This window comes from Heloderma suspectum, chromosome 4 (genome assembly GCF_057233095.1).
Source record: "Heloderma suspectum isolate Gila_16-S chromosome 4, 16-S_ref, whole genome shotgun sequence".
In the NCBI taxonomy this organism is placed as follows: Eukaryota; Metazoa; Chordata; class Lepidosauria; order Squamata; family Helodermatidae; genus Heloderma; species Heloderma suspectum.
Window position 1 is genome coordinate 242,969,609 of NC_139461.1, and position 72,089 is coordinate 243,041,697.

General features: G+C 43.9%; 1 protein-coding gene across 2 annotated transcripts; it reads right to left on the reverse strand.

Annotated features, from left to right (window-relative positions):
• Positions 1-19,612: 19,612 nt before the first annotated feature.
• MLN (motilin) lies at positions 19,613-49,097 on the reverse strand. Of its 2 annotated transcripts, XM_084848316.1 has the most exons (6): positions 49,032-49,097; positions 46,816-46,902; positions 37,446-37,563; positions 28,750-28,854; positions 21,275-21,383; positions 19,619-19,761 (listed from the first exon to the last, which is right to left on the reverse strand). In XM_084848316.1, the coding sequence occupies exons 3-6, from the start codon at positions 37,560-37,562 to the stop codon at positions 19,754-19,756; spliced, it is 339 nt and encodes a 112-aa protein (XP_084704442.1). In that variant the 5' UTR covers position 37,563; positions 46,816-46,902; positions 49,032-49,097; the 3' UTR covers positions 19,619-19,753. The 2 variants fall into 2 exon arrangements, with proteins under 2 accessions (XP_084704441.1, XP_084704442.1); XM_084848315.1 differs by lacking the exon at positions 46,816-46,902 and having other exon boundaries at positions 19,613-19,761; positions 49,032-49,088.
• Positions 49,098-72,089: the final 22,992 nt, after the last annotated feature.

A 72,089-nucleotide genomic window follows, 5' to 3' on the forward strand; every position in this document is an offset into this window, starting at 1 on the left:
CTTTAAATGCACCTAGGGCACTCATTGAGCTCTTTGCGTACTGTTTTGGGGGGTCTCTGACTATTGATGGTCACTTTCAGGATTGTGAAATAAGAGGCAAGCCTTCTTAAAGAGGTGTTACTAGGGCAAGACTGAGCCCCTCTTTGCTCTCCCACCAGCCCAAGCATTTCATTTTAGGATTTCATTGGGCTAGGACAGGGATGGGCAACATGTGGCTCTCCAGATGTTGTTGGACTATAACTCTCATCATTCCTCATCATTGGCTATGCTGGCTAGGACTGATGTTACAGTCCAACAACATTTGGAGGGTCATAAGTTGCCCATCCCTAGGCTAGGAGGTTGTGTCACCTCCCCAAGTCATAATCAGCAGAATGTGGATGAATGTGTACCTTCCCACATATTATATTGACTGATGGTCTTTGAAACAAATGAAGCAATTCTTGGTTGTGGGCAATTTTTTTAAAAACCTCCCTGTGGTCTGGTCAGTACCTAGATGGGCTAGGATCCCCATGTACATGATTTTGAGTTCCACAATGAAAGGAAGTTGAGATATAAAGGTAATAACCAACCAACTAACCAAATTCAGCTAATTCACAAAGAAGTTCAGCTCAGGCCTTCATTATGGGCTTCGTATGACAAATTTGCATTGGCATTGCTCTACAGCTGCATCCCATGTGAGGAAAGTGATGCATGTCCTATCTGCACTGCAGCTACTTTACAGCAAACCTATTATAGCTGCTTACCACAAGCCAGGCTTGTGAATCAGGTTGCACTGACAGTGCAAGCTGTGTGGGGTTTCAGAAGTCCTCTAGGAGTTGTCTCCACCTTTTTGTCCCATTCTGCAATTACCAGAGGCTTACAGGGGAATCCAATGGTATCTGATAGGGCCAGATCTGAACAAGGATAGTCTAGTCTAGGTAGAACAGTCAAGTCTAGGCAGGTGGGGTTGTGTCAGGTACACAGAATCCAGTCAAGGTTAGTGCAGCAAGTTAAGTGAAAGCAGAAGCCCTCTTGTGTAAAAGGCAGCTAAAACAGGACCATGGTTAGCTCAGAGTTATCTTTGCTGATTGGAGCTCTCCTCCAGCAGCACTATAGGAGGATGTTGACTCAGCAGCAAGCTAAAGCCAACTGAAACATTATGAAGGCTGCCACGATCTATAGGGTGGCCAATTCCACTCCCTCTGGAGAAGTTGACCCAGTGTAGTTATCATAGTTGAACCAAGTCTGTATGAGATGATGAAAAAAGAGAGAGGCCAGGCTGCTTTAACATTACTCAGTCCTCACTTATATCATGACTGTATAGGTCTGTTTTAGCTGTTACAGTGTAAAGAGAGGCTCCTGGCTTAAACACATGAGTGGGGTGGTGTGGGGTGACAAATCCTATCGAACTCACTGCTTAGGTTTGCACTGCAGAGGAGCATCCAGAGATGGCTGTTTTGTCCCCTAATAGTGCAACAACCTCCACCCCCCAAATGTTTAGGGTTGCAACAGCTTTGCTTTGATCCTGGTGACTGATTGGTGATGTCTACTCACTGCCAGAGTTACACGTATGCCCTTTCGTGGGTCCAGTGTGTTAAAGAGGCCCTTTCTGGTGCACTATTGCTGATGGCCACTTCTGCAACAGTTGCCAGTCTTGGCTAGCTCCTGCTTTTGGTACCATGCCACAAGTTGTAGCATTACTCTAGAGGAGGGGAGGTGGGTCCAGTCCTTTGTGCTGCTCTTCATAGGACTGGGCTGTAAGATTGGAAGCTCAGTAGTTAGGCACTGCTGTGGCTGGTGTAGTGCTACTGCACTGATTCTAAAGCAATGTTAAACAGTAGCTGTAACCATTAGCTTAACACTTGGTTTGTATAATTTCAGGCAATGATATAAATTAATTTTTATTTTTAAGCTTTTTTGTTTTTATAGATTTACTTCTGCAAAACACTGATAAAGGATCAGATTTAAGCACCTTTTTCATTTGTATTCACTGAGAGTGCTTAAACTGTGAGAAATTATGGTTGGAAGGGTTCCCCCCACTTTATTTATTTATTTATTTATTACAATTGGGAAACTTAGTTTTAACTGTCAGGTTTTTATTTTTGGGTTTTTTTTTTGCATACCTTATTCTGTTTCCATAAATTTAAATGTTTACAGTTGCTGAGAATTATGGACTCCCGATAATAATAATTAGATTACAGGAGATGCTGAGAGTGGTAAAGCTTTATTCTTCACAAAAACCATTAAGGCTGTGAACCATGAGTCATTGCTTGTGGTCTAAGCTGTAAAACATAAAGTGTCAACACTGCATGACAAATGCACAAAATACATAACCTTAAACCATTAAATTGCATTTCCTTTTCTTACTTATTTTGTATTAGGCAAAGATGTTAATATGTGCTATTCATTACTTTGTCTGACTGTAAATTCTGCTTAGCAAAAAGAACTCTTGGGGAAGTATATGTTACTTTGTATACAGATATGTTTGAAATAATAATTGACCAACAAATAAAAGCATATATCAGTTTGATTCTGAGATGAAGGGTTTGCCAGGCTGCCACCAGAATGTGTGTAGTATTTGTACATTTTATGAGTATCCCTGGTGCTGCTATCGATTTTTTAATTCATATATCTGGGCATGAGTTGTGTAACGCCTGCATACAGTTTTGATGGCTTTGCCCCTGTCGCTTGTACGAGGGCAGAGAAAAGGGAGGTGGCTCTGTACCTAATCCTAAGACTCCTGGACAATTTTGCCCAGATTCTGCAGGCTGGAGATTACTGGGAGTTACTACAGTTCAGTGCTGTAGTAGTTGCTCCTGCCAACCTCTTGCCTCTCCAAGGAAATAGGAAGGATCTGACCATATGCTCCCCCAGTCTATCCATTCAATTGTTGCAAAGTGAGAGTTCAGTGCCAGATATTTGGCAGAATGTTTGTTGTTCATGATGAGTAAAGACTGCTGAGAGCTTATCTGCATAACCGCAAAAGCTTAGCACTTGGCCTTCACCACGTCAAAAATGAAAACCTTGCGTTTTGGACAAGTTTTCAGTTGTAGAGGCATGACTGCGGGCCATATTGCTTCATTTCACACAGTCCTCTCTGGTTATTCACTTTAAACATCCTCTGTCCATTCTCCCAAGTTATGCAAATTGTAATAATTACAAGTGCTGCTTGAGGGGGAATGGAACTGTATGTGATGCATGTATTATTTAGCTGTCTGTAGCACCCCCTTTGAGTCATCAGAGCAACTCCAGAGTATTAGCTGACAGGGTGTTGCTAGACTGTTCGTACATAAAAGCCTTGTGTGGTTTTTGCCGTCAGTAGAGAAATCCTCCTCCCCTCATTTATGCAGTTTATATTCCCTTTTAAGGTGCATGGAGGCCTTTGAATTGTGAGAAATTTCATCTGGATTCTGCTGGGTGCAGTCGGATGGGGAGAACATTGAGCCGTTATAGGGTTGTGTCAGCTGATGAGAAGATGCATTTTTGTGCTATTTCAGTGAGTGACTATGCCTTTGATTTTAATGAATGCATTAAATACAAGAAAAAGTTGGTTGTGTCGCTTCCGCCTCCTGGTGCCCTCTTTTCAAAACCACTTTGCTCTCATCGCTTACTCTAATTTATGCCATTAGATCAAGCCATGCTCTGTTTTCTTTATTAAAGGAGGCAGCTGCCTACTACTCCGCAATTTCTTAATCCGTTTAGCAGCCACAAGTGTATATTTAATGGAGGCCAGTGAGCCCGTTAAAGGAGTTTTTGGTCTGAGAGGAAAGCCTGGGAGTGCTAGGTTAATTTGTATGTTGTCTAACTGGACAGCACAAATGACAGCAAAGAACATGGAGCAGTAACTAATATAAATACAGAATTAAAACACCTCCTCCTCCTTTCACTGAGATCCCCAATTCAATATTTAGGCTCAGGGCCTTTAGTCTGTGTGGATAAGCCTAGGATAAGCTGACAAACTTGATCAATGTAACCAAGTAATACTTTCCCATCTTTATTAAAGTACTGTTTCCCATGCCACTGTAATGCTATTGTGTAGTTTAAAGCAAATGAAGAAAGGTCTGTCATTTAGAGGTACTTCCAGATGGGGAACTAGTGCTACCAATCAAAAGACATTACTTATTTATTAATAATATTTATATACCACTTAACATCTCTAAGTGGTTTACATATAAAATATGAAATACCATGTTTTTACACACACAGTTGAAGTGTGCAGGGCAGCTATTCCATCTTTTCCTCCTTAATGATATTTTTCTGGTATGGAAGAAGCAGTGGAAAAACATGGGAAGGTTATAAATAGAAGATGATGTTGTCTGGGTTTCCCCATAAATTTCTATGTTTGAGGAAGTGTGATTGCAGAATAAAAGCCTCGTCTGGAAGCAACCTACAGAATGGGCCATAATCATATGTTGATGTTTCTAGAGTTACCTGAAATCAGATGCTTAATGTGGCTTTTGATGACTAGAAGTTATTTATTTAATGAGCATAGATGGTTGAACACACAACAGTACTTTCACCTGTCAAGGATCCTGCCTCTGTAGTGAATGCCTCTGCAGCTTCCTACTGCTTGGAGAAGTGGGAAGTCTAGCGATGTAGTATTTCTGGGAATTCTGAAGCTGTGGGACCCCTTTTTTTTCTACCCCCCCCCTTTAAGGGAAAATTCCAAGCGATTTTGGAAGAAATTGAAATATATGAAATACTTATCTTATCCAACTTAAACTTATTCTATATTGCCTTAGCAATATAAAGTGCATCACTGATAACTTAGCATATAAAACTCTACTGTTTGGTGTATTTTGGACATTTACAGAGCAATCCTATGCATGTTTACTCAGAAAGAAGACCTACTCTGTGTATGAGAGGGCACGCGCAAGAAGTGTGTGTAGGATTACAGCTTCAGAAGTATAAATGCCTTGCAGTACAATCCCATACATGTCTACTCAGAAGTAAGCCCCATTGAATTCAATGGGATGTATTCCCAGGCAAGTTGTATATAAGATAGCAAACAAACAGCAGACACAAGATACTTGTTTCTAGTAGCTCCAAACTAGATTGAAGGTCACCAGAAGAAGGCAAGCAGCAATTCACACGAAAATGATTCCCCCATATGCTTCTCCAGTGAAGACAGCAATACCCTCTAAATGAAGAACTGCATCATGGATTTGAGTGTTATATATGTCTACACTGTGCACAGGAATTACCATTCTCTAGTGCTGTTAACTATGTTACATAATATTTATACTATTTTTTTATTTTATTTATTTATTTATTTATTTATTTCTATACCGCCCAATAGCCGAAGCTCTCTGGGCGGTTCACAAAAACTAAAACCAAACAACACACAATAAAACAATTTAAAATATATAGAACATTAAAACCACTATGCATTCTGAGGCCAGATCTACACCTCTTGTCATATCATTATGAGCCCATCATGGTAACACTATATCCCTCTTGCGCATTTATACCTCGTGGGACACACTGGCATTTGTTGTAGTATATTGGATAACGTGGAATAAAAAGCAGAAAATAACACTACGAAGTGTTATATCGAACACGTAACGTGCCCCAACAGTTATCAGTGCACTTCAACACCGCTATAAAGCAGCAGTGTAAGTAAAACCTTGTTTAAAAAAGCATTTATCTCATTCCAAAACTGAAAATGTTTCATAGGAACTTTTTTCAGTAGTCTCCCCAGTTTCCAAATTTTCCATTGAAAAAGCAAAGGGTGAAAAACAGGCTTTGCAGGGTGGTGGTGAACATTTCCCCTCTGAATTTTTCTGTTTTTTTTCCTCTAGGCCCTCACGTTTCTAGGGGATCCACATAGAAAACACCATTGTGCTTTCTTTAGGAATTGCAGACTTTTCCTCCCTCTTAACAGACATTGAATTTATGCAATAGTAGTCATGCATTCATACTTATATACCCCAGCCCGATAACCTTTATATCTAGTTTGCTGGAAGAAAGGGGTTGACTGTTCTCCAACACAGGTCTTGGTCTTTTCAAACAATGGCCTTCCTGGGAAGAGGCACGGTCACTTATAGCCTCACCTAGGTCTTCATCAAATCCTGCCCATGCATGTTGTGGATGGACATCCAACATGCCACATATCATAGGTGGAGCTGGCAGGACAACATCAAAATTGTCCTTTTGATGAAGCACTGGGTATACTGCAGCACAAACAGCAACTTGTCCAAAGTAGATATGGGAAGGTCACCTGCTTACCAAGCATGTCTTATACCGAGGAGTTGGTGTACTATATACTATGTAACATTACTCTGTCCTATGTATCATTAAAACAAATGAATGGAGTAGGATTGTCATTCATATTTTTTGTTTTTGCTTCTGCTGATGAAATTTTTAAGACCAGCATTGAATGGGATCCTGCTTTTGTTTCTGTCTCCATCACTAATCCTGTGGTATGTCCTGAATTTAACTGAGTGGCATTTCCCCCTCTTCCTGTCGTGACTTTGTCTGCTGAGTGGGTGGAATTATGATACATTTCTTCTGAGGCCTGTTTGCAGCTTCCCGTGTATTTCTTGGAGTAATGGAGTTTGCTGTCCCAGAAACTGGATGAGCTGCTGGTGGTGAAAAGGAATGATTGGAGCTGATGGAGGACAATTGAATGCTGATGACTGGGGTGGGGTGGGGGGGGGGTTGTGGAGAAGGGTTTCTAAACAGCAAGCTGGGCTGCTATGCATACAGATGGGGACTGCAGTCTTCTTTCTGAACTGGGTCATTACAGAGGAATGCATCAGAGAGAGGCTTGAAGGGAAGGGAAAAGTAACTGTTTGCTTTTATATATGCACACAACTGACTGAAAGGAGACAAATGCTTAAAGGAGCAGTCAAGCCAACCTGGCCCTAACCTGAAGGGGACTGTCTGTAACCAAATGATTGAAAATTATTCATTAGTGTTCCTGACCATTGGTATTCAGCAAGAAAAGTGCCAGTCTTTGCAGAAGTTAAATAACATTAAATAAAATCTACAGTAAAATCTACAATAAAATTACAAAATGGTACAGACATGGCAAGGGGGGCATGTGGGATGCTGATCACCCATAGCCGTATGGGCACTATCCCATAGATTAGGTGGGGGTAACCTTTTCAGGGTTGAGTGCCACATTCCCACATAGGGCCAAAGCAAAGAGTGGTTGGGGACACCTCTTTTCTCTTCCTTCTCGTCTCTTGTCTCTTTTTCTCTCCCCTTCATTCATCCATCCATCTCTCTTCCATCTATCCATTCATTTCCTCCTCTTCCTCTTCCTCCTCCTCCTCCATCTCCCATCTCCCTTCCCTCTTTCACACACACACACACACACACACACACACACACAGCCTCCCTCCACCTCCCAGCAATCCCAGTGTAGCCAAGAATCATCATGGGAACCACATGTTTGGCTGCATTGGGACCACTGGTGGCAAGGAGGAGGATAAAGCCTCCTGCCCCAGGGATCCTGATGAAGATAGCTGCTTCCCTGCTGCTATTATCATGGATCAATTGGGATTCCTGGAAGGTGCTGGGTGGGTGGGTGAGATTAAAGCCCCCTGACCCCAGCAATTCTGATTAAGATGGCTGTCCCCACATTGTGAATAGCAGTGACAGAACAGCAATATTCTCTCTGCTGTACAGACGGCAGCTGCAGCAGAGGAAAGTGGGAGGAGCTCCCTGGGGCTCTGCCAGCCACAAGTGGCCCACAGGTTGCCTACCTGTGCTTAGATGCAGCCACAGTCCACCTAGCATTAGTCTTTGAAATGGAAGCTCAAGAGACATGGGAGTGGGGAAGAACGGCATTTTCCAGGATTTTGAACACCAGGAAAATGTGATTTCCTTGTAACAGCAGTGTGTCCTTGAGAGAAAATGTCTGCATTCCTCACAACAACTCACATGCACACAAATTGATAATCTAGAATGATGCCACATGAAAGAAAGAAAGAAAGAAAGAAAGAAGAATATAGACATTGTACCCCTGCTGAAATTCATGGAGTTGGTTCCATCCTTCCCAAAGACATCTTTTCCTTTCATGTATATTAATGTCCCCCAACCTGGTGCCCTCCAGATATTTTGGAGTACAACTCTGAGCATTCCTGACCATTAGCCATGTTGGCTGGGGCTGATGGGAATTGAAATCCAAAACATCTGGTGGGGATCAGGTTGGGGCTAAGGCTGATGTATATTATCTCTGCTTGGATTTAATGTAGGGGTGAAAAAATATTTGAATGCTACTGAATGCTATTTCCATTAGTATGGAAAATGTGACCACCGTTAGTGACCATAGGTATCAATTAGTCTCTTTGAGACTGGTATTCGAACCAAACAGTAAAGCAAAAGAACTGCATGTGTGCTGTTTTGCCAGCAATGCTCCAGCTCTCTCAATGATTCAGAGTGACAGAAGAATTCACATTAACTTGGAAGTGCGAAATTGGATTGGAATTGAATCTGTGTCACACACATCATTTGTCACAGAGCTTCTCTTTTCTGCTTTTCAAATCTTGCTGCTGTTAAGAATTGTGTCACCTAGAGAGTGACAGCTCTTCATCAAATGTCAGGCCTTTAAGTGGTTGGCAATTAATGAAAGATTGAAGTAGATTTAAGTTTTTTTCAGCAGATTTGTTTACAAGCCCGAAATAGGCATCAATTTATAATATCTTGAGTGCCATCCTAAACCACTGGCATAGGACAAAACTGAACAGACATGGGGAAAATATCAAATTAGGAACCTGTAATAATGATAATCGGGGTTAATATTCTGGTGGTTTGCATAGTCATGGTGGATCATGTTTGACCAATACTCCCCAATCCTATAGATGCATGCAGCTGTGAAACTGCAAAGAATGGTTTGGACCTCTGTGTATCTATATCAGCATCCATGTAAGGCAATTGGGGTAGTTGTGTCCTGCTATTCTATTTCTCCCCCTTCATGGATCACTGCCTTGTTGTGGTGAAGGGGCTTGCGTAACTCAGTGAAGCCATAAGCTATGCTGTGCAGGGCCACCCAAGACGGACAGGTCATGGTGGAGAGTTCTGACAAAATGTGGTCCACTGGAGAAGGAAATGGCAACCCACTCCAGTAACCTTGCCAAGAAAACCCCATGGAACGTATCACAAGGCTAAAAGAGATGATGCTGGAAGATGAGCCCCTCAGGTCGGAAGGTGTCCAATATATGACTGGGGAAGAGCAGAGGGTATTTCCAAGTAGCGCCAGAAAGAGTGAAGCGGCTGGGCCAAAGCCGAAAGGACACACTCAGCTGTGGATGTGTCTGGTGGTGAAAAAAAAATCCGATGCTGTAAAGAACAATATTGTTTAGGAATCTGGAATGTAAGATCAATGAATCAAAGTAAGCTGGAGGTGGTCAAACATGAGATGGCAAGATTGAACATTGACAGCTTGAGAAGCAGCGAACTAAAATGGATAGGCATGGGCGAATTTAATTCAGGTGACCATCAAATCTACTACTGTGGGCAAGAATCCCTTAGAAGAAATGGAGTAGCATTCATAGTCAATAAAAAGGTGGGGAAAACAGTACTGGGGTACAATCTCAAAACCAATAGAATGATCTCAGTACGAATCCAAGGCAAACCATTCAACATCACAGTAATTCAAGTCTATGCCCCAACCACTGAGGCTGAAGAAGCTGAGGTTGATCAGTTCTATGAAGCTCTACAACACCTTCTAGAACTAACACCAAAAAAAGATGTCCTCTTCATCATAGGGGATTGGAATGCTAATGTAGGAAGTCAAGAAATCACCAGGATAACAGGCAAGCATGGTCTTGGTGTACAAAATGAAGCAGGACAAAGGCTAATAGAGTTTTGCCAAGAGAACACGCTGATCATAGCAAACACTCTTTTCCAACAGCACAAGAGGCGACTCTACACATGGACATCACTAGATGGTCAATATCAAAATCAGATTGATTATGTCCTTTGCAGCCAAAGATGGAGAAGCTCTATACAGTCAGTCAGAACAAGACCTGGAGCTGACTGTGGCTCAGATCATGAGCTTCTTATTGCAAAATTTCGGCTTAAATTGAAGAATGTAGGGAAAACCACTAAACCATTCAGGTATGACCTAAATCATATCCCTTATGAATAAGCAGTGGAGGTGAGGAATAGATTTAAGGGATTAGACCTGAAAGAATACACAGAAGAACTATACAGGAAAGATCTGAATGTCCCTGATAGCCATGACTGAACTTGAGCCGGACATCCTCGAGAGTGAAGTCAAGTGGGCCTTAGGAAGCATTACTAACAACAAAGCTAGCGAAGATGACAGTATTCCAACTGAGCTATTTAAAATCCTAAAAGATGATGCTGTTAAAGTGCTGCACTCAATTTGCCAACAAATTTGGAACACTCAACAGTGGCCACAAGACTGGAAAAGGTCAGTTTACATTCCAATTCCAAAGAAGGGCAATGCCAAAGAGTGTTCAAACTACCTTACAGTTGTGCTCATTTCACATGCCAGCAAGGTTATGCTCAAAGTCCTACAAGCTAGGCTTCAGCAGTATGCGAACCGAGAACTACTGGAAGTAGAAGCTGGGTTTCAAAGAGGCAGGGGAACTAGAGATCAAATCTCCAACATTCGCTGGATCATGGAGAAAGCAAGAGAATTCCAGAAAAATGTCTATTTCTGCTTTATTGACTATGCTAAAGCCTTTGATTGTGTGGATCACAACAAACTTTGGCAAATTCTGAAAGAGATGGGAGTACCAGACCACCTTACCTGTCTCCAGAGAAACCTGTATGAGGGCCAAGAAGCAACAGTAAGAACCAGACATGGAACAACCAAGTGGTTCAAAATTGGGAAAGGAGTACGACAAGGCTGCATATTGTCGCCCTGCTTATTTAACTTATATGCAGAGTACATCATGAGAAATGCCAGGTTGGATGAATCACAGGTCAGAATTAAGATTGCCGGGAGAATTATCAATGACCTCAGATACGCAGACGATACCACCCTAATGGCAGAAAGCGAAGAAGATCTAAAGAGCCTCTTGTTGAGGGTGAACGTGGAGAGTGCAAAAGCTGGTTTGAAACTCAACATTAAAAAAAATTAAGATCTTGGCATCTGGCCCCATCACTTCCTGGCATATAGAAGGGGAAGAAATGGAAGCAGTGACAGATTTACTGCTTATTTTCTTGGGCTCCAAGATCACTGCAGACGGTGACTGTAGCCATGAAATTAAAAGACGCTTGCTCCTTGGGAGGAAAGCTATGGCAAACCTAGACAGCATAGTAAGAAGCAGAGACATCACCTTGCTGACAAAGGTCCATATAATCAAAGCTATGGTTTTCCCAGTAGTAATGTATGGCTGTGAGAGCTGGACTATAAGGAAGGTTGAGCGCTGAAGAATTGATGCTTTCGAACTGTGGTGCTGGAGAAGACTCTTACGAGTCCCCTGGACTGCAAGGAGGTCAAATCAGTCAATCCTAAAGGAAATCAACCCTGACTGCTCATTGGAAGGACAGATACTGAAGCTGAAGCTCAAATACTTTGGCCACCTAATGTGAAGAGAAAACTCCCTGGAAAAGACCCTGATGCTGGGAAAGATTGAAGGCAAAAGGAGAAGGGGACGGCAGAGGATGAGATGGCTAGATAGCATCACCGATGCTATGAATATGAACTTGAGCACACTCCGGGAGACTTCGGAGGATGGGAAGGCCTGTCGTGCTATGGTCCATGGGGTCACGAAGAGCCGGACATGACTTAACGACTGAACAACAACAATAAATTCTATTTGTCACAAGCAATACCATTTTTTTTTTTTAATCACTGATTACTGCTATATATCTGATGTGTAGGGCTGTGGTGATATAGCTGGATCCACAGTAGTGGAAAGATGTTCAGAAAGGGCATCAGAATGGTGCTTGAGTCCTGACTTCATCCTGACATGCTGCCCCATCTCAACCCATTTATATACTATGCAACAGCTTTGCATGCCACCACAATGCCACATCTTGTGATAGAGAAGAATATTGCTTCTCACTATTTATACAATAGCTCTGTAAGGTGGAACAGTATTATTATGCCCATTTTACAGATTTGAGGGGGTGCCATGTGGCTGACAGAACAGTGGATTCCCAAAAGCTTCAGTGAACCTGTGGCTGAAGATGTTATGCTTCACGTTCTTTGCCATAAAACTACACCAGTTCTGTAATGAGGCAATATAAGCATACTGAGGGTACACCTCTATTTGTTGGTGCTCAGAGATTCATAGGATCAGTCGTTAAGTAGGACAATGTGTGTTCTTTATTGGTTGAGGGAGAGTTCTGTAAGGCAGGGCTTTTGGGAATCTGTTGTCAGGTGAAGGATGGATGATTCCCTCCCCCCCCCATTCTGAAATTCTCTTTTCCTCCCTTTTAATGAACCCTGTGCTGCAACATAAAAAGGTTTAGTAGTGCTGTTTGGGTTAAAGACAGGGTGAAATTAAACCATATTGAACCTCTATGCTCTGCAGTAAAAATGGCCAGAAATGGGTTATTGGCAGAAAACATTATGGAGTTTCTGCAAAACATGTCATCCATTTTCATTCTTGAAGACAGAATATGGGCAAAGTGAATTTGGCAAGTTCCAGAAAATATGTAATCCACTTTCATGATGGTCTGTGATAAACCACACTTTAGGGCAGCCATCTCCAACCTGGTGCCCTCCAGCTATGTTGGACTATAACTCCCAGCATGCCCCAGCAGATGGGGGAGGCTGCTTTAGGGTCCCACCCAGTGGAGACTGGTGGTGGCTTCACACCTTGGATAGCTCCTTTAGAGTTCTGTTTGGTTCTGACTGAAACCCAGATCAGATTCACCACCCCACCGACATCGGAGCCACCAGCCTCCACTGGTCCCACCCTTCTGACCCACCAGCTTCACTGGGCCAGCATCTGCAAACAAGGGCAATTGTAAACATGCACAGCCATCTGCACCCAGTTGGAGACAGGCTTTCCTCTCCTGCCAAAGTCACTGGTGCTGGGGGCTTTGTGCTTCATCATAACCATAATGTTAAGAATGGTGAGGAACACAAGGTCTAGCAGTGCCCGCCTATACATGTCTACTCAGAAGTGAGCACTACTGAGTTCAATGGGGCTTACTCCCAGGCAGGGGCATTGCTAGGTTCTTAAAAGATGCGGGCCCCTAACACAGGCCCCTAACACAAATTTGCATATATATATATATATACACACACACACACACACACACACGTCTAAGCGCACATCTAATATACATGTGTGTGTGTGTGTGTGTGGTGTGTGCATGCAGTGTGCTTGCATGTGTGTATAGATTACATAATACATACATACATAAGAAGTGTGCACTGACCCCCCACTTCAACTCAGACCCCGATTCAACATTTTGGAAAACATCCCGCTTCTGCTCGGGCCAATTTGTAGTTGGACCACTTCTGCTCAGCACCAAACCTGAGTCAAGGTTTGGAAAAATGAGTCTTTATGCTTCCTGTTGTCTACCATTGGCAATTAAAAAAACCACCTGTAACTTTTTTCTCTTGGTCAGAACTGGATAATAATTTCAGGCATAGTAGCCCCCTAGAAGGAGATTACACCTGCCCTATGTCAGGAAAAAAAAATAGGTGCAGGGTTTATATTTTGATTTTCTTTTAAAGGGAACTGCCAATAACATTTTTATTACTTGGAAGAAGTGGATAAAAATTTCAGGATTCATTGCCCCATCAGAGGAGATCACATCTGCCAAATTTCATAATGCTAGCCACAAGGGTTTTTGTACAAGGGTGGAGTTGACATTTTGAGGTCTCCAAAAGAGGACATACTTATCTCCCTATGTTCCTTGTGGACCATTGTTCTGAACATTACAGACAGCCTAGAGTTGTCCCTAAGTAAGAAACCAGCAAAGTTTCAGAAGGATAGGTGCAGCAGTTCATGTGGAAGGGGAGTTCCCCAAGTTAGGGGAGGGAGTGATTTGCTTTCCCTTCCCCAATAGTTTTTGGGTAAATTTGTATGAAAATGCACAGGTCATTGGAGGTGTCCCCTGGCAAGAAACCTGCGAAGTTTCTGAAGGATTTACATGCATGCAAATTTAGAATTAGTATAATTTATTTACATTTCACCAATGTTAGCAATTAGGGGAACATGGGTGGGAAGGTGCTATTGCACTCATGTCCTGCTTGTGAGTTTCCTATAGGCATCTGGTTGACCACTGTATGAACAGAATGCTGGACTAGATGGACCTTGGTCTGATGCAGCACGGCTTTTCCTATGTTCTTAAATATAGAGTGCCTCTGAGCATATGCAGAATGTTTTTCTTTCACCACTGAGCACTTACATTCTCCCCCTACCAATTCTATTCCCCTCCATGCAACCATCCCTCCTCATCCTACCATCCTTCAGCAACTCTTCATCAAAACAGATGTCTTGTTTTGTGCAACTCCTCTCTACCTCCTCCTTGTTATGCACAAGCTGTCATTGTATCTTCCTCCCCATAACTTCATTTGTGCCAAGACTTCACCAGGATTCAGCCAATGAATCTGTTTTCAAAACTAGGGCTAAGTTACGGAGAAACCCTGAGCATGTACTAGTGCCTTTTCCTCACCACTGAAGCTCGAGTTCATGCAACCCTCCCCCCAACCCACAAATGACAAAACATGCATAGCACTGAGCTGAAAGGGTAGTCAATTCATTAGATGGAATTGGGTAGGCACTGTATTAAGTTTGCAGTACCATGCTCACAAGTCAGGACTTATTTCTGAGTAAACATGCAGAACATCAAGGTGCAAACCTCCCTGCAAAAGTAACTTGTGCTGGAATCCTATGCACACCTTCCTGAGGGTCAGCCTCATTAAACATAATGGGACTTCTCAGTAGGCATACATAGGATTGCATAAATTAGCAATATTTATCTCCCCTCCACTTAAAAAACAAACCAAAAACTCCTATTTTTAAATTAAAGCTTTCTGTTCATAGGAACACAGGAAGCTGCCTGATACTGAGTCAGACCCTGGGTCCATCTAGTGCAGAATTGTTGACACTGACTGGCAGCAGCAGCAGCTCTCCAAAGTTTCAGGCAGGATTCTTTCGTAGCCCTACCTGGAGATGCTGGGGATTGAACTTGGGGCCTTCTGCATGCCAAGCATGTGCTCTACCGCTGAGCTGCAGCCCTTGCTATTGCTGGATAATGGCAACTGACAAACAAAACAGCCCCAGATTTGTTTCTCTGCAACCACGTGAACCCACTCTTTTCAAAGACTTGAGTGAGGAGAAGGAGAAAAACCAACCCTCTTGTCTGTTTGTATAAAGTCACATACAGTTCAGAACTTCTCTTGCCCACCAAAGAGAATTCTCTTTAAGAATTCCCCAAGGTATGATCTGGGTGGAATAAAGAAGAGAAAGAAAGAACAGGATAGGGGAGGTAAGAAGAAAAGAAGAATGGTGATTGGAAGTGTTTGCGGGGCTGGGGGGGGGTAGAGAGAATTCCCTAAGTCAAGTGGCTCCTTTCAGAGAGGTGGTACTTCAGAGGGATTTAGGAGGTTGTGCAGGGTTTGCAAGGATTGCACGTACTTAAATGAACTTTATGAGGTGAGGTGGCTGAGGGCTTTTTCTAGCTTTTTTAAAAATGTAGAACCTATTTAAAAGCCCCAGCAGTTTGTAGATCATGACGCCACATAGTCCTAACCTTCCCTTTGGGATTATTTGAGTCCTACAGCTATTTAGGAGAAATTAAAGTGGTGGGGGAGAAAGAAGTTTGTGGAGGCTGATTGGATCCTTTGCTGTACTGAAGCTACTAAACTTTTACAGAAGCCAAAGGTTCCAGTTCGGGGCAGTAAAATGAGATGCCATGTGAAATACCAGTATTTCACATGGCGCTCTTTCTTCTCTTCCTTCTCTCTCTTCAAAATTTAATTGCAGGCAAGCTCCCAACAGTGGGCATTTAAGAGCAGAAAAGAAAAGTAGGGCAAAGAGAGGTTTTTTGCACCTCAAAAAACCCCTACACCAGAGATTAGGGATAGTGACCATCTAATGGTCACGTTAAACACCTTCTGATTAGGATCTCTAATCCCCTGGGTGACTTGACAGTTTTTACTTTTTGTTTTAGACTTTGAGAAAAGGAAACTTTACATATGGCTAGCGCAAAAGCCACTGGATCTAACTGTCTGAAATTTGGTAGGTTCAGTCAGCTCCATAGGGTCTGCTAGTTCCCCAAATTCCATGAATTCATGTGGAAGCACAAAAAAAGTATAGCTCTTTACGTTGACAGATTTTCTTGGAAAAAGCAAATTTTACCTATGGCTAGCACAAAAGCCACTAGACCTAACTGTCTGAATGTTGGCAGGCTCAGTCATCCCTATAGAGGCTGCTAGGTCCCCAAATTCCATGTACGTATGTGGAAGCACGCGCGCACACACACACGCACACACACAAACATAGCTCTTTTCTTTGACACATTTTCTTGAAAATAGCAAACTTTACCTGTGATTAGCACAAAAGTCACTGGACATAACTGCCTGAAAGTTGGCAGGTTCCATCAGCTCCATGGAAGCTACCGGGTTTCCAAATTCCATTCACTTATGTGGAAGAACAAAGAAATTATAGCTCTTTGCTTTGACACATTTTCTTGAAAAAAACAGATTTTACCTGTGGCTAGCACAAAATTCACTAGGCCTACCTGTCTGAAATTTGGCATATTCTATCATCTCCAAGGGGGCTACCAAGCCTCCATATTTCATGTATTTATCATACAAACTAAAAAAGTTATGTCCGTTTTTGTTTGCCAATGCAAGTCAATGGGAAAATGTAAAAAAATGGCAATTAGGACAGCTCAAAAGATCCGGGGCACAGCTCAAAAAGATCCATGCCCCGTGCCCAGGTGGGCCTTTCTCTAATGACACCCCTGCTCCCAGGTGTGTACTCATTCATTCACAGTCTGGACCAGGCAGGGGAAGGCAGCTGGGACATCCAACAGAGGCAGGGCCAACTTACCACCTTATTGGCCCTGCCTGAGACTGTGTAGCTGCCAGTGATAAGGCACCCCCCTGGCTGGAGCTGAAGAGGGAAAGAAAAAACTCCCCTGGGCTAATTACGGCTGATTCGAGCTAACTGGGCCAGAGCTCCCTGGGAAGACTCTTGTCTGCCCAGCTCTGACGCGGTTACTGGTCCTTGTGGCTTCTATGTGCAGGTGTTGGTTGTTGTTTTTGTGTTGTTTTGTGTCTGTTTTGCTTAGGATCCTGTTATGTGCCTGGGTGAGAGGATATATGGCCATGTCGGGGCACTTGAGGGGCCCCAATTAGTGTGGTTACAGGTCAAGGGAGATATGGCGTTGGGAGGAGAGCTAGCCAGGTTAGGGGAACTCGGCCCAGACAGTTAACAGCTATGCTGTGCCCTGGCCCTCCCCCGAACCGCAGGCATGGTGGTTGCCCTACCAGCCTGCATTTGGGCCTCCGGATGCTGCTTTTAAATGCCAGATTGGTTCAAAGTAAGACCTCCCTCATCCATGACTTAATAGTGGATGAGGTGGCCAATCTGGCATGTATAACTGAGACCTGGGTGGGTGAGCAGGGAGGAGTTAGTCTCTCCCAGCTCTGCCCGTCGGGGTACTTGGTTCAGCATCAGGGAAGACCTGAGGGCCGGGGAGGGGGGATTGCTGTGGTCTATAGGAATGCCATCTCCCTCTGCAGGCTCCCTGTCCATGTGGCTCCGGAGTGTTTGTACCTTGTGTTGGACCAGTGGGACAGATTGGGGACTCTGTTGGTGAGACTCCCTATCTGAGCTGACAGAGGTGGTCTCTGGTGCATTGTTGCGATCCCCTAGACTGTTGGTTCTGGGGGATGTTAACATGCGCGCTGAGGGCACCTTGTCTGGGGCGGCTCAGGATTTCATGGCCTCCATGATGACCATGGGACTGTCCCAACATGTCATCAGCCCAACACATGTAGCGTGGTATACTCTAGACTTGGTTTTTGCAAATGGACATGGAGATGGTGGTCTGAAGGTGGAGGACTTTGCATCAGTCCCCTTGTCATGGTCAGATCATTACCTGTGGAAGTTTAGACTTATAGCAGCTTTTCCCCTCTGCAAGAGTGGGGGACCTATTAAGATGGTCTGCCCCTGGAGGCTAATGGATCTGGATGGTTTCCAGAGGACTCTGGGGAGGTTTCCGGCTGATATGGTGGGCTCTCCTGTTGAAATCCTGGTTGATCTGTGGAATGCAGAAATGACCTGGGCAGTTGCCATGATTGCTCCTGAGTGCCCTCTCCTCAGTAGAGCTGGAACAGCTTCGTGGTATACCCCAGAGCTGAGAGCGATGGGAGACGGCTTGAGTATAGATGGAAAAGAACTCCTAGTGGATGCAATCGAATGCTGGTATGTGCCTATGGTAAAGTATATTCAGCGGCAGTGAGGGCGGCAAAAAAATCATATTGCTGCCTCTATTGAATCTTCTGTTTGCTGCCCAGTGGAGCTTTTCAGAGTCATCTGGGGGCTATTACATGCTGGCTCTAAGGACACTGTAGATCCCCCTGAAACCCACTGTAATGCATTTGCTAGGCACTTCCAGGATAAGATCTCTTGCATCCACCGGGACTTGGACTCCAGTGTTATAGCAGGTGAATCTGGTGAAGTATCCAGAGCACAGCCTTGTCCTGTTCTCCTGGATGAGTTTCAGTTGGTACAGCTCGAGGACATTGACAAGATGCTTAGGTGCTTGGGCAGGTTCGTGCAACCATTTCCGTACTGGATCCTTGCCCCTCTTGGCTGATTAAAAACTGGCAGGGAAAGAACAGCTGGCTCGGCCAGGGGGGTGATTAATGCCTCTTTGTGAGAGGGGGTTGTCCCGGGCCACCTCAAAGAGGCAGTAGTGAGACCACTCCTAAAGAAACCCTCCTTGGACCCGAAAAATCTTAGTAATTTTAGGTCAGTGGCAAATGTTCCTTTCCTGGGCAAGGTTCTTGAGCGGGTGGTTGCCAACCAGCTCCAGACACTCTTGGATGAGACCGATTATCTAGATCCATTTCAGTCAGGGTTCAGGCTGGGTTTTGGCATGGAAACAGCCTTGGTCGCCCTGTATGATGACCTATGTTGGGAGAGAGACAAGGGGAATATGACCTTGTTGATTCTCCTCGATCTCTCAGTGGCTTTCAGTACCATCAACCATGGTATTCTTCCGGGATGACTGTCTGAGCTGGGAGTGGGAGGCACTGCATTGCAATGGTTTTGCTCCCACTTGGATGATGGGCTTCAGAAGGTGGTACTTGGGGAATATTGCTCAGCCCCATCAATTCCCCAGTATGGAGTGCCACAGGGGTCAGTTCTGTCCCCCATACTATTTAATATCTACATGAAACGGTTGAGTGCAGTCATCCAGAGTTTTGGGGTGCGTTGTCATCAGTATGCTTGGTTTTTAATCTCTGTATATTGTATTTTTAATGTTTTAAATCTTTGTAAACCGCCCAGAGAGCTCCGGCTATTGGGAAGTATAGAAATGTAATAAATAATAAAAACTAATAATACAGGATCACAGCCTTAATTACTTTGGGTGTACAAAATATTGGTGGATGGAATTTAATCTATCCTACAAATACAGAGTGATTTGTGTAGTGACGTCTTCCTTTTGTGCTCTTGGATGTCATTCTAAATCCTTTCAAATGAACTTTGAACAAACTAAACATATATTTAAGTTTCATATTTTATTGGCTTGCATAAGTATATGTTTTTCATGAAGTGCAGTGCCTTGCAGACAGCATTTCATTAAGTGGAGCCTTGCAAATTTGCATGAAGTCTCTCCCTTTCGTCCTCTAGTTCTTAGAACATCAATTAGCTACAAAGAGGAGAAACAACAAAAATATAAGTTTGTGAATCAATACTGTACAAGATTAAACTGGGATCTTCCTAATCTATCACATGGAAAAACAAAAAAGATGCTTGAAATCAAACAGATTATCATAGCAATACTGTGTAAGATGTGGTATCAAACAGATCCACATTTTCACATTACAGTAGGAAGCAGTGTTCACCGATATGTGTAGGCTGGATTATAATTCTACTTCATTAGACTCTTGTCAGGTCTGATTGTTATTTACTAATGGTGCAATCCTATACATGTCTACTCAGAAGTAAGTTCCATTGAGTTCAATGGGGCTTACTCCCAGCCAGGTGAGAGGGTAAAAGATGGCACCCTAAGTGTTAGTTTTGACTTGAATTTTCAGAAGTCCTTGCCACACATCTTTGAATATCTGGCTTCAGTTATAGATGCAGAGGTAACTTGAACATTTTGCTGCAGCGTTGCCAAAAATCTTTAGTTATCCAGTACAATCCTGGGACTAGGATTTTCCTTTGTCATTCCTGTTTTTAAGTAGCTTGAACTCCAGTGGTCTTCCTCTTTTCAGTGAGATGGAGTTTCACAAACATACTCAGGTATATAAACTCTCTTTGATTTCATGGCAGAAAAATAAGCAATAACCAAAGAGGTATGAACAACAATGAATGTTTAAACATCTGCCATTTAATTTATTTCCAAGTCTGATATCATTCAAAGAGAACCAGGAGCCACTCATGTAAAAATAATGCATATCCAATTTGAAGTAGAATGCCTCAATTCATTGTGCATTCTGCATTGTAAAAACTATAACTTCAGTGAAACCCCAGCATTTCCTTAGATGTACAGTAAAGAAGAGCAGCTTAACAGCTGATGAAAATGGGCATGGAACAATTTCACCAGATATACAATTTTATAGTAGCTGAAAAAGTGCCAAGACATGGAGCTAGTGCATTAGCCTACCTTGCTTTTTTGCTGATGTAAGTTTCAAAATGTCTCCCAGCAATGTATTATTTCTGGAAAATGCGAGTATCTCCTCAGAAAGACACGGAGGCTGCTCACTCCCCCACCTCTTCCTCTCACATGGTTGTGAATGAGAGGTGTCAATTTCACTGAAAATGAGCACTTTCAATTTGACTTCTCCCTCTTTTGGTACTCTTGTCAATTTTCCTTCCCTTTTGGGCAGGAAAAGGATTAATCAAGATGTGCTCTCCCCTTCCAGTATTGGAGTGTACACATCCATCTCCCTTTTGAAAGGTGGTTGCCCAGCACTTTGGCTGTCCCCTCTCCATAAACAAGGTTATCTCCTCTGCAGTAAGGCATCCCTCCCCTCATTGCACAAATGATAAATGCGGCTGGGGAGTGCTTTCTGTTGGTCGTGATCCATGCTGATAGAAGAAAGATTATGATAATTGGTAAGGAACATTCTGATGTGAGCAAACATGACACAAAAGCCATTCCTGGAATCTCAGCACTGAGAGGGCTTCCAAGGCAAATTTTAAGATCCCGATAATACCTTTCTGAGTGTCTGGTAACACCTCTGTTAGGAGTTCCTCCAGGACATCTTGGTATTTTTCCAGCTGTCTGGAGTTCAGATGTATTCCAATTTCTACAGGAGCAATCAGCTGTGAAGGAAAGCAGAGTTAACAAGCGAGGAAAACCAACATTTTAACTAGATTCTGCATCATGTACATTGAAGGGGACAAAATCATTAGTACTAGATCATTTGTTATTGCTAAAAGGGATTTCCTGATTCAGTATTTTAGCATTTGATGATGTGACCTGTGGAGCAGGGTTAAATTGCTTTTTGAAAGGTCAATTGCAAGGTCTTGACAATTTATCTGCTTTCTAAAAGCTTGAATCTACAGTCTAGTACAAGATGATGCATGCATATGATGACTGAAATCAGTTAACTATGAACTGCTAATGAACTATGAACTATGTAATTGAAAAATCTTGAATAAAATATGTCGAGAACCTTAGCTCTCACACAAGCAAGTATCTAGTCCCCATGGTTGCAGAGGCATTTCTAAAAATGGGATTGCAGTGTAACTGTAAGAGTTCAGAAATGAGAATGCAAATAAAATGAACCCCATGTTTGGTCATGTCACTTGGTTATATGAGTTTTAAATGTTTCTAGTAGGCAATTCGGCTGGATGGAACAGAAGCACGATGAAGTGGTGATTTTGAGATGGCTGGGGACTTGGTAGGGAGCTCTCATCATTTCTGGGAGCAGCTTTTGAGTGGTTAAACAAGTGTAATTTACATAATTCCATAGCTGCCCAGAGGACTTCATCTACTGGGGTTTGCTGAAAGTGAATAGTGGGGCAGCATCCATATTTTTTAGAACACACTGCAGGCAGTAAGAACAATCAAGGAGCAGGGGGAAAAGGATGGTGTAGCAGATGTCAATTGGGCCTTGGAGCTCTAGACACCTTTAATACATTCTGAGCTTTGTCACAATGGTTCTCTGTGACTGAGTCAGTTCTGGAGATATTTGTAAAAGCTTCCTCCTATCACAGTGTGTCCCCTTCATGGATCACTGCCTTGTTGTGGTGAAGGGGCTTGCATAACTCAGTGAAGCCATAAGCTATGCTGTGCAGGGCCACCCAAGACGGACAGGTCATGGTGGAGAGTTCTGACAAAATGTGGTCCACTGGAGAAGGAAATGGCAACCCACTCCAGTATTCTTGCCAAGAAAACCCCATGGAACATATCACAAGGCTAAAAGAGATGACGCCGGAAGATGAGCCCCTCAGGTCGGAAGGTGTCCAATATATGACTGGGGAAGAACAGAGGGTATTTCCAAGTAGCACCAGAAAGAGTGAAGCGGCTGGGCCAAAGCCAAAAGGACACTCAACTGTGGATGTGTCTGGTGGTGAAAAAAAAATCTGATGCTGTAAAGAACAATATTGTTTAGGAACCTGGAATGTCAGATCAATGAATCAAGGTAAGCTGGAGGTGGTCAAATATGAGATGGCAAGATTGAACATCGACATCTTGGGAATCAGCAAACTAAAATGGACAAGCATGGGCAAATTTAATTTAGGTGACCATTCTTGCCAAGAAAACCCCATGGAACATATCACAAGGCTAAAAGAGATGACGCCGGAAGATGAGCCCCTCAGGTCGGAAGGTGTCCAATATATGACTGGGGAAGAGCAGAGGGTATTTCCAAGTAGCGCCAGAAAGAGTGGCACTACTGTGGGCAAGAATCCCTTAGAAGAAATGGAGTAGTGCTCATAGTCAATAAAAGGGTGGGAAAAGCAGTACTGGGGTACAATCTCAAAAATGATAGAATGATCTCAGTACGAATCCAAGGCAAACCATTCAACATCACAGTAATTCAAGTCTATGCCCCAACCACTGAGGCCGAAGAAGCTGAGGTTGATCAGTTCTATGAAGACTTACAACACCTTCTAGAACTAACACCAAAAAAAGATGTCCTTTTCATCATAGGGGATTGGAATGCTAAAGTAGGAAGTCAAGAAATCACCGGGATAACAGGTGAGCATGGCCTTGGTGTACAAAATGAAGCAGGACAAAGGCTAATAGAGTTTTGCCAAGAGAACACGCTAATAATAGCAAACATTCTTTTCCAACAGCACAAGAGGTGACTCTACACATGGACATCACCAGATGGTCAATACTGAAATCAGATTGATTATGTCCTTTGCAGCCAAAGATGGATAAGCTCTATACAGTCAGTAAAAACAAGACCTGGAGCTGACCATGGCTCAGATCATGAGCTTCTTATTGCATAATTTTGGCTTAAATTGAAGAACGTAGGGAAAACCACTAAACTATTCAGGTATGACCTAAATCATATCCCTTATGAATACACAGTGGAGGTGAGGAATAGATTTCAGGGATTAGACCTGATAGACAGAGTGCCTGAGGAATTATGGACGGAGGTCTGTAACATTGTTCAGGAGGCAGCAACTCAATCCATCCCAAAGAAAAAGAAATGCAAGAAAGCAAAGTGGCTGTCTGATGAGGCTTTACAAGTAGCTGAGGAGAGAAGGGAAGCGAAAAGCAAGGGAGAAAGGGGAAGATGTATCCAACTGAATGCAGAGTTCCAGAGAATAGCAAGGAGAGACAAGAAGGCCTTCTTAAATGAACAATGCAAAGAAATCGAGGAAAACAACAGAATGGGAAAGACTAGAGATCTCTTCAAGAAAATCGGAGATCTCAAGGGAACGTTTTGTGCAAAGACGAGCATGATAAAGGGCAAAGAAGGCAGGGACCTCACAGAAGCAGATGAGATTAAGAAGAGGTGGAAAGAATACACAGAAGAACTATACAGGAAAGATCTGAATGTCCCTGATAGCCATGATAATGCAGTCACTGAACTTGAGCTGGACATCCTCGAGAGTGAAGTCAAGTGGGCCTTAGGAAGCATTACTAACAACAAAGGTAGCGGAGATGACAGTATTCCAGCTGAGCTATTTAAAATCCTAAAAGATGATGCTGTTGAAGTGCTGCACTCAATATGCCAACAAATTTGGAACCCTCAGCAGTGGCCACAAGACTGGAAAAGGTCAGTATACATTCCAATTCCAAAGAAGGGCAATGCCAAAGAGTGTTCAAACTACCTTACAATTGTGCTCATTTCACATGCCAGCAAGATTATGCTCAAAATCCTACAAGCTAGGCTTCAGCAGTATGCGAACCGAGAACTACCAGAAGTACAAGCTGGGTTTCGAAGAGGCAGAGGAACTAGAGATCAAATCGCCAACATTCGCTGGATCATGGAGAAAGCAAGAGAATTCCAGAAAAACGTCTATTTCTGCTTCATTGACTACGCTAAAGCCTTTGATTGTGTGGATCACAACAAACTGTGGCAAATTCTTAAAGAGATGGGAGTACCAGACCACCTTACCTGTCTCCTGAGAAACCTGTTCGAGGGCCAAGAAGCAACAGTAAGAACCAGACATGGAACAACCGATTGGTTCAAAATTGGGAAAGGAGTACAAGGCTGCATATTGTCACCCTGCTTATTTAACTTATATGCAGAGTACATCATGAGAAACGCGGGGTTGGATGAATCACAGGTCGGAATTAAGATTGCCAGGAGAATTATCAACGACCTCAGATTCGCAGATGATAACACCTCAAGGCCGGAAAGCGAAGAGGATCTAAAGATCCTCTTGTTGAGGGTGAAAGTGGAGAGTGCAAAAGCTGGTTTGAAACTCAACATTAAGAAAACTAAGATCATGGCATCTGGCCCCATCACTTCCTGGCATATAGAAGGGGAAGAAATGGAAATAGTGACAGATTTTATTTTCATGGGCTCCAAGATCACTGCAGACGGTGACTGTAGCCATGAAATTAAAAGACGCTTGCTCCTTGGGAGGAAAGCTATGGCAAACCTAGACAGCATAGTAAGAAGCAGAGACATCACCTTGCTGACAAAGGTCCGTCTAATCAAAGCTATGGTTTTCCCAGTAGTAATGTATGGCTGTGAGAGCTGGACTATAAGGAAGGCTGAGAGCAGAAGAATTGATCCTTTCGAACTGAGGTGCTGGAGAAGACTCTTACGAGTCCCCTGGACTGCAAGGAGGCCCAATCAGTCAATCCTAAAGGAAATCAACCCTGACTGCTCATTGGAAGGACAGATACTGACGCTGAAGCTCAAATATTTTGGCCACCTAATGCGAAGAGAAAACTCCCTGGAAAAGACCCTGATGCTGGGAAAGATTGAAGGCAAAAGGAGAAGGGGACAGCAGAGGATGAGATGGCTAGATAGCATCACCGATGCAATGAATATGAACTTGAGCACACTCCAAGAGAGAGCGGAAGACAGGAAGGCCTGTTGTGCTATGGTCCATGGGGTCACGAGGAGTCAGACGCAACTTAACGACTGAACAACAACAACAATCACAGTGTGTGAATGTAAAATATGCCAGAGAGTATGAGAGACACTAAAATAAGGAGCAAGTGAGCGATGTATAAGTTGTAGATCTGAGGCAAATGTTGCAGGTAGTCAAGATGTTGCTGGGTGGGGGAGAAGAGTTTCTATGACAAGTTTGAATGCACAGTAGTAGGTATGCATAATAGCTGTCAAAGCTGTTGCATTCTTAGATTAGGCAATTCAGTGAGTACGATGGGTTGACTAGTCACTCTGCTGTGTCACATCTTAGGACAGGGGTGCAGAACCTCTTTTAGCCTGAGGGCCAAATTCCATTTTGGAAAAGCTCTCAGAGGTTGCTTTCCAGTAGTGGGCGGGGCCAAAGACAAAAGGGGTGGAGCTAAAAGCACCAGTCTATTTTAGCTTGAAGCTCCTACTGTTAGTCACTAAGCCTTGGGAGAGGCTTTTCAACCTTTTAGAATGGGGAAAAAGCTGAGAAACTACCAAATGGCCAGCAGTTGGGGTTGGGGAGAAGGGATATGGCCCAGGGAAGGAGGTGAGGCCATCCGAGGAACTCTAGAGGGTGGGATTTGGAACCAAGAAGAGCCAGATTTGGCTCCTGGCCTGAGTTCCTCCTGCACCTTGTCTTAGGATTTCAGTTGTGTATAACACATTAGAGCAAAACACACCCTTATGCAGACACACAGCACCACAACAAATACAAATTTGACTACAATAAAATGTTGCAACGTAGAGTGTTCCTGTTCAGCATTTCAGTCAGTCAGCCATGCCCTTATCCAGGATACGCCATTCCATTCCCCGCCCTCCACTGATTTTTCCATACCCCCACCACAATCAGCATTCCATGGCCATTCAGTCCTTGTTGGGGTCCCTGAGTTTTTTCCTAAAGATCTTTTGTTCTTCTGCAATCCTTGGACTCTTGGACTCCTCCCAAGTATAAGGTATTAATACTAGAGTACAAAGCCCTAAACAACTTGGGACCAGGATACCTGAGAGAGCGCCTCCTTCTTTACCAACCTGCCCAGTCACTGAGGTCATCAGAGGGCTTGCTCCTGGTGGTTCCACATGGACCTATGGCCTGGTTGGAAGCCACCAGGAAAAGAGCCTTCAGCATGGTGGCCCCCTTCCTGTGGAATTCCCTATCTTTTGAGGTCAGGCAGGAGCCAAAGTTGAGTTGCTTTCGGCACCTCCTGAAGACATTGTTATTTTGAGAGGCCTTCCCTGAGTGACCTGCTGCAGTTTATTAAGTTCAGAATCTGTCCTTTAAAAATATTTTAATTGTTTAACTATAGGGTTTTATTCTTTCATCTTGTTGTTCACTGCTTGGAAATCTTTGATGTGGAGCAGGATATAACTATTGTAAATAAATAAATAAATAAATAAATGCCTGCCTGCCTGCTAATACCTCCTTCGTGCGTGTGCGTGCGTATGTGTGCGTGCGTGTGCGCGCGCGTGTGGTGCCATTTTGGGTACATGAGCAATGGTGCTTATGCCTGAACATCAGAAATAGAGGGAATGATGATGAACCAGGATTTCACAGATCATTTCCCCCCTTTCATTTAGATTGTTTAGTATCATTTTAAGTGAACAAGTAGATTTTCTCTCTCTCTCTCATTAATTTAGCCTAACGGTGAACTCATCAGTGCTCAAGTCTGAGTCAGAAATGAATTGAAATTGAACTTCACATGAATATTGTCAGGGATCTGAATTTGAATGAGAGGAAATGAACACTCATATTTGACTGGTGATTTTTGATAACCTCTCTTTCATTCATCTCTAGTAAATTCCATTCTAGGTGATGTCTATTGTAATAATTAGGGATGTGCATCTGATTGGGCTAAAGCACAAACCAAATTGGGCCTCTTTGGACCATTTCTGGTGCTTCCCAAGGTGAAGCGGGCTTCCTTCCAACGTGACTAGAATCAAAGCTGGACCCTTCACGAGGATTCAGCCACAGTTTGGCTTCAGAAAGGCAGACGACAAGTCTTCAAAAATAGTGCCTTTGTTTTTGTTTCTCTAAATGTTGATGGGGTAGGGGAGAGGAGGAAGAAGTGCAGTTAAGTGACTGACAGGCCCACCTTCTAATCATAGGGCATGTTTTATTAGAGGCTCTCCAATCACTGTGCTTTTGGGGGGGGAGAGGATGGGATAATAAGATGAATATTCTGCAAATGCTGCCTACCAGGCTTCACTATGTAAAAAAATATTTACATTAGTTTTCAAGGATCATAACTCCCTAGCCCCTGCACTATCTTTCTGAAACTTTGCAGATTTCTTGCCTGGGGAGACACCTCTGTGACACATGCCATTTTCATACAAATTGCCCAAAAACCCATGGGGGAGAGGGAGGAAATGGGGAGCAAATCAATCTCCATCTCCCAAATTGAGGACTCCCCTTTCACATGAACTACTGCACTTATCTTTCTGACATTTTGCAGTTTCTTACTTAGGGACACCTCTAGGCTGCCAGGTTATTTTCAGAATAATGGTCCACCATGAATATAGGGGGATAAGTGTGTCCCCCTCAAAATGTCAAAGCTGCTCTTGTACAACACCCCCCACCCCCCTATTTTTCTGATATTGGGCAGGCATAATCCCCTCCTATGAGGCCACTATGCCTGCAACTATCATCCAAATTTGTCAAAGAGTAGAAAAGTTATAGTCATTTTTAGCTTTCCTATGATGGTCAATGGGAAGCATGAACCCTCAGATTCCCAGGCCTTGGCTTGGGTTTTGTATTGAGTGAAAGCAGACCGACTCTGACTTAGTCTGAGCAGGAGTGGGCCATTTTTCAAAGTGCCAATTTGAAGTCCAAGTCAAAGCAGGGGGTCAGAGTACACCTCTAGTAATAATAGCATTTTTATCAAATGGATGTAACCCTCTGCAAAAGCCTCTTGCAAGACTTCAGGTGGCAGAACTGCAGAAAGTGATTGTGAAAAGTTGGAGAGCAGCGAATTTTTTTCCTGAGAAAGTAAAGACTCAGCCCAAATACAATTAAAATAAGGTTGGCTTTTAATCAGTACGTTATGTTCAAGTCAGTTTGATGCTTTGACTGGTATGTTAGAAGAACTGCCCTTCTGTACCTCTCTCTTGTTGACATAATCCCGAGCACAACTTACCTTGATGACCTGTCCTTCATCATCTGAAAGTTCAGGAAAATCTCTTGTGTCTGATCGTTCCTGCAAAGTCAGGGATTTCTTCTGTGCGTGGTTCTTCTCTTTCTCCTGGAACAAGAGATAATTGATAATGCCACCTTTGGGCTGGCCACAAATAGGAGAGTGAAAATGGTAATGTTGCCATTTCAAATGAAGATGGGTGACAGCCAAAGCCAGCTGTTCACAGGTTTCCCTTTAAAAAAAAAATCTGGTTGAAACCTCCCTTTACATCCAGATCCCATGTATGTTTATTCAGATGTCTTACCCATTTCATTGGAACAGATGGTGCTTCTAGACAAGGACTTTATTGTGCAATCACCCTGCCTCATTCATGGAATTTTGCAGGGCATTCATAGGTTGTTATCTTCAATTTGTAACCCACCTGTGTTTTTCCACTGCTTCTTCCATTTTACCAGAATAAATCTGGTAAGGTGGGTTGTACCACTGCACAATGCCTTTTGATTGGTAGTGCTAGGAACAATTCACCTGGAAGCAACCTTTCTCCCCAGTGTATAAGACTGCAGCCTGAGCTTTATTATCTAGCTAAAAGTGGGCTAGATGAAACAACAATCAGGTGGATCCACAGTTGGCTACAGGATTGCACTCAAAGAGTGCTTATCAATGGGATCTTCTCAAACTGGGGAGAGGTAACAAGTGGGGTACCACAGGGCTCAGTCCTGGGCCCAGTGCTCTTCAACATTTTTATTAATGACTTGGAGGAGGAGGTGCAGGGAATGCTGATCAAATCTACCGATGACACAAAATTGGACGGGATAGCTAATACCCTGGAAGACAGAAACAAAATTCAAAGTGATCTTGATAGGCTGGAACACTGGGCAGAAAACAACAGAATGAAATTTAATAGGGATAAATGCCAAGTTCTGCACCTAGGAGAAAGAAACCAAATGCACAGTTACAAGATGGGGGATATGTGGCTCAACAACACTACAAGCGAGAAGGATCTTGGAATTCTTCTAGATCACAAGCTGAATATGAGACAACAACATGATGTGGCTGCAAAAAAGGCAAATGCTCTTTTGGGCTGCATTAAGAGAAGTATAGCTTCCAAATCCCGGGAAGTACTAGTTCCCCTCTACTCAGCACTGGTTAGGCCTCATCTGGAGTACTGTGTCCAGTTCTGGGCACCACACTTTAAGAAGGATGCAGACAAACTGGAGAAGGTTCAGAGGAGGGCAACAAAGCCCTATGAGGAGAGACTGAAAGAACTGGGCATATTTAGCTTTGAGAAGAGAAGACTTGATATGATAGCGCTCTTCAAGTACTGGAAAGGCTGTCACAGAGAGGAAGGCCAGAATCTCTTCTTGATCATCTCAGAGTGAAGGACATGGAATCATGGGCTGAAGTGACAGGAAGCCAGATTCCGGCTGAACTTCAGGAAAAACGTCCTGACTGTTAGAGCAATACGACAATGGAACCAATTACCTAGGGAGGTAGCGGGCTCTCCCACACTGGAGGCCTTCAAGATGAGGCTGGACAGCCATCTGTCAGGGATGTTTTGACTTAGATTTCTGCATTGAGCAGGAGGTTGGACTCGACCGTCTTATAGGGCCCTTCCAACCCTACTATTCTATGATTCTATGATTTTGTTTTCCAGCTAAGACCATGTGTTAGCAAAAAAGGATTTGTCTAAGCTTGGGCATTTTGTTAAATGTTCCTTTTCTACAGATTCTCTGGTCCTTTCTAATCCATTGTTTTACTTGATATGAATAGAACCGCAGGAAGTTGCCACTGATTGGTGCCTTCTTTCAGCCATGTTCTTCATTGTTTTGTGGCATCACCCAATCTGGATTGATTTCAGGCTTTTTAGAGCAAGGGTGGGCAACTTGTGGCCCTCCAGCCATTGTTGGACTACAAGTCTCATCATTCCTCACCATTGGCTATGCTGGCTAGGGCTGATGGGACTCACCATCCAACAGCACATGGAAGGCCACAAGTTTCCCCACCTCTGCTTTACAGAAGACATGATTAACTTTCTCAGTTTACTTCCTAACTTGGGGTGCTTCCAGGTGGAGGACTCATATTGCTACCAGGCAAAAGGCATTGTGCAGCGATTCCATCTTTTCCTCCTAAACAGGTTTTGTTGTGGTAAGAAAAAGACAGAAGAAATAGTGGGAGAACATGAGAATGTCACAAATGGAAGACATTGTTGTCTGGACTCCCCATAACATTCCATGAATGAGGCAGTGTGACTGCACAATAAAAGCCTCATCTGGAAACACCTCTGGAGAAGAACAGTGTCACTCTGGATCAAGTCACCCCAATGGAATATATTCCTTTTAACTTTACTGTAATCATGCCAGGCCCATCACAGAGGTTTAGTGATTAATGTCAAATATTCAGAATGTCTGGTTGTCTGGAAAATCTAGTCCTGGAAACTTGGATGAAACTACAACTACATAAAAAAACCCTGTTAACCTAGAGGTCACATGGGGCACAAATCCTGATTGTCATGCAAATTTGGATAGTAGCAGAATTCCAGAAAGGATAAGATGGCTCTAGTAGCAGTCCACAGCAATCCACTGGGAGTTGGCCCTTGCAAAAGGAAACAAACAAACAAACAAACAAACAAAAAAAACCAGCAAAATTCTGGGCTGTTAGATCTTTCCTGTTATTTCCATTGAATTCCTAGCTTTTCTGGAATATTGTTTGGATTCAGTTATACCATTAAAAAAGGTAAAGGTGTCCCCAGCCAGTCGTGTCCGACTCTAACCACTTAACCACTTCAGCGCTGTCTGAAGACGCTTCCGTGGTCATGTGGCCGGCATGACTGAACACCGAGGTGCACGGAACGCTGTTACCTTTCCCGCTGTTACCTTTCCCGCTGTTAACCAACTAAACAGTTGGGCCGCATAACCATAAAGTTACTTTATATGTCAATGGGCTGAAGGGCATATTTGGGAAAGGAAATTAAGCCCTTCTCTCAGAATCTGGCATGTGGTCCTCCCAGTTTTATAACAATTCGTGCCTAAAAGAACTACTGTTTTCTTGTCACCTTTGAGTTAATTTGGTGATTCACATTGGTGCATTTGGATGGTGTGGCAGCCTTCTTGGAGACTAAGCTCAGCTCTAACCCCTGAACCCCATTGAAATAGACGAGTGCTGTACTTCAGGAGAGTTTTAAGGCTAGAACACAAATCTAGTTTATTAACTACAGAAACAAATTAAACACAGTCTGGATATTTCAGCCTCTGTTGGTGAGTTCCTATTGACAAGGGAATTGTCCCTGAATAGAGAGAAATGGAAACATTGCTAGAACAGGAGGTGGAAATGCTGTTGCAGAATGGGGATCAAATGGGGCTTCCCTGCACCCTTTCCAGTCCTGTCATAGGAACATAGGAAGGTGTCTTATGCTGAGTGAGACTACTAGCCCATTTGTATATACAAGGAGGAATTATAAAGAGCTGGGCCTTTCGCCTGCATTCTTGCAGGCCGCAGTTAAACGCCGAGTAAAAGCACAGGCCAAAATTACACATTTTTTCTCTGAGCTGGAGCCTTCAACAGCTCAACAGGCAAATATGCCACAGAGCTTCGAATCCCATCACCAAACTCTGATTGGTTCAATACCTTCCTCTGAATTTAGGACTACAGAAAAGGAGAATTGTTTAGAAAAAACTGACCCGGACTCAGATGTGCCGCAGGAGGAAGGGGCTACTTTTGCTCCTGCCTATGAGGAATATTTAAGCCCCCAGGCACTTTTAAAACCTTCCCTGGACTCAGTTTGCCTTGACGTCATGGGGACACAAAATACGCTATTTGCAAATACGTTGCAGTTCCTCCTACGAGATATTTCAGATATTAAACAATGAAATGTAGAATCTAAGCAAATTCTGAGAGACCTAATGGGTCTGGGTTTAGATCCTTCTCTTAAGTTACTTTGGGCTATGGGTTCTGCCTCACAAAAGTGTGATATTGGTAGGAAAAGTTGTGTTCAAGCCAGCACACAAGCTGATCCCCTAGAAGCTCCAACAGGGACCCAAGCGAGGGCTGATATAACGAGGGAGCCCACAGTACTGGGAGCTAAAGAAACAATTCCTAGCCCTTCTAGCAATGCCAAGACAAAAATTGGGAGAAGACCCAAGAGAGAAGCCCTGACTCAGAAAAATTCCTGCAGGGGTGGTAAACCTAACAAGGGAAAAAAGAAGCTACCATCCTGCTACAGTACTTCTAATAGCCATTTTAATTTTAAGAGATTGTTCAGACTCATGGACAACAAAGTTCAGGGAAAAAATGATAGCCCTAACAAGATAAAGATGGCTCAGAGCTCTTGGAGGAAGAAAAACTCTTTGTTGCATCTTCCTGCTCTACCCCCAGTAGTCGAGGACCCCCACAGGCAGCAATTACCGACCTTTTGTCACTCAGCCCAGCTGATGTAAAATTACTACCTAATGATTCTCCCCCGCCTGGAGGCCTAGGTATAGATGGAATTATCTGCACGACTAAATTGCCTTTGGCAGCAAACCCTTCTATAACACTTCTAAAATACCAGCTGGTCTTCTGTAATTTTTCAAGGCCAAGCAGCGAATTGTCTCAAACTGAAAAGAAGTATTATTTTTTACAAATCCTTAGTGACATAGGGCTATGTTTTCTGTCAATTTTTGACATAGAGGATGTTGAAGATTTGTCCTTTGACTACCCTAATTTTGGGATAAAAACAACCTTCACTAAAACCTCCACTGTGCACTCTATCCTCACATATAGGGGGGCTTTTGCCAATTTTGCCAATAGCTGACGGACACTTCATAGGGCTAGAATTCGCATGCGAACAGCAGTCAACTCCACCCTCTCAGTCCCCAGCAATAGACAGGCCATGTGGAGATAGGGATAGCGGAATTATATCTGAAGCAACAGGACTCCACAAACAAGCCGCTGTCAGCATTAAGAGGGCTGGTCCATGCTGACTATCTTCCTCTCCACAGGTTGGCATTACTATTTCTATTAGATTACGCTCTTGGAATGTTGCAGGATGGGCCTCCAACCTGGTAGATGAGAATTTTAAAAAATTTTGCACTCAGTTTGAAGTTCCTTTTATTCAAGAAACCTGGGCTACCACTACGACTGTTCCCACTTTTCCAGGATACCCTGTGTATACCCAACCAGCTATCAGATAGTAGAGGCTGTGCCCGGGGCGGACTAGTGACTATGGTTTCAGTGGATAATAACCCAAATATTTTACAGCTTGATGTAAGTGATAGTAGTAACATCTTAATTCTTCAGGTGGATTGGCCTTCAGGTCTGACCTTTTTTTTTTTTTTAGTAAATGTATATTCCCCCCTGCAGAATTCAAGGTATGAAGATACCTCCATATGGAATGAACTTGATCGGGCCCTCTCCACCCTATTTGAAATACAGGCTGACCCCAAAATCTTGATAGCAGGTGATATTAATAAATTTAATAAATAAAATAAAAATAAATATGAATGCTAGAATAGGACAAAACAACTGTAAAGTCAGTGAGAAAATGGGACTTACTTCAGATGATCTAGCTTCTCTCCCTACTAGAAATTCTGAGGATTTGAGGCTTAATAAAGCTGGTCAATTCCTCTTTGCTCTTGTTGTTAAGTTTCACTTACATATATATGTAATGGGACAGATAAAGACCCAGATTCAAACTTATATACATATATTGGCCCAAGGGGCAGGAGTGTGATAGATTTTATGATCCTCTCACAATTGGCTGTATTTTTTTTCAACAATTTTAAAATCACACCAGAGAGTGATCACATGCCAATTCAGATGTGTCTTTTGTTACCAACTGGAAAAGTTCCCCTCGTTTTCACTTCTGCAAATAATTTAATAACCTAGGGAGAAAAAAGACTGTGTTGGGAAGCTGCAAGAAGAAATAAATTTATTTCTACCAACCCCCAAGATGTTATCTTTGAGAGAGGAATTTTTTACCTTCCTGCACCCCCTGGGAACTTATGGAAAAATAGTGAAAGAACGTAGACCATTTGTGGTCACTACTAAAGCTCCTTTTCCAGGCCTGCACTCTAGTCAAGGCTGGTTTGATAAATGGTGCACTGCCCAGAAACGTAGGCTGGGAGGAGCAATCAGGAGATTGAGGCAAGAAGACTCTTTAGAAAATTTTACTGGCTACATCAGCTTGCGCAAAGAGTATAAAAATCTCCTGTGCCAGAAAAAGAACGAGTATGTACGACAATCCTGGATGGAGCTAGGGCTGGCAATTCTAGAAAGAGATTCAACTAGATAGATTCTGGATGTTAGTGACAAAAGGGACAAGGAGACATCATGGCTCTATTGATAATCAAATTACTTCCTCACAGTGGCAAGCTCACTTTCCAGCCTTGTTTAGACAATCTTTTGTTGGGACCCCATCTGATCCCCTTCACAGCAGGGATCTTTTTGTCTTTCTCTTCCTGCCCTGATTGGGAACCAGTAACCTGGGATGAAGTGCATGATTTGATTGCCTCCCTGCCTCCTAAAAAGGCCCCTGGAGAGGATATGCTTCCTGGTGAATTGTTTAGATCTAATTCTACTTGGTGGTGCCCAATTCTTGCCAAAATGTTTACTTATATAAACCAGCATGGAAAAATCCCCCAGGGCTGGGAAGTGAGCACTGTTGTTCCTATTCACAAGAGAGGCTCTAATTTTAGACCAATCAGTCTGCTTAATGTTGTTTCAAAATTATATACTAAATATCTTTTATACAAATTAGAGTATAAATTAAAACTTGATTTTAGCTGAAGAACAGGCCGGGTTTGCAAAGGGGAAATCTACAATAGACCAGTGTTTTGTTCTCCATCACCTAATACAGAAATATTCTCAGCATGATAGAAAAGAGTTATTTGTTACTTTTGTGGATTTTAGTTCAGCCTTTGACCTTGTAGATAGAGATCGTTTGTGGCAAAAGCTATCTGCCACAAACATTGATAGAAGACTTTCTTTTAATCCAAATGCTTCACTCTGACACTACTCTTAGAGTTAGGCTGGGGGCGAATGGATTGTTATCAGAAAGCATCCCAACTGATAAAGGAGTGCGTCAGGGATGTTTATTGGCCCCTTTTCTTTTTAATTTTTATATTAATAGCATTGTACAAGAACTGAGTGATTTGGAATGCTTCCCAGCTTCTATTCAGGATGTTAAACTCTCAGTCCTCCTATATGCGGATGATATCACAATGATTTCCACTACATTAATTGGTATGCAAAGGCTCTTGAGAAAGTTGAGTACATTTTGCACAAGAGAGCATTTGTCTATTAACTATGCTAAGACTAAAATTGTAGTATTTGGGAAGAAAAGGAAAACACATATGTGGAAGTTGGACAATGAATCCATTGAACAAATGAACAACTTTAGATACTTGGGCCTTAATTTCAACTCCCAACTTTCGTGGAGACAACATCTAGATGTAATTAAGCTGAAATCATCCCAGTCTACTCAATCTCTCCTTCAGTTCTCTTGATCACAAGAGGGAAGTTTGGTTGCCCCTGCAGTTGAGATATTTCAGAAGAAGGTAGTTTCACAACTGACGTATGGGGCTGAGGTATGGGGATACACAAATGCCACTATTTTTGAGGTGGTTCAGAACTCTTTTATGACATCTCTCTTAACTGTCCCCCGGAGTACACCTGGGGCCCTTCTAAGGGCAGAAGTAGGATTGATGTCAATTAAAACATCTATTTATACTGCTTTCGCTTTGTATTGGCTCAAGTTGACCCATATGAGCGATTCCAGCCTTCCAAAAAAATGCTTTCAAGAGCAACTTCAGACCCCATCCCAAAAGTCTTGGGTAAACCTGACCAAACCTATGTTGCAAGCTTATGGAACTGATACTGAGTCCTTTCCTTCTGTCCCTTCTGATAATGTAAAGCAGAGGCTTAAAGAAAAAAAAAAACTTTATTCTAAGTGGATGGATTTGGTTACAATCTCACAAATGCCTTATTCTTGCTGGTACCCATTATATAAGACATCATTTGGTCTGGAGAGTTACTTTACAACTCTGACTGTGCCTCACTACAGAAATCATTTACAGCATTGCGTCTACAATGCATGCCTTCTGCCTTCTTGGAGGGAAGATTTGGCAATACCCCAGTCCATCAGAGACTCTGTATCTGTGGGTCTGGGGAGGTTGAGGATGTCTCTCATTACTTACTAAGATGCCCTCTCTATGGCCATCCTAGGCATAAATTTCTTGCCATTATTTCCCAGAGCCTCCTAAATAGAACACCTTTTGAACAGATATGTGTCCTTCTTTCTGGCACTGATGCTTTCACCACTGCCCACGTAGCAAAATTTGCCTTGGCAGCAAGGAAAATACATGCCAAAGCCCAAACGGCCTACTAGGGATGATTCTGTTGGATGTATGAATTTATGTATATACAAATATGTGACTGTACTGTTTTTTTCTTCTCTCTCTCTCCCTCTCTCTTTAATGTACATTGTGGCGGCCTATAGTTTTAAGCAATAAAGTATCGTATCATATCGTATTGTACTAGCCCATTTAGCTTGGTATTGCTTACATTGGTGACAGCAGTTCTCTGGGGCTTGAGAGAGCAGTTTTTTTCCAGCCCTACATGGAGGTATCAGAGATTAAACCTGGGACTGTTCGCTTGTAAAGCATATACTCTAGAGAGCTATGGCTTGTCCTGGCCATTGGCATACTATTTCCAAGGAGGCTAACCTGCATTCTTCTGAAGTCTTCGCGACTGTAGAAAGCGATGTACCCTTCACTCTGTTTAGCCAGCATGGCTACCATGCACAGGAGCAGAAGAGTTGCCATCACTTTTCTTGGAACCATCCTGGAGCATAAGAGAGAATTAAACACACACACACACACACACACACACACACACACATGAAGGGAGAGGTCACATCAGATGGATCAGTTTCCTTACATCCTAGCCAGAATGGCCAAAAGTCAGAGATGATGGGAGTTGTAGTCCAAAACATTTGGAGGGTGCCAGGTTGGAGCAGTCTGGTCTATGGACTTGCCAGACACCACAGTTTCACTTTTCGGTCTAGGTTTGTACAGTCTTTCCCACCATGATAGTGTTTAGGCCCAGCCTCTGACTAGTTTAGTAGAATGTGATCATGGCAGTTCACTCTAAGTGACAAATAACCTCCCACAAAACTTTTAACCCTGGCCTTCAACACATTGGCATTAGAACACTGCTGCACTGAGATTATTCTGAGAATGCGGAGCTCTCCTATAGGTCTCCTAGTCCTCTGCAGGTCATATGTAGCCAGAACTTGAGCCCACATTGGTCTCCCCACTTGGGGCCTAGTGGCAAGTTATGTTAGCAGCCTGGTTTGCAGCGACATCAGTTTTTAAAAACACATCTGGAGGGAAACAAGTTGGGGAAGGCTGGTCTTAGGTGCAGAAATAATGTCATATCATCAATTGTATCAGTACCTCCAGAAGTACTCAAGCATCAATCCCCTGCCCTGAATTGCTATTATATATAGACTTGTTCTGACTCCTTACAGTCTGGCATATGAATGTATGAAAGGCCACTGGAAAGAGAGAGGTCACTTTTTTAAAAAAGGAAGGGAAAGATGTAGTACCAGATACTACAAAAGAACTTAAGAACATTAGAAGGGCTGTGCTGGATCAGACCAAAGGCCTATTTAGTCCAGCATTCTGTTGCCACACTGGCCAGCCAGGTGCCAATGGGAAATCCACAAGCAGGACACAAGCACAACAGCACCCTTCCGCTTGTATTCCCTAGCAACTGGTATTGATACTGGAGGTAATATACAGCCATCATGACTAGTAGCCATTGATAGGCTTATTCCCCATGAATCTGTCTATTCCCATACATTAAAGCTGTCCAAATTGCTTCCCATTACATTACTTCAGTATTTCAGTTCCAGCCAGCAAGGTCCTAAGTAATACAATAGTGGTTCCAAATGGTGTGCAGTTTAGTCTATAAATTGCAAATATATCCATTATTTTAGCTGACCAGCTGAATAACTAAAACATGGTTATTAATAATCAGCCATCATATATTCTGCTCTATTTAGAGTGCTTCTCATGGTCTAAACAGGGAACCAGTTTTCTGTTTTTAGCCTTTAGAGACAATGATGTAAAATGCCCTCTTTATGAGCTGAGAATCAGCAATGACCTTCCGACAGGCAGCTGGATCCCCTTTTTCTGACCGTTAGAAAACATGCATCTCTGAGCTGAGAATAGGATTATTTTCTCTAACCCAGTAGCTTTCTAAAGGAATCCTTCCTACATCAACTGTTCTGTTAAGGCACCCATGCTTTTGTTTTGGAGTCCTAGCACATTGCAGAGAAATCTAGGTGTACATTCTAGGGGGCACTTTAACAACATGTGAGATGTCAGCCAGTTCTGTTTCCTCAATTTCCTATTGAGCATGTACCCATGATTGTACTGGCTGCAATGTTAGAGCACAGCTGTAGGAAAGTGCACTGGGTGGGCAGAAGGTGGATCTCCAGGTATTTTGGACTTCTACTCCCTGAAACCCCTACCTGCATGGTCAATGGTCAGGAATGCTGGGAGTTGAAGTTCAAAACATCTGGAGATCTGCTTTCTGCCTGCTACTGCCCTAGAACACCCAGCACTTCCATGCAGCTGTTCATTCAGGGCTGCCTTCACCTGTACCAGCGTGCCCGCACTCTGAGGTCATCAACAGAGGCCCTTCTCACTTGAAGAGGGATAGCACCACAAATGGCAAAAAATGGGGGAGGAAACTCCAGATGCTACCAGCAAATTGTTTTGTTTGTCTGTTTGTTATGTTTGGCCAGGTATACAAAATAATTTGCTAGTAGCTGTCAGGGTGGAAACTGAGCCCATAGAGCCCCGGAGCAGTTCTGATTCTGAGGAGGAACAGCAATCCATGGGAGAGGAGCTTGCTCATCGCTCACAGGCACAGCAGCTGGCAGAGATTCCTCCTGCCAGCATTCCTGAGAGAGATAGTGACCCTGGCAGTGAGAGAGTGCTGGAGGGGGGCTTGCTGGACGCTCGGCGCAGACACAGGAAGCGATGACAGATGGAGGGCGCTGAAAGGAGGCGCTCCGCTCGTTTGGTGCTCAAACAACGGTTGCGTCCCAAGGACCCAAGGGAAAGAGGGAGGATCTCTCCCTAGCCCATAAGTTCAGAGTCTTCCCATGGTTCTCCTTCAAACGGGAACCAACTGCCTTACCTGGAGCTTAGGCTACTCTGCTATCTTTCCCTAGTGCTGTTCCTTGCTTAGTCACAGGTGATTAGTATTTGAAAGAGTCATAAAGTAATAAAGGAATAAAGCCTTGGAAAGAATCCTCGTCATCTGTGTCCTGACTTGGCTATTGGAGGGGACTGCAAGAGGCAGCTAGGGCACTCTTGACAGTAGCTAGCTGTCAGGAGCGCCCTAGCTGCCTCTTGCAGTCCCCTCTAATAGCCAACTCAGGACACAGATGACGAGGATTCTTTCCAAGGCTTTATTCCTTTATTACTCTTTCAGATACTAATCACTGGTACTAATCTACACTTCAAGGCGGCCCAAGAATAATTTCATGTAAATGAATGAATGAATGAATAATATTCAGGGGAAGATGGATAGGGGTGGACAGATCGTCCTTCAGAGAAACTGGTCTGCCATTACCGATACTGATTTTCTCATCAAGGAACTCCTGATTGTTTCTGAGTAATGCTTAAGATTGGTTTGAAGAACATTGCTCCAAGCAACAAATCATACACATTGAGTTGGATCAGCCTTCTGAGAGAGGAAGGTCTGCCATATTTTGGGGGATTGCTTCTCTCCCCACACACCACAGATCTTCCCGTTTAGCAGGGTCTCTGGGCTCTCTGTGTAGCCTTTTCAGGGGCTGGAGGGGCTGCCATGGGAAGGAGGGGCTGCCACAGGAAGGAGGGGGTGGGGAAATGCTACCACACTTAAATCCAGCCCATTTAGTCATTTCACATGGGTTTGCGTGTGCCCTCCTCCCCCTCCATCCTCCCTCTCTTCCAGGTTTAGGCAAACCATAGTTTGCCATTATATCTGAATCAACAAACTCTGTGTTGTGCTTGCCCTTCAAACTAGAATTGCAAACCCATGTCAAACACGGTTTCCAATTCTTTTTTGGTGGACAAGCACAGACTGTAGTTTTACAGTTTGGAGAGGCAAACTATGGCTTACCAGGAAGTCAGGAAATGTGAGGGCTCATTTCCTGACATAGAAGGAATGCATAATGGCATAATAGGTGAATGGACCCATTGCTTTGAGCTGAGACAAGGACCTAGAGGCCTTGGCTGCATTTTCTTTGCTAGCTAGCAGATTGCACTTCCTTCCCTCAGTTGAAAAAAAGACTGAGGGGTTTCAGAAGATTCCCTTTCCTAACCATTGACCAACACCACTGGCTTCTCATTAAGAAAAAACATGCTGAATTTATAACCAAGCCTCCAAGAGTTTTACATTACTGTACAATGTTGCTAGGGTCAAAGCCCTACTGTTGTTTTATAGTGGGGTTTCAAAAATCCGGGCATTTCAATAAGACAACGTGCATGAGGGATTTACAGCTTTCCTCCTCCTTACCATCAATTTCCTGAGAAGAAAGGTTTCCCAATTTTGGCAGGAAAACAGATTGCTTTACTGTTATTATCATCATCATTATAATTTCCCCTTTTTTCTTTCCTCCATAAGCTTCATCAAGGGGGAAAAAGAATCAGACAGCTGTGTCAGTCCCTAATTTTATAAGAGACCTAATAAGCTCATCTGGTCAAGTCCCATTGGTGTGCTGAACTCCTTAATAAACCTTGATAGGTCGTACAGAGAGAAGAATGTGGTTTGTCACTCCCACTCTATAGGAGCCTGACTTTAAGGGGCTGCTTAAACCAGTTTTCAACTTGACTGGACAGCACTACCACATCACAAGGAGGATTTATGTAAACATTCAAGAACCCTTTAATTATTAAGTGCTGTTTCTTGAACAAATTTAATGACGCATGGTCCAAGTACTTAGAAGCTGTGCTCATTTTTATCCTGAGACTTAATTAATTTTTTTAAAAGTGCTTTTGGCATTATTCAAGTATTGCTCTTGGGTCAGATTGAGCTTCCAACTAAGCCTTTATGTACCAATAACATTGTGCAGAATCTGAAACTAATAATGTGCAGCACCTAAAAACTAATTCTTCTGGCACATTTATTGCCCAGATGTATTAGGGCATGGGGAGATGAAAGAGAGCTGAGCATGATGTCATTTATATGGTACTTATACTTCGAATTTTGATAGTGCTTCTATATGGAGTTTTGGGAGGCATGTTAATTCAGTGCATCCAAAGCACACACCTGCTATTGCACACAGGCACCTTGAGCCCACATCCATCTACACTAGTGTTGTAGGGTATCCCAGGCTGCGCATGGGTGCTGCAGCTGTAATGTTAGTGCAAGAAAAGGACAGCACTGTAGCTACTCTTTTGACTGTACACAAGAACACAAATGGGATATGAGAAGTTTCTGATGTAGTTATGTGGCAAGGCCTGCTGTTCTAACCCTGAATCAAGTCCCATCTAGATCCTGGCCAAATATGGACAAGCAAAGGAACATGTACCACAACAGGTACGTGGTTGCATACACATATGGGTACATGTAAGGAATCAAGCAACTAACATCATATCTAATTTGGCCCTTGTTCCTCCTTGTTGCAAACTAAGGGTTGGATACAGACTTAATCATGCCTAAAGCAGACCCATGGAATCAATGGGCCAAGTTAGTCAACACTCCACCCATAGGCCTATAGCATGGGTGGGCAATTTGTAGCCCTCCAGATGTTTTTACCTACAACTCCCATCAGCCCCAGCCAGCATAGCCCATGGTGAGACACGTTAGACATGTAGCCCAAAACATCTGAAGGGGCACAAGTTGCCCACCCCTGCTGTAAGTGGACTGTGACTGTCAAGTGTGCTAATGCACCACACACAAAAACCCCTCCCCTGACCTAGAAGCGCTGTAAACCTAAGGCCCAGGTTCTCCTTAACAGCTCACTGCTGTGTAACCACATGCATATTCCAGAATGGCATACCTCTCATGAAATGAACAAAGGTGCTTATGTTCAGCTGCACATATACTGTATGTATATCGGCTGCAATGCTGGCACCCAGTACCCTGCACACTTTGCGTGGATGTGTCCATCTCAGCTCATTACATGGCCCCCATTTTAGAATCAGAACAGCTCTAGCTCAGGGGCACTCAGACACAGAAACATAGAAGAGTAGGGTTGGAAGGGGCCTTTGAGACATCTGTCACATTGAGCCTTCCAGAGGCCACAAAACATGCTCTGCATCATGCCATGAGGGAAATAAAACAAATATGATTTAGTTGGCATCACCCGTTCTCTTGTTCCTGGTTTGATAGGTGGTAATGCTGAGGAAACAGATCGATCAATGCAAAGGAAGACAAAGCTGTGACATGAACCTGTGCTGTGGTCTAAGGTCTCTAGAGGCGGGACTTCAAGGAAGCTCCAAAAGAGCTTCATATATCCTTGGCTTTGCCAGACAGCACTATGGGAGAGTAGTCTGCTGCCCACTATTGGGCACAGAGGGCAGTGGCAGAGGCATGGCAGGCTCTAGATCACTGGGAAGGCAACCTGGCACCTTCCAGTTGTTTTGGACTACAACTTCCATAAACCATGGCCAATGGTCAGGAATCATGGGCATTGTAGTCCAAAGTATCTGGAGGCCACCAGATTGCTGACCCTTGCTCTAAATCCACTGGACTAAAGATTCTAACCTTTTTCTTACCAGTTGCTTCTCTGCTCCAAATTGCCCCCCCCCAGTGCTTCTTTGGGGAAGGACCGTAATCCAGTGGAAGAGCACCTGCTTTGCATGCAAACAGTCCCAGGTTACATCCTTGGCACTTCCTGGTAGAGCTAGGAAAGTCTCCTGTCTGAAACTCTGGAAAGCTGCTGCCAGTCAGTGCAGATAATACTGAGCCAGAAGTAGCTTCCCCTGTTCCTTCCCAAGGGTTCCCAAATGCATGTTTGCAAGAGCAAATCTCCATTTGAAACACTGCAGGTGGAAAAGCAGCTTGGACTGGAATGGAGAAATGGAAAGCAGGGAAAGGGTTACGTACAACTGCCCCCAACCAACAGCACATCTCTGGTTCACATCATCCCAAGACCACCGGGAGTTTGTTACACTCGTTTATGCATGAAACATCTACAGTACCTACGGTAGCCAGATAGCAAGGAGAACACAGCTTTTATTCCTGTAACAGTGGAATATGGCCACTTGTCAAGATGCACATGAAAGGGGAGGGCAGAGACCTGTTGGGGAGGAATTTATGCTTCTACCAGGTACTTGGTAGAATTTATGCTTCTACCAAGACTGAACAACACCCTTTCAAGGGTGAGGTGAAGGACAAAATGTCCCCACCCCTCTCTGGACCAGTACTTGAATCTTATTTCAACACTGGTGATAGGACAGCATCTGTCACCTCACTTGAGGGAAGCAGCTAGCTTACGGGGTGCAGGATATATTGCCTGAGCTCCAACAGGGGGATTGGCCAGGGGGCTGCTGCTGCTGCTTCCCTCTCCACACCATCTAGCATCCGCCACCTAAAGCAACCACCACACTCTGCCTAATGGTAGGGCTGGCCCTGACTCTTAGCTACTGGCTCTACTTTCCTTGTAGATGTGTGAAGAATCCTGGTACGCCTGCACCTGTATCTATATAATCAGGGGAAGCAAAAAACAGCAGTTTGCTCATTCAGTTCATAATGGCTCGTTAGTGTCAATTAGCACGCAAGGGCACACACACACACACGCGCGCGCACACACACTCATTTGCAACTGGAAAACAACAGATTGTAGCAAATCACTATTGAGGTTCACTTTGCATTTTCTCTTTATTAGTAAATCACTTACCGCTACCATCACTTCTTCCTTACATTAGTGCTTCGGTGCCTAGTTGGAACATTTTGAGCAACCTTCATTTGTTTCAAACTGTGGCCTCAAATAACCCCCATTTTGTTGTTGTTCCTCGATTGCTGTGCTTAGTTTTTCCGCAGGACTTGACAATTCAGGACAATTGTTTTGGCTATTTTTGAAGCAAACGTTGATGCGCATTGTTTCCATTATATTAGACATTTGTCTGTGCATCATTTCTATGGACACAATGCCCATAGCACACCAGAAACCGGAAAACTTCCAGTTTCTAAAAGATTAAAATAAAATTTCTTCCTGAATAGGAATGAAGACAAAAGGTTGACATTTTTCATCAGGTAAAAACAACAACAACCCTATTTCCTGAGCAGCTGTCATCCCCAGAAATTGTTGCGAGGGACCTGAGCCCTGGAGTAAATTCATGGATTTTGCTTCAAGCTGGTTGCACCATCAGGCTCAGGGAAGTGTGGCATTGCTGGTTTGCTGTTATTGAAAGGGTATATAACACGATCTGTCTCTCTTTTTCATACACTGTTACCTTTGCACAATTATACTTTTGTGCTTCTTTATTTATAACTTCAGCATTACACTGCAGAGCTCCAAACCCAGTTACATCTTTCCCTTGCGATTGATTTACCTTAATATTTCTCTGCTATCAGGGAAAAGCCCCTAGTTTTTCTTTTGTTTGATTGGCAAGTCCACTGAATGCCCCATCCTTGTTTTGCAAACAGGGCACGTCTTTCATACATTAACGCTCCAGCTTGGTGCCTCCCTAGGCGAATTGAGTGTTTGCTGTTTGTAAACTAGCTTCAGCAATAATTTTTTTTTAAAGTATGATTGAAAATTGGACATCTTTGAGGCCTGATCCTCTTTTGCTGGCCTCTTTTGTTATCATTCATGTTAGTACAAAATGGGTGGAAAGCACTGAGGCAGAGAAGGGAGTGTAGGAAAAGCACTTTCTCTTTTGTTTAAACATTTGGTTTAGTCTCTCCCCCCACCCCTTCCTCCAGCCACATTAGAATTAAGGGCCATGAGGTTTGTCACAGTGTTTGGTTATTTGCTTAAAAATATCTATAACCTGCCCATGTGTTATTGATTTTTCTTTAACACCTGCTGATGCAGCTGGTGGCAGTGGTGGGGTGAGCCAGATTGGAACCATGGCTCTGGGTCCCCCCACTTCACTTAGAGAAAAATCAACCACAGAAGGACGAACTACATGACAAATGTCATGTGTAGTTCGGCCCTGAGTCACCTCTGCTGTGGACCACCTGACATCAATTTACAGTTTTTCAATTTCTGTAAGCAAGTGTAAGCACATGGAACTGAAACATTCCCCATTTACCACCTGCCTCATATTTTAGAATGTAAGCACCTTGGGGCAGGGACCTGTCCACTTGTATTCAGTAAAGTACCATGCTTACTGATGGTGCTGATTTAGGGCTGAACCGCGTATTACCATAAACAGGTGCTTGCCACCAATTCACGTCTGGATCATCCTGGAAATGTAAATTAAAGAAGATACATGACAAGACAGCATTGTGCTCAGTATTTACCTGCTCCACTGCACTGGAGTAGAGTGTGGTGGAGCAAGGGAAATGCTGAGCACAGTGTCATCACATCGCATGTCAGCTTTAACTTTCAGCCAAATTAGATAATATCTTAAATGTGTTATTGCATTTCCATATATTTACAATTTTAAAACAATAGTACTGCAGAGGCCCCCAGTCTGGATTGGGAATATACAGGTGGAGGGGGCAGTTAACCATTTGCCTGTGCCATTTTCCTGATGGAAATACCCCTGTCCCTAGCTGCCAGTTCCCCCAAGAGGGAAGCGGCTATGGGCACAAACTTACCAGGAAGGTATGGGAGGAGATGTGGGTCCACAAATCTAACCTGTAACTTTGTCCTTAGATCTGTGAGTATTCAGTGCTTTGTTATCTGTTTGCACTTGGAAACAACAACCCTATCGACAACGCTGGATCTAGTCTGTGAACCTGCTCTTCTTGTCCAAAACAGCCTTGTCCAAAACAGGTTAAGCACCACTTTCCTGGCCCTGAAAACATCCAGCCGCAGTGCCTCTGTTTTGGCAGGATTCAGTTTCCATTTATTGGCCCTCATCCAGTCCATTGCCACATCCAGACATCGGTTCAGCATCTTCACAGCCTCACCTGACTCAGATGAGGAGGAGAGAGCTGGATGACATCAGCATACTGATGGCCCCTCACTGCAAATCCCCGGATGACTTCACCAAACAACTTGATACAGATGTTAAAAAGCATGGGGGACAAGATGGAACACCGTGAGACTCCATGACAGAAGTGCCACAGAATCAAGCAGAAACGCCCCAGTACTACCTTCTAGAGCCAGCCCTTCAGATAGGAGTGGAACTATCCTAGCACCACGCCTCCCACTCACAGTCCATACAATTGGTCCAAAAGGATACTTTGGTGGATGATACCAAAAGCCACTGATGCAGGCAATCCAACCTCCTCTTGAGGCAGGAAATCCACTACAACACCCCTAGTTTGTAGCCATCCAGCCTCTGCTTAATTGTGATCCTTTTATTCAGGGCTGGTCTGGGACATTTTGCTACCTGAGAAAAAGGACAAGATGACACCCTACTCCACTCCATGTTACAGAAGCCAACTGGACTTGCAGTTTAATGTTACTTTGACACTTGCAATGGGATAGCATCCTCCACCACACCCAAGGGAGGCAGGCTAACTTACAGGGTGCAGGATAGGCCATGTAAGCAGGGCTCTATCCTCCAAGAGAGGGGAATGGCTGGGGGTTCAGGTGGAACGGCCAGGGAGTTGCTGTTGCTCCCCACAACATCTGCCACCTAGGATGGTTGCCTCACTCTACCTAATGGTAGGGCTGGCCCTGCTTTTATTGCAATGTTGTTATTATTTTTAATGGTGTTTATTGTTATTGTGATCTTAAAAGCTGCTCTGAAGATCCACTGGGCAATGTTGTGGCCCATACACATAATAAATGTACCTAAGTATGTAGCAGGAAAATGTCCATGGACCTTAAGACTCTAGTGTATTGTGGCATAAGCTTTAGTAGGCAAGGGTTTATTTTATCAGGTACATGAATTGGACCAAGACAGTGATAGGGTCCAGATGAGATGACAATATGCAGTCGTAGAGTCCCAATCATTGTTATAATATTGGTGTAAAAATAATTGTAGTCTACCTCAAGATAGAGTTAAATTGACCCATATAGCGAAGGCCCTTAGAAGAACTACAAAATATCTATCTTAACTTCCACAAATCAGATTACATCAGGTTCAGGGCCCACAAGTGCTTGTCCTTGCCACTTCATCCAACTTTGGCTGATTCATAGTTTTAGAGAGTGCTCTTATCTGTGTGCACCAGCTTAGGGATGGTTTGGACACCTGACTGGGTCCGGGAGTCCCTCCTCGCTCCCCTTGGACTGTGCCCGCCAAGCCCCTGACCTCGCTTGCCCCCACTCGGACACTCCCCGCACTCACCTGGACCCATCCACGAGCGCCCGCCATTTTGCCAAGTTTTTTAAATGAAAAAAAAAGGAGCAATTTAAATATGCACACATTTGAGCTGGGAAAGCTTAATCTACCCAATATTAGAGGCATTATGTCTTTAATACTGCATAGATCAAGCTCTCCCAGCCCAAATGTGTGCATAGTTAAATATGCACATTTTTAATTAGCTCCTTTTCTCGTAAAAAAAAAAAACTTTGGCAAAATGGCAGGTGCTCACAGATGGGACACAGGGGGAGTGCAGGTGGCTCACCGAACTTGTAGGGACTGGAGCGTGGGTCCGGGGGGGGGGACTCAAGAGGGGGCAGCACTTCAGCAGGTGTCCGCCAATCCCGGATGAGTGTGGGTTCGCACATCCCACCTGGGGATGGGATTTACCTGGGAATTATGGGAATTATGGGAATTACCTGGGGAGGTGGTGGGCTCTCCCTCACTGGAGGCCTTCAAGACAAGGCTGGACAGCCATTTGTCAGGGATGCTCTGACTTGGATTCCTGCATTGAGCAGGGGGTTGGACTCGATGGCCTTGTAGGCCCCTTCCAACCCTACTATTCTATGATTCTATGATTCTATCCCTACACCAGCTATTGCTCTGGCTTCCTTCTCTGTGCCCTTTAAAGATCACATCCCACTACACCCTTTTGACAAGCCAATACAAATAAGTTTATTAGACAGAGTAACAGATACAAGGGGAAAACCCAGGAGACCATTCCTGTTCACTAGCCCTTTGCTACAGAAAAAATGTTCTGGGCGATAAAATGCAATGAAATACCCATATACAGAGAAATGTACTGGTCCTTTTGAGATCCCTAAACTCCATTTCCCCAGTGAAGAAATAGAAATGAATGTGCAGAATGCTTACCTGGTGAATGTGCTGTCTCCTTGTCTATAGATCAGTGCTGCGGAGATTCCTCTTGTCTGTTATTCCCTCCTGCTGGACGATGTTGGCCTATATATAACCACTGTCACCAGCACCTAATGACATCATCAGCCCTTGTTCGTACTCACAGCCCTTGAAGAGACTGGGGTGACTGGATACATAGGAATACAGAAACGGCTTTGTTGCAGAGACTGCTTCTTGTTTTGCTGGGATTTGTAAGAGTTCTGCGTTTCCAAGGAGGGTTATTCCATTGGTACTGGTCAGTCTTGGTTGTAGCTCCCTTTTGAGTATTTCATTTATGACAGTAGTAAAGATTAAACTTCCAGAATCTCCATGTTTACGTAAGTACAGCGTGACACTTTAATTTTGGTGCCAGTCCTTCTTTTACCTTGTGTTATATGGGCTGTGCTTCCAGGCTGGGCTTCCATGAATCCTGTGGATAATGCTCTCCTTTCTAGGGTAGCTTGGTTGAGGGTTAAGCATTCAGCATCTAGCTTCACCTCCACCTCTTGTATATCTTAAGCTGCTAAATCTTTATATGTAATTAGGCTGTGCAGAATTCCATGCCAATAGGTAGTATATCTGTGTTTGTTTTACAGCAAATCTTTCAGTGTTTACCAATTTGCATGAATTGTATAAAATTACAGCTTTTAAGTATTTCCCATCATTTATCCGTATTTTTCAGCATTAGAGAAAATTGAGGTGTCACACTGTAATTATGTAAACACAGATTCTGAAAGTTACATATTTACTACTGTCATAAATGATAACTCAAATTACTTACATTATACAATAGAATATGCCAAATAAACATTGTTAATTCAACATATCATCAGTTATATCCTGATCTTTGTTTAACTTATTGCTTTGCTTAGACATACACTTAACTTCTTATTGATGGATTCTTTCTATTTAATGTTTTTAACTATGTGTGGTAAAAATTACTCTAAATGTGTAGTTCTTCCAAGTCTGTACTTCATACTTTCATTGAACCAGAACATCCTTTGAAGCCCAAATCCTTGAAACTGTAATCTCAGCTTTCTTCATTTCATTAGTCTAAGTGGGTTTGTGTAGTCCGGAGGCCTGCAGAGAAATGTTTCAAAGTGTGAAGGTAGCACACTTCCTCTGAGAGCTCATATATAGAAAAGGCTTGGTCATGTGGAACTTTCTGTGTGCACCTGCATGCTTCAGAGAGTCTGATGTGACTGATGAAGAACCCACACTGCCTCCACTACTGATTGTCTTTGCTTGTCCATCAAGAGATAACTACAATGGCCCAAGCTATGGACAAACATGTTTCTAAATTATATGTCACTTTTGATTAATGAAGGGCCGCGGTGGCTTAGTGGTTAAGACGCTGAACTGCAGACCGGAAGGTCGGCAGGACAGCAGTTCGAGACCCGAGTGCCCCGTGACGGAGTGAGCTCCCATCTTCAGTCCCAGCTCCTGCCAACCTAGCAGTTTGAAAGCAAGAAATTGCAAGTAGATAAATAGGTACTGCCTCGGCGGGAAAGGTAACAGCGTTCCGTGCACCTCAGTGTTCAGTCATGCCGGCCACATGACCACGGAAGCGTCTTCGGACAGCGCTGGCTCTTCGGCTTAGAAACGGGAATGAGCACCGCACCCTAGAGTCGGACACGACTGGTTGGGGACACCTTTACCTTTACCTTTGATTAATGACTGCAGCAGTATTAACCCAGTTCTGTCTTTATTTTATTTTTGCCAGGTGATGTTTAAATTTTAGTTGTCCAGGTCTCCTAATGATGTATTTTATGCTGGATTCTAAAAACTTTTTAATGCTGCTTTTAAATTATGATAGCTCAGTGGTAGAGCGTGTGCTTTGCATGCAGAAGGTCCCTGGTTCAATCCTTTCCTAGGCCAATCTATCTCTAGATAGGCCCAGGAAAGAATCCTGCCTGAAATCCTGGAGAGCCACTGCCAGTCACTATTGACAATACTGGGCTAGATGGACCAATGTTCTGACCAGGCAGAACATAAGGCAGCTTCCCATGTTTCTATCGTTTGCTTGTTTTTTAATATTTAATTATTTTATTGTGATGGTATTTGATTTTATGTAAACCACTCTGGGAACCTTGTTCACTGAAGAGTGGGGTAAAACTATCATCCTCCTCCTCCCCCTAATAAACAACAACCTGTTCTTTCAAGGAACATTCCTACTACTGTTGGTGGATATTAAGTATTTTCTGTGTTGGCCAGCTATGAGGGTGGTCAAGACATGGACTAGTTAAAACAAGAGCTGTGCACAAACGGCCTTTCAAAATTCTCCACCCTATTTGTAGGCAAGGAAATTGGGGGGGACCATTTTACTGAATTTGTCCACGGAGGAGGAGCCAGCAGTTTTGGCGAGGTGGGGCTCACCATCAGCACATAAAGTTTGTTGTTGTGTTAGCAGCCTGGCCTCCATTTTGCATCCTTCACAATGCCCTGGACCTAGTGTTGTTCCAGGGCACTGTGCAGGAGACAGTGGTGGAGAATATTTGGAGAATATAGGAGGCAAGAAAAATAAACATCTCAGAATGGTCTCAGAAAAATGTCTTCTGAGAAATTTTGGCTCACCTCTATTTAAAATGGTTTTCTTTTGCTGCTTTGGCTGATAGCTTCTCAATGCAAACACAGCCAACTGTGGAATTTCACCCAAGTTTTATGACCAATTTCCAGCTATCATCCCAGTCAATAATGTCATGTTTGATCAAAACACTCCCTAAAAATGTGGTGGTAGTTAAGGCACTCCCCAGAGCCCTTTGTATTTATTACAGTTGATCGTAAATCCTGTGAAGTGGGCACAGCTGTAAACCTCCAGGAGGGGTCAAATAGCTTTGCTCCTCAGAACTTTGTGCCTCCCCCTGACAAATTTGTGACACCAGTTTTCATTTTAATTGAGTTTTAATTTTTTACAGCAATGATGGATGTGGCCGCGAGACAGCAGATGGTGTTGAGAACAGCAAATTAATTATCAGGAAAGGTCATTCTTTGAAAGCACAAAACTTTCATATCATTCCCCCCTGCTTTTTTTTGCCAGAGAAATGTGCCTGCCAGAAACATGAGGGACAGTTTTTAAAATAAAAAGAAAATAGTTAGATCAATCTTATTTGTATCAATTAGATGTCAGAGAACAAATTGACTATGCATATGCTGTTTCCACAGCATGTGTGCAACTGATGTCGAAGCAGAACCAATGCTCGTGAAAAGAAAGACACACCTGCTGACAGAGGATCCATTGACTGCAGTGGGGTGATGCTTATTTTCAACAAGTGAGGATTAGCACAATAATATTGTGAAGAGGGAGAGTCACAGCTCATAAAATTCAATGCTAAGACCACTATTAAGTTTAATGGAACTAAGATTTTGCTTCAAGTATTTGGTTCAGCAGGTTCAGTCCCTGGTATCTTGAGTTAAAAGGATCAGGTAGTGGAGTGATAGGAAGGACCTCTCTCTAAGATCTTGGAGAGCCTAGACAATACTGGGATAGATAAATAGCCCAGGCTGATACGAGGGAGCTTCCTGTCCGTAGAAAATGGTTCTAGGGCATAACTTCTATTGCCCAGAGAAAGAATACAGGCTCAGAGAGCAGTCGCTGCATTTGGACAATTGTCCAAGCTGTGGATGAGCATCATGGCTGCACAGTCCTCCCTGGCCCTCCTCAGCCTTTTTGCTAGAGTGGGGCAAATAGGCGCACCTCTCTCCTGGGCACCATCTACATGAGCCTTTTATTTTGGGGCGGCTGCGAGTCGAGGTCCCTTGGGAAAGACGACGCAGTTGCCGCTTCGCAGCTACCTGTGGTTTTCTCCTGCAAAATGCGGATTTCCAAGGAGGCCTTTTGCTGCGATGTTTTTCATTTGCTGCGGGTTTCCCCGTGGTTGCGAGCTGTCTGTCCCTTCCCCAAACTGACTTCGCACTTATTTTATTTATTTCATTTCATTTCTATACCACCCAATAGCCGAAGCTCTCTGGGCAGTTCACAAAAATTAAAACCAAACAACACACAATAAAACAATTTAAAATATATAGAACTTTAAAACCACAATATAACAATACAACCACAATAAAACCTAGCAGCAGTGCAAGAGTTTAAAATACAGATTTAAAACAGCAAAGATAAAAATTTAGAAAGCTAAAATGCTAAAATGCCTGGGAAAATAAAAAGGTCTTCACCTGGCGCCGAAAGGAATACAATGTAGGCGCCAGGTGAACCTCACTAGGGAGCTCATTCCAGAGCCGGGGTGCCACAGCAGAAAAAGCCCTCCTCCTGGTAGCCACCCGCCTCACTTCCTTTGGCAGGGGCTCACGGAGAAGGGCCGCTGAGGATGATCTTAAGGTCCGGGCAGGCACATATGGGAGGAGGCAATCCTTCAGGTAACCTAGCCCCAAGCCGTTAAGGGCTTTGAATGTTAACACCAGCACTTTGAATCGGGCCCGGAAATGGACTGGCTGCCAGTGCAGCTGGAAAAGTACTGGCGTAATATGAGCTCGCAGGCCAGTCCCTGTTAACAATCTTGCTGCCCTATTTTGGACCAGCTGAAGTGGGCGTGTTGTAGGCATGTGTAGTGCTTGCGTCACTCTGTGACGCCCCTTTCCTCCCCCCGTCCCTTTGCAGCTGCACAGTTACAGAGGCACAGAGAGGCATTTTCAGTTATTTAATCACACTTTTGCACATTTTTGCAGCTTCGTATCTTCGCAACAGTTGCTTTTAGACTCAGTGCCAAGGGCCGGGGAGGGTGCGGTTCTTGGAGGAGAACCAACTTCTCTCCAGCCACTGTTTTGGAGCAATGGGTAGGCATGTACCGCTCATGCTTGTGAGTGCAAATCATCACGAGAGTCTCAGGCTGGGGAACTGACAAACAGATGGTGTGGAAATGAAGGAGCATAGAACACCCACTTTTTACCTAACAAGTGATGGAAAGACACAAAAGAACCCCTAAAATACCAGCCACTGAAGTGTCACACCCCCATGTTCACGGGACTGCACAGTTGCGCATTAAAGTATAATGGCCAAAAAAAGGGCACAGAGGAGTCTGTTAGGGAAGCCCACTGTAAACTGCAAGTGTATCCCAGCAGAAGCTAATTCGAAGCTGAAATACTGCGCAGTTGTGATGGAGTGGAGGGCGAAAGTGGTGCCATGTAGACGGAGCCCTAGAACTGTGCTTTGCCCCTCTCCCCAGATTTTTTTTAGGAAAATGGTCCTTTTAATTTGTGACATGATGGACAATGACAGGAGCAATTTAAGCAATTTAACAGGACCCTCTGAAAAAGGACAGCTAACCTTACTTTTCATAAATTTTTACATTACTTTAATTCTAGGGAAAACTGAAAGCTGCAACTGTTCTAAAGCATGATTTTTTAGGTGTTATGCATTTCTCTCTCTCCCTGAAAAGGTGTATTGTGAACCTAACATTCAAAAAGCTTTCTTGCAAGTTTATCAAGCATTTTATAAGTTTATGACAGGAAGTCTATTATGCAGTAAATATTTTACAAAGTTAAGGACTAAATCTCATCGCCTTCAACAAGAACGTTATCCGTATTGTTCTCAGCACCACTCTCCCTAAATGCTTGACTATGGTTGCATTGTAATGTGCTCTTACTCTGTTTCGAATCCTGTCTTTTGTATTGGTGCTGTTGTGATATAAGATTAAAACTGAATTTTTAAGAAAACAAGCTCCACACTAGTTTTTTAGTTATAGCATAAACTATTGTGTTTGTTTTACACCTTTTGGTACCCCCTTGTTCACTGTATCCTTAACATTGTTTTTTCTTATGAAACAAAAAAAGTCCAGTCATCTAATTCTAAATTCTAAACTAATTTTTTTTGTTAGCCTGACCTTTATGTAGTCCATTATGTAAGTTAGCACACTCTCTTCATGGATAGGGAGTGAGGGGGAAGCATGTCCAACTACACTGGACTGGCCCTCACATCCTCTCCATCTGTCAGCTGGGGGTGGGATTTGCTGATGCTATGCACCTCCCTCCCCTCCCCAATGCCCCACACAGAAATGCCCCACCTTACAAGGAAGGCTGGCTACAGGGCTGCTTAGCATACTGCCTCTGGTGTGAAGATCCTGGGGATGTAATGTGGGAAAATAAGCCAGGATGTGATCTTGATTGATTGTCCTGGGTTGTTAACTGACATTTAGCCTGAGTTCCCTGGTTTGGACATAACAGGGGACTCTGGCTTAATGCAAGCCAAGATCTTCAAGCCAAAGGCAGTGGGCAAAGAGAGGAGGGTAGGTCAGGGGCAAGGGAAGAGCACACAGCCATGGCACTTGGCCATGGCTTCATAAACTATGAGTTTATGATGCCTTGGATGATTGTCTGAATGCAGCCATTGAATCCTTAGACTAACATTACAGTGTAACTGTGTATCAGACCAGTACGGCCCTCCTTAACACAGAGACCTCTCTTGGCACCTGTGAGCCACCCTACGATTTTTAAAATTGTAATGTATTTGTTTATTTACTGGGGTGACTGGGCACACTGCAAAGCAAAGTGCTGGCAAAGCAAAGCAAAGCAAAGCAAAGCAAAGCAAAGCAATGCGGCACTCTTAAGCAATGAAGATGGTTGGTGGGTGGAGCTGGCACTTTGCTTTGAAGTGTGCTCAGTCACCCTCTAAAAGTGCTTGAAAAAAAGAAAAGGGACCTTTGACAAAGTCCCTCACCAAAGACTGCTGAGTCAACGTAGCAGTCATGGAATAAGAGGACAGGTCCTCTTATGGATCAGTCACTGGTTAAAGAGCAGAAAGCAGAGAGTAGGAAGAAAGGGTAAATTCTCCCAATGGAGGGAAGTAAATAGTGGGGTCCTACAGGGATCTGTATTAGGGACCAATGCTTTTCAACCTGTTCATAAATGATCTGGAATTAGGAGTGAGCCATGAAGTGGCCAAGTTTGTGGATGACACCAAATTATTTAGGGTGGTAAAAACAAAAAGGGATTGTGAAGAGCTCCGAAAGGATCTCTCCAAAGTGAGAGAATAGGTATCGAAATGGCAAATGTGGTTCAATGTAAGCAAGTGTAAAGTGATACATGCTGGGGCAAAAAATCCCAACTTCAAGTATAGCTTGGGGTTGTGGTGGGCAGCTCAAGGTGTCAACCCAGTGTGCAGCCGCTGTAAAAAAAGCAAACTCCATGTTAGGCATAATTGGAAAAGAAATTGAGAATAAAACTGCCAATATCATACTGCCCTTATACAAACCTATGGTGGGCCACACTTGGAATACTGTGTCCCGTTCTGGTCACCACACCTAAAAAAAGACACTGTAGAGCTGGAAAAAGTGCAGAAAAGGGCAACTAAAATAATCAAGGGGCTGGAGCATCTCCCCTATGAGAGAAGGCTACAATAGTTGGGATTGTTTAGCCTGGAAAAAAAGGAGGGTAAGGGGAGACATGGTCTACAAAATTATGCACGGTGTGGAGAATGCGGATTGGAAGACAATTTTCTCCCTCTCTCAAAATAGAGGGACCCTAGAACTATGAAATGCAAGAAAGCAAAGTGGCTGTCTGATGAGGCTTTACAAGTAACTCACGAAAGAAGGGAAGCGAAAAGCAAGGGAGAAAGGGGAAGATATACCCAACTGAATGCAGAGTTCCAGAGAATAGCAAGGAGAGACAAGAAGGCCTTCTTAAATAAACAATGCAAAGAAATCGAGGAAAACAACAGAATGGGAAAGACTAGAGATCTCTTCAAGAAAATTGGAGATCTCAAGGGAACGTTTTGTGCAAAGACGGGCATGATAAAGGACAAAGAAGGCAGGGACCTAACAGAAGCAGATGAGATTAAGAAGAGGTGGAAAGAATACACAGAACAACTACACAGGAAAGATCTGAATGTCCCTGATAGCCATGATAGTGCGGTCACTGAACTTGAGCTGGACATCCTAGAGAGTGAAGTCAAGTGGGCCTTGGGAAGCATTAGTAACAACAAAGCTAGCGGAGATGACAGTATTCCAGCTGAGCTATTTAAAATCCTAAAAGATGATGCTGTTAAAGTGCTGCATTCAATATGCCAACAAATCTGGAACACTCAACAGTGGCCACAAGACTGGAAAAGGTCAGTTTACATTCCAATTCCAAAGAAGGGCAACGCCAAAGAGTGTTCAAACTACCGCACAATTGCGCTCATTTCACATGCCAGCAAGGTGATGCTCAAAATCCTACAAGCTAGGCTTCAGCAGTATGCGAACCGAGAACTACCGGAAGTACAAGCTGGGTTTAGAAGAGGCAGAGGAACTAGAGATCAAATCGCCAACATTCGCTGCATCATGGAGAAAGCAAGAGAATTCCAGAAAAACGTCTATTTCTGCTTCATTGACTATGCTAAAGCCTTTGATTGTGTGGATCACAACAAACTGTGGCAAATTCTGAAAGTGATGGGAGTACCAGACCACCTTACCTGTCTCCTGAGAAACCTATACGAGGGTCAAGAAGCAACAGTAAGAACCAGACATGGAACAACCGATTGGTTCAAAATTGGGAAAGGAGTACGACAAGGCTGCATATTGTCGCCCTGCTTATTTAACTTATATGCAGAGTACATCATGAGAAATGCCGGGTTGGATGAATCAGAGGTCGGAATTAAGATTGCTGGGAGAATTATCAATAACCTCCGATATGCAGACGATACCACCCTAATGGCAGAAAGCGAAGAGGATCTCAAGAGCCTCTTGTTGAGGGTGAAAGAGGAGAGTTTAAAAGCTGGTTTGAAACTCAACATTAAAAAAACTAAGATCATGGCATCTGGCCCCATCACTTCCTGGCATATAGAAGGGGAAGAAATGGAAGCAGTGACAGATTTTACTTTCTTGGGCTCCAAGATCACCGCAGACGGTGACTGTAGCCATGAAATTAAAAGATGCTTGCTCCTTGGGAGGAAAGCTATGGCAAACCTAGACAGCATAGTAAGAAGCAGAGACATCACCTTGCCGACAAAGGTCCGTCTAATCAAAGCTATGGTTTTCCCAGTAGTAATGTATGGCTGTGAGAGCTGGACTATAAGGAAGGCTGAGCGCCGAAGAATTGATGCTTTCGAACTGTGGTGCTGGAGAAGACTCTTACGAGTCCCCTGGACTGCAAGGAGGTCAAATCAGTCCATCCTAAAGGAAATCAATCCTGAGTGCTCATTGGAAGGACAGATAATGAAGCTGAAGCTCCAATATTTTGGCCACCTAATGCGAAGAGAAAACTCCCTGGAAAAGACCCTGATGCTGGGAAAGACTGAAGGCAAAAGGAGAAGGGGACGGCAGAGGATGCGATGGCTAGATAGCATCACGGATGCAATGAATATGAACTTGAGCATGCTCCGGGAGAGAGCGCAGGACAGGAAGGCCTGGCGTGCTATGGTCCATGGGGTCACGAAGAGTCAGACACGACTGAACGACTGAACAACAACAACAAGAACTATAGGGGTTATCTGATTGAAGCTGATTGGTGAGAGATTCAGGACACATAAAAGGAAGTACTTCTTCACACAGTGCATAGTTAAATGATGGAATTCGCTACCACAGTGATGGCCACCAATTTGGATGGCTTTAAAAGGGGGTTAGACAAATTCCTGGAGGAAAAGGCTATCAATAGCTACTAGTCCTGGGGAACCAATGTCGCTCTGGTAGCATCCCACGGGCGATCCATGGGAGCTTTCTCAAACAGCTTTTTAAAAGGTTGAAAAACCTTTTCATTCTCCCCTGGAATTAAAAGGGGGGGGGCAAGGCAATATCTGGATAATATCTTGGAGAAAAGTATCCCCCTCGAGATAGTGGGGGGGGGGGGCTGGGTTCCAGGATTATCTCTCCAGAGCTTTACCAACACAAAAAGCTGTACTGAGGCTCCTATTTCATAGGAGAAAATAGGGCTGACGTGTTCCATAATAATATTTATTTTATTTATTTATTGCATTTATACCCCACCTTTTTTCCTCTTGCAAGGAACCCAAGGCAGCTGACATTATCCTCCTCCTCTCCATTTTATCCTCACAACAAGAACCCTGTGAGGTGGGTTGGGCTGAGAGTCTGTGACTGGCCCAAAGTCACCCAGTGAGCTTCCATGGCTGAGTGGGGACTAGAACCCGGATCACCCAGCTCCTAGTCCAACACTCTTGCCACTACACCACACTGGCTCTAATATATGATAATAATAATATATGCTTTAAGAAATATCAACAACTTCTGAGGGATGATTTAAGAAATGTTAACAATATTTGAGAGCATCTGAGGACCTGCAAGATCTGTTTGAGAGAAACATGTCTGCGCCGAGGAGAAGAAAGGAGCCGGCATCAACTCCCCCCCGCACCCCCTGTGTCAAACGTTTTGAGAACTGAAGATATAGGGGAATTATTTACTCTGATAAAGACTTTATCTTTGCAATTTACGGAGCAAGCCAAAAGACTGGATTTAATCCAAAATTCCATCACCGCCTTGCTAGGAGCCGTAGATTTAATTAATGCGTCACGGCAAAAAAATGGATACGAAAATTAATGAGCTAGAAGACCGAATGGCAGGAAATGAAACTGCAACACAAATTTGTTTTAAAAATGCCTCTGATAGAATTTCTCAACTGGAGGCCCTCACGAGGAGATCCAATGTACGTATTATTGGGATTAAAAATTTGTCTAATGATGTAAAATTGCCTATTTTTGTGGATAAACTTTTGCATAAGATACTCCCTGTCCCATCTGATTATTTACTTGATATTGAGCAGGCATTTCATGTGCCAAATGCTAAAGGGACTGATTACACGATCATAGTCCAATTTGCAAAAGTCTCCACAAAGAATTATATCCTGCGTTTGGCAAGAGAGGGTGGAAGCCTTTCCTGGAAACAAGATAAAGTTATGTTATTTCCAGACTACATCAAAGAGGTGGCAAATAAAAGAAGGCAATTTATCAAAGCAAAAAATATGGCAAAACAAATGAAGTTACAATATTACTTAAAATATCCTGCTACACTTTGTATTGTGTCTGAAGGTCAGATGAAGAAGTTTCTAAATCATGAAATGGCGGAGGCATGGCTTAACGTAAAAATGCATGAGAATTCTGTTACAACGCCATGAACTGGAATCTTTAAGCAAGCTTTGTTAACTGCTTGTGTTTATTCTACATGATCCAGGCTAGGTCAGAAGATAAATGATTATACATATATTTGTTTATTCTCTTTCATCTTTCTTTTTTCTTGCTTTTCTTTATGTTTTTTATTTCAAAATAGATATGGTATGCTGTATTTAAATTTATTGTTTGAGGATAATTGTGCACATGCATTTATATATAAAATATATTACTGATCGTTGAAGGTTTATTTTAAGTTTTATTATTATATAATACTATATTTATTATTATTATTATTATTATTATAGGTTAGTGGGAATGAACTGTAGACCTGTTTCTTTGATATAAGATTGATGATATGATATTGAAATGTAAGGTTGTTTATTAAACTGTAAGATTGTTAAGGTTATAGATATAGTTTTTAAAATAGAATGGCATCGGAGGCCAGGGGGTATTGGAGTTTAAACTTAATTCTTTAAAGGGGAGGGAGAGGGGGAGGGAAGGGGAAAGAATCTTCTTTTTTCTTCACTTCCTTTCCTCCTCCCTTTCCCTTTCCCTTTCCCTTTCCTTTTCCTTTTCCTTTTTCTCTTTTCCTTCTCTTTTTGTTATTGTGGTGTCCTCATCAGAATATTGTATTGTTGGGAAATTGTAGTATTGATCAGGTTGTTGGTAATTTTGGTATTGTTTATTTCATTTATAAAGATAAAATAAATAAAAATATATTCAGCAAAAATGGCCACTAGTTCTGATGGCTATGTGCTACCTCCAGTACCAGAGGCAGTGAGCCTATGTACACCAATTGCTGGGGAACATGGGTGGGAGGGTGCTGTTGTGCTCATGCCCTCCTTGTGGGTTCCTGGTCGACAGCTGGTTGGCCACTGTGTGAACAGAATGCTGGACTGGCTGGACCCTTGCTCTGATCCAGCATGGCTCTTCTTATGTTCTTATGACCCTGCAGCCTGGGAAGTCTGAGGGGGCTTTGGGGGGGAGGACAGTGGAGTGTGATGGGGGTTGGAGGTTGGGGACAGCAAAGGAGAGTGAGAGTGTATTGAGGAGTGAGGAGAAGGATCGACATAAGTGTATGTGAATGGATGGATGGTGTGGGTGGGGTGCATTTGTGAGAAAGAGAGAGAGGAAAGGTTGGGATGGGTGATCCTGAGAGAAAGGTTTTATGTGTTTGGGTGATGATTGGGGGCAGGGGGGAGGGTATGTGTGGAGGCTGGGGAGGGAGGGAGGGAGAGAGAGAGAGAGAAAGATGCTGAGATGTGTTTGTGTGCGAGTTGACTGACAGAAGAGAAATGAGAGAATTGAGAATTCATTGAACAGGACTTGATTTGGGACCAATCTACATGAAAACAGTATGAGAAGCACTTTCTGGTTATATCCGGATTTTCATGAAATTGCTTTGGTCCGTCAGCAGCAAATGAAGCAAGAAAAGCTACCTAAAAACCCACTTTCACCAGTCAAACTGCACTTGAAACCACCTTACTTTGGCGTTGAGTGGGCAGAGTCCCTCCAGTAGAACTGAACATCATCAACTGTGTAGGTGCTGCTCAGTGAATGGGAGAGGCTTGTTTCTTGCCCCTGCCATGCTCCCTTGCTCAGGGAAGAGATGAATTAACGTTCCTGTAGTTTACCCCACATCTCTCCCCTCATGTTCACTATTTGTCTTCATAAGTATGCTCCACTTCAAATGGTTACATGGATAGTAAGCTGTGCATTGCATAGCGCAAAGTAAAAGTAAACAGAGGAGAATTACCCTATATCCAAAGCGTACCACTGCAGAGTAGAGACAGAGTGAAACAGCGCTATTGTGAAACAGAGCAATTGCAAAATAGCACTAAGCAGAGGAGAAGGAAAGAGGAGTGCCTGTGGTGAAAGAGTGAAACTGCGCAATTGCAAAATAGCGGTACTGTGAATTAGTTCTAACTGGCGGGAAAAGAACCCTAAGCCTGTGTTCAAAAAGCACACTACTGCGAATGGGGGAAAAAAAGGAATGGTAAAAAAGCGGCAGCCCCACCCCTTGACCAGGTCACAGCCACATCACAGACATACCCCTAGGCAGGCCCAGCATGTGGGATTTAATTCAGAGGAATGGGGCACACTGCAGCAGAACCATGCGGGAACCGCATTTAAGGAAAAAAGATGCAGTAAAATGACTTTCTGAAAATGCGTCGTTCTCAGGGGAAAGCTGGGGGGTTGCTGCAGAGTGATGATAATGTCATGTGTCATGAATGACCCTGATGTGTTCTCACTCCTCATTAAATCACCCATGTAGATTGGGCCTTGGTTAATGAATCTGGGGGCAATTGATTTGGGGGTGGTCGTCTTATTAATTTGGGGAAATAAATTAACTGTAGTGGAATTTGTTTAATTTGGGGAAACTAACTGGCATATTTTCTGTGAAATGGCAGTTCTGATGGAGCAGAAAATCATGCATTCAAAGGAGTGTTTTTGTGTTTTGTGGTTCAGACCTCACCTCTGCCATGTACTTAGGTTCCTGGGCAAGTTACTTGTCTGCTAGCTTCACCAGATTGCCTTGTGTGAAATTGGTGTCTTGTGGATGCCCATACCCAACACAACAGTCATTTTGTGAATGGGCATGTCCCATGGCAGCTATATTGTGAGAGTACCCATGACATTTTCTCAAACTTCCAAATATTCCCATGGGCTTAAAAAGATTGGGGACTTCTGGCCAAGGATATCCAAGCTGTATATTTCATCTTTTCCTGATAATGCTCAAGTCTTTTACTGATCCAGCTAGTTAAGACCAATTCACAATCATTGAGCATCTGTTTACCTATACGTATCTATATCTGGTTATTGTGGGTGGCTGTTATTTTTTTTTTTTAAGGCCTTGATTGTACCATGGCTAATGAATCATATAACTGATCTGTATTGTGAATGCAAATAATGATTCGGCATATTGCTGTTCAACTCATATTAAGGAGAGCTGTGCTTATATGATAAAAGATTCAGAGGACCCTCTCACCACAGTGTAGGTTGGGGGGAAATCCATGCGCAGTGCAGTCATGAGGACTAGCCTTTGACACCAAGCCAGATTCAGTAACCTGAGGTGGGGGTGGGCGGAGGAACTGGGGGCCCTCCAGATGTTGTTGGACCCATAAACCTTTTCTAATGGCCATGCTGGTTGGGGCTGATGGGAATCAGAATCCGACAACATCTGCAGGGCCACCGGCTCCCCAGCCCTGTGGTAACCAAACTCAAGGAAAATGCATCTACACTGCTGACCTCCAATTCAGCATGAAAGTGGGCAAGTGCCTAGCTCAGGACTTCCAGGTAGTGCAAACAAACCAACTACCAGGGGTTTGTCTTCGGCGCATCTGCCTCATCTCTGGGATCCCAAGTCCATTGCACCAAGCGAGGATTCAAACCCAGGCACCCTAGTTGCAGGATTCAAACCCAGGTCTCTGAGAACATATGAATTTAATTGCTGTCTTTGAAAATGATGTGATCTCTGGTGTAATTCCAATCCAGGCAGCATTTGCAAACTGGTGCCAGCTTATGTAAAAATGCATTCTGGACAATAGCAGCCGCTGCTGCTATCTGTGGGTGTTCAGCTTTGCTAATGAAGAAAAGTGCCATTAGCAACTTTTAATACATTTTTCTTAATATTAGATTTTGTCCCCCTGCAGACATAAATATTTGAAATTCAGAGGGTTTAAACACATGCTCATTTGCAGCATAAATATTTTAAATGCACAGCCTTTAACTTGTGTTTCTGTTCTTCCCTGCAGACTGGTTACATTTCTCCCAACTTCTCAGCAATGTAATTCATGTTAATTTACTGGAGCATAGCAGGGATGGGAGACACAATCAATAGTAAGATTTAACTCCTGCTGGGTGTTAAACCAGGCTGTGTACTCTGTTTTTTGGCCAGGGAAAGTAGTGTCAGATTAATGGGAGATCGGATGGGGTTTTCTTGTATTTTGTTTAGTATCGTACTTTCTTGCTTTCCCTGTCCTCTCAGGTGGATGCTGAAAGGCCTGGGATCCTGGACCAAATTTCAACTGGGAATATTCTTATTGATTTCGACAAGAACTGATTCAGTTTCAACCAGACACCCCAGTGCCCTGAAGATTGTGGTAGAGAGCAGTAGCAGTCACTTTAAGTCAATTGTCACTTTGCGCCTTCCATAAAAATGCAGATTGGCCTTTGGTAAAGTAGACTTTTCTGCTTGTAGTGAGACTCAGATGCAGGGTGTGTTCAGATGGCCTTTTGGTGTACCAGGCATGTGATAATCAAGGACACCATGAGTGAAGTTTCATCCTGTAAATGGGTGCTAATTATGCATGGTCCAGATAGAATAATTCTTGGCGGCACATTCAAATCTTTAGCCAATTTTGCCAGTTGATTATCTCATAGAATCCCTTGCTGCTGGGTGATGCTAACTATATTATTGTTATTGTTATTAGCACCATCAGTGTGCATGATGATTTCCAGAGTACAAGAGGATGGGTCCCTGCCCCAAAGAGCTTACAATTAGAAATTCAACATGGGGGGAACAATAGAGTACATAATACATATGTATACTGGTTTCCTGTTAGCTTAACTGTTGTAGCTTTCCTCAAAGAATCCTGGGAAGTGTAGTTTAGTAAGGATCATAGAATCATAAAATAGTAGGGTTGGAAGGGGCCTACAAGGCCATCGAGTCCAACCCCCTGCTCAATGCAGGAATCCAAGTCAGAGCAACCCTGACAAATGGCTGTCCAGCCTTGTCTTGAAGGCCTCCAGTGTGGGAGAGCCCACCACCTCCCCAGGTAATTGGTTCCATTGTTGTATTGCTCTAACAGTCAGTTTTTCCTGATGTTCAGCCGGGATCTGGCTTCCTGTAACTTGAGCCCATGATTCTGTGTCCTGTACTCTGGGATGATCGAGAAGAGATCCTGGCCTTCCTCTCTGTGACAACCTTTCAAGTACTTGAAGAGCACTATCGTATCTCCCCTCAGTCTTCTCTTCTCAAGCCTAAACATGTCCAGTTCTTTCAGTCTCTCCTCATAGGGCTTTGTTTCCAGTCCCCTGATCATCTTTGTTGCCCTCCTCTGAACCCTCTCCAGCTTGTCTGCATTTTTCTTAAAGTGTGGTGCCCAGAACTGGACACCGTACTCCAGATGAAGCCTAACCAGTCTGAGTAGAGGAGAATAAGTACTTCCCGGGATTTGGAAGCTATGCTTCTATTCATGCAGCCCAAAATAGCATTTGCCTTTTTTGCAGCCACATCACATCATTGGCTCGTATTCAGCTTGTGATCGACAACAATTCCAAGATCCTTCTCGCTTGTAGTATTGTTGAGCCACGTATCCCCCATCTTGTAACTGTGCATTTGGTTTCTTCTTCCTAGGTGCAGAACTTGGCATTTATCCTGTTAAATGTCATTCTGTTGTTTTCTGCCCAGCACTCCAGTCTATCAAGATCACTTTGAATTTTGTTTCTGTCTTCCAGAGTGTTAGCTATCCCACCCAATGTTGTGCCATCTGCAAATTTGATCAGCATTCCCTGCACCTCCTCCTCCAAGTCATTAATAAAAATGTTGAAGAGCACTGGGCCCAGGACTGAGCCCTGTGGTACTCTGCTTGTTACCTCTCCCCAGTTTGAGAAGATCTCACTGATAAGCACTCTTTGAGTCCCATTCTGTAGCCAACTGTGCATCCACCTGAGAGTTGTTTCATCTAGCCACTTTGAGCTGGTTTGCTCATCTGGATATCATGGGGGATGCTGAGGGTGTTAGAGATCCTGAGCTCTCCTCACAGAACAACTGTTCCCAGGGTTCCCTGGGGAGAGGGAATGGCTATTAAATTAATGTTAAATTTATAGTGTAGTTATGTCTATAGACTCTGACCGCCAATGAGGGATAAGATTGTTTTGGCCTCCAAAATACTGTCTAAAGTAGGCGTGGGGAACCTTTTCAGCCTGAGGACTGAATTCCAATCTGGGAAAAGTCTCAGGAGCCACAATCCATCTGTGGGCAGGGGCAGAGGCAAATCAGGTGTGCCAAAGGCAGAGTCGGCTGGACCAAATGTGATTATTACTGATTTTAAGTCTACTCAGAAGTAAGCAGGACAAAACTTCTGCATGTTTACTCAGAAGTAAGCAGGACAAAACTTCTGCATGTTTACTCAGAAGTAAGCAGGACAAAACTTCTGCATGTTTACTCAGAAGGAAGCAGGACTGAATAACTCAGCAGTACTTTCAAACAGCATCCCAAGGACCAAGCCTCTGAATATCTACTCACAAGTAAGCAGGACAAGCCTCAGAAATAAACAGGATGGAATCACTCAGCAGCTTCTTCCTCAGGCTCCATCCCTTCTCCCCCTCTATCTCTGATCAGTAGCTGATCGGAGATAAGAGCTTCCCCCTGCTGTGCAGGGAGAAGGGAATCTTTGTCACTGTGCACCAAGGAAAAGCTCTTATCTTTGATCAGCAGCTGATCACAGATCAGAGCTTGTCTGTGCCAGGAGAGGGGATGTGGTATGGAGAAGAAGCTGGCAGGCTGGATGGGGAACCCCTGGGCTGGAAGTTCCCTTTCACTAGTCTAAAGTATGTAGAGGCCCCAGAGAAAACAGAAGTTGGCTGTCCCAGGTCCAGATGATCGCTTATGGCAAGATTATTGGACACAATTTCTGGTTGCTGAGCTGCTTTCTACACATCTGGTTAAGCACTACATCGTGGAATCAGTAATAGGGTAAGCTGATGTCTGGATATAGCCGAAGAGATCCAGCATGTTATGCATCTCCATAACTTTAAATAGAAATAAGGTCACGTCGTTGTAGCTGTTTGTGTGCAAAGGAGAACTTAGGAAGATATTTCTGCTCTTCTGGAAACATGATTCGGGGATACAGTTTACACAAGCAGAATGGGATGCTATTTGGACCACATCACCCTTTAAATCTATTTCATCTAAGATAAGAGCAAATAGTTTAAGGGTGCAATCCTATGGCCTCTAGACAGTGGCTAGATGGCCATAGGATTGGTCAGTTTTCCAGAACCAACCTCGGAGCCAATGCTCTAAGGTCGTTTCCTGGAGAACTGCATCCCCACCCTCACCCCCACTGCCTCGTAGGTGGCATGGACCATCCCTGACTCCATGCTTAGAAGAGCGGCATGGAGCGGAGGAAACGGGGGCATAACTGGGGGTGGGGAGGGGAGGGGAGAATAGAAGCCACTTTACGAGGCTTCCAATGTACCATCCGCCCCCCCCCCCCAGCCTGAACTGCTCCCGCTAGACAGCCGAAATCCCTCCATGCTCTGCCCGCCCTGCATTGGATAGGTGGTTGCCTCCGAGTTTGGAGGCGGCTGCCTATCTGCATAGGATTACGCCCTCCAGGTACTACACAGGTGGTATCTCACTCCTCAGAAGGCAAGTCAGATCTTTAAAAATGCCCCCCCTCCCATGTGGGAGATGGTGTTCAGGGACAGGATCTTACCTACATATGTGGTGGTCATGTGCCAAGGTACATACGCTTTGGATGGAAGAGGCTGATTTGATAACAGGTCAGACAATTACACTGCCCCCAGTAGTGGGGCTGCTAAATTTGTATATTGGCGGGGACAAAAATCCTCAAAGTCTGTTAACTTTTTTGGGGGATGGCTGCTAAATTGGAAATTGCAGCCCATTGGAAATGGGAGGCAAAAATGAACTTGGAACAATGGAAAGCTCAAGTGTGGACATTAGCACTAATAGAAAAAGCTGACTAAAAGGGTCAAAGCGGAAAGGAACACAGAAGAAGTGGATGACTTTTATCCGATATGGTATAAATTTATTGAGTTTATGATGCAACACAGAGAAATCACTTCGCCTTCAGTTGCTCATGGGCTGCTTTGGAAAGATTTATTTCGATGATTTGAGAAAGACTTACTGACTCCAAACAGCTTTATTGGACTGGATGATGTCATGTGTCTCTAATAAGCTTCCTGCTCTACCACCTAAGGCTTGTACTTTATTGTATATCCTCCTTATGACCCTGATTTGTTGTTCGTCATATTCAGTTTTTGCTATTTGTACCAAATATTTATGCAATAAAAATAAAAGCATTATTTCAGGAATTACTTTGATCCCGTTCCTTTATTCATTCATTCATTCATTTCATTTCTATACCGCCCAATAGCCGAAGCTCTCTGGGCGGTTCACAAAAATTAAAACCAAACAACACACAATAAAACAATTTAAAATATATAGAACATTAAAACCACAATATAACAATACAACCACAATAAAACCTAGCAGCAGTGCAGGAGTTTAAAATACAGATTTAAAACAGCAAAGACAAAAATTTAGAAAGCTAAAATGCTAAAATGCCTGGGAAAATAAAAAGGTCTTCACCTGGCGCCGAAAGGAATACAATGTAGGCGCCAGGCGAACCTCACTAGGGAGCTCATTCCAGAGCCGGGGTGCCACAGCAGAAAAAGCCCTCCTCCTGGTAGCCACCCGCCTCACTTCCTTTGGCAGGGGCTCACGGAGAAGGGCTGCTGAGGATGATCTTAAGGTCCGGGCAGGCACATATGGGAGGAGGCGATCCTTCAGGTAACCTAGCCCCAAGCCGTTAAGGGCTTTGAATGTTAACACCAGCACTTTGAATCAGGCCCGGAAATGGACTGGCAGCCAGTGCAGCTGGAAAAGTACTGGCGTAATATGAGCTCACAGGCCAGTCCCTGTTAACAATCTTGCTGCCCTATTTTGGACCAGCTGAAGTTTCCGGACCGTTTTCAAAGGCAGCCCCACGTATAACGCATTGCAGTAATCCAGACGAGAAGTTATCAGAGCATGGATAACTGTAGCTAGGCGATCTCTGTCCAGGTAAGGGCGTAGTTGGTATACCATCTGCACTATGGCACCGCAGCTGCACAAGGACTTACAGGATATAGGCCAAACTGTATTTTACATGCATTGATGCAGGGCAGCATCAGCACCTGGCATTCCAGGCAGCTGCTGCAGCGCCAAGGTCTCAGTAGGGTCCCATCATAGACACAGAACCATAGGGTTGGAAGGGGCCTGCAAGACCATTGAGTCCAACCCCCTGCGCAGTGCAGGAAGCCTGCTTCCCAGGCGGTCTCCCATCCAAGCACTCGCCAGGGCTGACCCTGCCTAGCTTCCGAGGTCAGACGAGATCGGGCATGTCCAGCCCTTTGCTCATTGTCAGCGGTCTATTTTAAAAAACATCTTTAAAATGTTTTTCCCCTGGCCTGGTTCCCTGAACAGTTTCAGGGAGCCACCATGTAAATTTACCACAGTGCTCCTGACACGGGGGCATTGTGAGAAATTTGCATGGCAGCTACACGCAGCTGTCTGGAGCACTGGCTGCCCAGCACTGTCACGGAAGCCCCCCAGCATCCTCTGAGTGGGCCCACCGGAGGGCGCTTTGCCCAGGGCCCCATGCAAGTTTGGAACTGGCTCTCAACTGAAGTAAGTCCCTCAGAAACTTTACAGGGAATAATTTATTACTAGCGAAGTGCTTAGTGTGATGATAGGCAGGGTGCATGTGAAGGGTGGAAGGAAGGGGTCCCCCTGCAGATTTCTGTCAGAGAGTCCCAGGCCACCGAGTGTCAGATTTAAAGGACAGCCTTGTGTCCACATGTGCAGCAGTTTACTCCCCCCTGTATTATATGGCCCATAGCAGGGGTGTTGAACTTCAGGCCTGTGGGCCAAATCTGGCTCCCCAGGCTCCCCTGGTGGCCACATCCCCTTTCCCTCCTCCCACCTATTTCCCCCAACTGCCTGTCATTTGGTTGTTCTCTGGCTTCTGCAGTTTTCCCCCATTCCAATAGGTTGAAATGCCACTTCCAGTGCTTAGTTACTGGCAGTCAGAGATTTAAACATATTGGTGGTTTTGGTATTTTCTGCCCCTGCCCACCGTTGGAGAGCAGCCCCCAAGAGCTTCTCCAAAACCACATTCAGCCCTTGGGCTGAAAGATGGTTTGGCATCCCTGCCCTGGCCCATAGGGATGAATAGGAGCCACTTACTTATGTAAGAGTAAGTAAAGTGATGCTCTACCCAGGTGGAGGTTAAACCTGCTCCCTGCTACTGGTGACTCCAGTCAAAGGGAGCTGGATCATATCTGCATAACTCCACCCCTTCATCTGCATTGCCCCTTCCTGGGTTGTCCTGTTCGATCAGAATGCTGGGAATTGCCTTTTATACGTATCGAGGCCATTGATCCTTTGCACATTGGTGCCTTTTAATTGTCTCCCTAGTTCCTCGGCTCCTTTCCTTCCTGTCCATTTTTAACTGCACTGTACCATAAAAGAAATATATCAAGCTAAGCATAATGATATAAAATACTACAGAACAGCGAAGGACATTTAGTATGTCTTTGTAAGTCCCCTGTACAATCAAATCAGCAAGACAATGATGTATGTTACCCGAGTCCCTCTGATACAAGATGAAAAATTGGCTTTCAAAACAGGTAAAAATAAAAATGACCAACCTGTACTCCTGGCCAACATTTATTTGCTCTCACAAATATCTTATAGAAGCCTATGGATATTTTGTCTCCCTAAGGAGTGAAGGTGCCCTAGATTCAACTTTTTTTTTGGCTAGTCTTGTCAGAGGAGATTAGCTGTCAATATGAGAAGTGTACCATGAAAAGAAATAGCTGTTCTCAGTGCTGTAAAATCCCTGGAGATTTCCTGATAGCGTGAGTTGGATTAAAGCAAACTTGGATGCACTGGATTTATCAGCAATTTCAAGGGACAGTTGCCTGTTTTGTCCCCAAAATTCAGTGTGCTTAATGTTATCTGGATCTGCAACTGAGGATTAACATTTGTTTGTTTGTGAAGACCAGTGGGGCAGCCATTCCTTCAGCCTTGACAGGAGGTTGTGGCTCAAGGCCTCCACCCCCCAGTGGGGCTGCCCCTCCAAAGTGCTACCACCACGAGAGTCAGCTCAAGCCTAGACCCAGTACAGGTGCTCTCTCCCACGTCACAGACAAATGCTCATCACTATGTTAGAGCATTATTTAGATTAGCCTTCCTCATCCTGGGGTCCTCCAGATGTGTTGGATTACAACTCCCAGAGGAGTCGGGACAGCATCTGGGGGACAGCAGGTTGGGGAAGGCTGCAATAGATTGCAGACCAGGTCTTCACCCTAAGAGCAGCACAATCACAGTGTGGATCCATTGGGCAGGTCAAGAGGAGGTGCTTAGGGTTAGTTCATATGTGTACCCAGCCAGTGATTTTCCTCTGGTGGTGATGGTGGAGTGAGCATGCATATACCTCTCCACTGTGCACATGCTATAAGAGGTGCAACTTTGGTGGGTTGGGGATGGGCTGCAGTGGGCCTGCCAAAATCCACTGTGTGACACATCTCTCCACCACCACTGGAGATGGACACATGGCTGATTTTCCAGAGGTTCTCCTGGGAAACAAGGTGTGCGTTCTCCGGGCGCCTTGTTTCCCAGCAGACTGGCTGGGAATCTGATGTACTGTGGCCATGATGGCAGGGGACTCACTGGAGGGCCACAACATCCACCATGGGCTGGGGGGAACATGTGGCCAATGGGCCATGTGTTGCCCATCTCTGACATACTTCATTGTGTGAGATGGGTGGTTCACATGGCAGTCCAGACACCCAGAGTCCTGATTTGCATGAATCCCTTTTACAATGTTACACTACATGCATGGTGGAAAGGGAGGGGATGCATGCTTCTCTGGCACAGGTAAAGACTTTCTGACTGGCAAGTCCTAAGCATGGGTGGAAGGGTGGGGGGTTGATATAAGTCCAGAGCCTTACCTGGGGGGTAAGTTCATTACCATCAGAGCAGTGGAGGCGGGTGAATGGGGTGGTGAATCTGCTCCGGGTTTCAGTCAGAACCAGTCAGAACTCTAAAGGAGCTATCCAAGGTACAAAGCTCCTTGGATAATTGCTTCAGAGTTCTGACTGAAACCCAGAGTGGATTCCTGGCCCCACTGACATCGGAGTCACCAGCCTCCACTGCATTAGAGAGAGGGAGGGGGAGGGAGATGTGTGCCACCTTATAT

What these genes read in the sequence shown, in the direction of transcription:
- MLN (XM_084848315.1), bottom strand. Translation starts at nt 37,562, where the DNA reads ATGGTTCCAAGAAAAGTGATGGCAACTCTTCTGCTCCTGTGCATGGTA. An exon ending in AAGACTTCAGAAGAATGCAG is followed by an intron (nt 28,855 to 37,445) that starts GTTAGCCTCCTT and finishes CTCTTGTTCCAG; the next exon opens with GAGAAAGAGAAGAACCACGC. An exon ending in ATGAAGGACAGGTCATCAAG is followed by an intron (nt 21,384 to 28,749) that starts GTAAGTTGTGCT and finishes TTTCCTTCACAG; the next exon opens with CTGATTGCTCCTGTAGAAAT.